At 37.2% G+C, this 60,948-nt stretch overlaps 3 protein-coding genes across 4 annotated transcripts; all 3 read left to right on the top strand.

The window, feature by feature from the left end:
• The first annotated feature begins 1,436 nt into the window (after window positions 1–1,436).
• irak3 (interleukin-1 receptor-associated kinase 3) lies at window positions 1,437–13,273 on the top strand. Its single transcript, XM_049473322.1, has 13 exons — window positions 1,437–1,656; window positions 1,769–1,945; window positions 4,726–4,766; window positions 4,919–4,973; window positions 5,160–5,311; window positions 6,749–6,813; window positions 6,933–7,047; window positions 7,189–7,307; window positions 7,639–7,837; window positions 9,008–9,070; window positions 9,157–9,324; window positions 9,436–9,880; window positions 11,737–13,273. The coding sequence occupies exons 1-13, from the start codon at window positions 1,542–1,544 to the stop codon at window positions 11,862–11,864; spliced, it is 1,842 nt and encodes a 613-aa protein (XP_049329279.1). The 5' UTR covers window positions 1,437–1,541; the 3' UTR covers window positions 11,865–13,273.
• Window positions 13,274–14,301: 1,028 nt separating this feature from the next.
• Window positions 14,302–26,105, top strand: helb (helicase (DNA) B). Its single transcript, XM_022671222.2, has 13 exons — window positions 14,302–14,557; window positions 15,917–16,273; window positions 16,816–17,081; window positions 17,741–18,583; window positions 19,426–19,603; window positions 20,300–20,441; window positions 20,598–20,737; window positions 20,948–21,035; window positions 21,187–21,246; window positions 21,376–21,631; window positions 21,794–21,952; window positions 23,152–23,637; window positions 24,411–26,105. The coding sequence occupies exons 1-13, from the start codon at window positions 14,368–14,370 to the stop codon at window positions 24,540–24,542; spliced, it is 3,297 nt and encodes a 1,098-aa protein (XP_022526943.2). The 5' UTR covers window positions 14,302–14,367; the 3' UTR covers window positions 24,543–26,105.
• Window positions 26,106–27,320: 1,215 nt separating this feature from the next.
• dera (deoxyribose-phosphate aldolase (putative)) lies at window positions 27,321–42,876 on the top strand. Of its 2 annotated transcripts, XM_007259751.4 has the most exons (9): window positions 27,321–27,478; window positions 29,243–29,340; window positions 29,432–29,579; window positions 30,681–30,776; window positions 30,894–31,028; window positions 32,042–32,170; window positions 36,227–36,339; window positions 37,772–37,921; window positions 42,396–42,876. In XM_007259751.4, the coding sequence occupies exons 1-9, from the start codon at window positions 27,448–27,450 to the stop codon at window positions 42,450–42,452; spliced, it is 957 nt and encodes a 318-aa protein (XP_007259813.1). In that variant the 5' UTR covers window positions 27,321–27,447; the 3' UTR covers window positions 42,453–42,876. The 2 variants fall into 2 exon arrangements, with proteins under 2 accessions (XP_007259813.1, XP_022526942.1); XM_022671221.2 differs by lacking the exons at window positions 29,243–29,340; window positions 29,432–29,579 and having other exon boundaries at window positions 27,329–27,478.
• The last annotated feature ends 18,072 nt before the right edge of the window (window positions 42,877–60,948 follow it).

Here is a 60,948-nt window from a genome sequence, read left to right as displayed (position 1 = left end):
GGGACCAAGTTAGGCTTCCCAAATGGACCCCATCATTACAGCCCACCTTAATCTTACATTGGTCCCATCTAGGCCCTATGTGTAGTGTACAACTCAGAAAGGCCATGATTAACCCCTCCAGGTTCCATTACTGACCCTGATAGGGTCCATTGCTGACTTCTACATGTGGAGTCCACATGGAACCTGTTTCGTTTACCAATTATATACTGGAATTTGTTTTAAAATGATCACTGGTACACACTCAAAAAAAAGGTAATAAGGAAATAAGATACCAGGTGCAGTAAGTTTGGGGATTTCCATTTTCCACTAGCCTGCAGGTAAAATGTGAATCATCAATTTCACAACTGACTGATTCTCAACACCCTCACAAGCATGTTGAGAATTTGTGAATGCACTTTTATCTTTTCTATTGGTCTATACTAGGTATATGTGTACCATAAACTGTACACAGAAAGGCCTGCAATCAGAGCACACCTAATAGAGTATGAATAATGCTGGCACTAATACATGCATTATTCATGAAATGTCTTCCCTAATTTAATACACTAAAAACAGGACATCAAACATATTTGGAGTGGTTTGGTTGGAAACAGAAAATAGTAGAGGAACAGTTTGGTAACTAAATGTAAAACTACTGGTAAACTCCCATGTGCCTTTGATTTTCTGTCCTGCACATATTTAAAAGCAAGTTTTAAGCCAAGATCTTATCTTGTGCTATTGTTATGTTACAATAAACCTGATTTGCATAATGATGAACAAATAAGGTGTGTGCTTACATATGATGAAGATTTTTATCTAGGAATAATCCTTGTAAATGTTCGATGAACTATATATAAATTAACAAGATGTAATGTTAATGCATACTTTTGGATTAAATATGGAGGCGAAACTGGGAAAAAGTTCCTGGCAACTGCTCGAAAGTCAAATTGTGAGTATTTAAAAAAAAGGAATAAATGATCAACAGCAAGGTACATCTCAATATAAGAATTTACTCTCAGTCTGTGCCAGGTTGAATGATAATAATTTGAATGTCTCAATTAAATAATAATCAAATATGTTATAATTTTTTTCATTAAAATATGATTCAAAAGGCAGACAGACAGACAGTCTATAGTTATTTCTAATAGTGCACCTGCTATAATGATTGTAATTTCTTAATAATAGTGTAATCAAATATGATATGAAAAAAAATTGTTTTGTTTTTGTTCATTAAAATATAATCCAAAAGGAGACAGACAGACAGACAGACAGACAGACAGACAGACAGACAGACAGACAGACAGACAGACAGACAGACAGACAGATAGATAGATAGATAGATAGATAGATAGATAGAACAGGTGTCTATAGTCATTTCTAACAGTGCGCCTTCGCGGCTGTTTCTAGGTTATTGACGCATGCGCATCACTGACTGTGGCTTTTAGGAAGTGGGCGTTTCCTGGGCATTTCCAACTTAAAGCAACATCTCTGACAAACAGCGGAGAAGAACTGAAGTGTTCACCGCGCGCAGCTCTCCTCACACATCCTCACACATCTCCGCCATGTCCTCCAGACTGGACCCCTCCACATACCTGTTCGACCTGAACCCGCTGCTGATGGACAGGTTCTGTAAGATGATGGACAGCGGGCCGGACAGTCTGGGCTGGAGGGGGCTGGGTAAGACTGCGCTCTGTAATCGGTAGTAGGAAGGAGTTAGAAGTAAAGTTATTAAGTACCGCTACTTTGCGCTCTAAAGCTGCTGCTGCTGAACTGGTTTCTGTCTCCACAGCTGCCCGGATCCTGCCCAGCCTGCTGGAGGTGAGGCACACGGAGATGCACGCCGCCGCTGGCAGAAGCCCGACCCATGAGATGGTGTGGTCCTGGGCTCAGCAGAACAAAACTGTAGGGGATTTAATTCGGGTTCTGGAGGAAATGGGACATTACCGAGCTCTGAATCTCTTTCAAGGTAAGCTTTAGACTTCAGACTGCTTCACACTTCAGTGAGTTTTCTCTATTTACGTCTATTGACGTCATTATTAACCACAAACACCTCTTCACTCTTCCCCTTTGTCATTTTTAGACTTAGTATTCACGAACTCGCTTCATTAACTACTGTAAACATTTTAAACATGTATCAATTGAGTAAGAGCTTAAAAAATAAAAAAATAATGATGCTTTATTTATTTAGTGCCTTTCCTGAAACCTCGAAGCGTATCAATTGAGTAAGAGTTATAAATAACATTAAAATAATGCTTTATTTTTATAGCACCTTTCCTGAAAACCCAAAGCACTTAACAACACAGCATTAGGTACAATGCCTAAAAACAAACTGCCCAGGTCTCCCGGAAGTTGCAGGAGTCTACCACATATCCATAACATCTCCCTCATGCCCGCAAGTCAGATAAAATCTCCCAGAATCTACTACAAGCCACAAACGCACATGTAGGCTCCCCTCATGTGCATATTCATGAAGCGCATGCAAAACAGAGAGGGTTCTGATTGGTCTGTTCTCTGCAAAGAGTTTGCTAAAGAGTTCAGTAAGTAAGAGAAGGAGCATCATGGCTCCCATCAAAACTCATCACACCTCTTACTAAAAGATAAAAAAAAGTCTTGCCCTCTCTACAGTCAGTAATAGTGATTTTAGCATTGCCCACAGGGGACTAAATGATTGCAAAAGGCATGTTGAGGTGAGGTAATGTATATATAATTCATTTTTGCAACTTGAGATGTGTGCATAAAAACCAGCGTGGCATAGAAGCACAAGAATAATTCAGGGGAAAAAAAACATATACATGTAACAGATAAATGATGTGTTGTGGTCTCTGAGTGCTCCAGCGGTCTACAATGCTGCCACTATGATTGGAAGATTGCTGGTTTGAATCCAGGTCATGCAGCTTGCCATCAGTCGCCGAAGCCCTGAGAGAGCACAATTGGCCTTGCTCTCTCTGGGTAGGTAGATGGTGCTCTTTCCCTTCATCACTCCTAGGGTGGTGTCGATCAGCATAAGGCATCTGTGAGCTGATGTATCAGATCCGAGTTGCTGCGCTTTCCTCCAGAGTGCGCTGTGATGCTATTTGGCAATGCTGCTTCTGCAGCAGTTTGAAAAGAGGCGGTGGTGAAATAATTTCACATGTGTCAAAAGAAGGTGTGTGCTAGTCTTTCACCCTTCTTATTTTGTGGGATCATCTGTGATTGGGGATATACAGGTGACTAGCAGCTGAATGGGTGGGAAAATTCTCCTAGCTAAATTGGGAGAACATGGGAAAAAAATGTTTAATACATTTAATTTTAAAAAAGTGGTTTGGTTTGGAATACTCTATATTAGGAAACCTGAAAATAAGAAGAGGTAGAAAGAGGTGGTGATTATAATAACCAGTCATCCCAACACTTTCTACATTTTATTTTCTGTTAAAGTCACATCGCAGAAAGAGTTTACATTAAATGATTATGAATACAACAACTTTTAAAATGAACTGACAGTGGAAAGATGCATCCTGGTATTGTATTGTGGCTCCCTGCAGTGAATGTGGATGTGATGTCTGTCAGAGATACTTTTCTATTCACATAGACAATCCTAGCAAAGGGCCTCTGATCACGATCATTACCACTCACTGTGGGCAGTAAAAGCCTTCTGTGATGTATTCCTGATTCACAAGTGTCACTGTGGTTTGAGGAATGTCAAATGCCCTCACAACTTCACAAATGTCATATCCCACTGCACCCACTATTAGGCCTCGCTCAAAGTAATTCTGATAGCCTTGTTACTGTTGCTTTGCCATGAGCATGCTGGCCTAGTGTTCAAATTCACTCACAAGATAACACCTCACAAATGACACAAATTATTGGTGGTGTGTTATCTCAAGCTGTCCTCTGAGGCAACACCTTATAATCCATTAACATACTGTGTTTTTAACAGTGTTTTTCTAAATCAGAAAACTTGTGTATGATTCGTTTGCGGATAGAAAATGAATCATGTAAAGAAATTAGAGTCATTAAGTTTTTCTGCAGAATCAGTGAACAGCCAGTTTCACATATTAGACATCAGTGACATCATTAAAATTATACTGAAATTAAAAGAAGTACAGTATTTTTCCATTGCAGTAGTAGGTAATTAAAGTACTGGGCATTAAGTGTGTTTTAACTGTGTAAAGGGTTTAAATCCTGTGTTTCTGTAGGCAGGGTAGCCTGTATGCATGACCAGATGTGAGAGTATTTGCAGACTGTGTTTATTTGGCATGCTGTTTCAGAACAGCAGAGTTTTTCCACATGTGACTTTCCCTCCCTCATATTGTTGGTTAGATTATTTTACAGTTTGTGTTTCAGTTCCACTTTGTTTCTGTGTATGAACATCCTCTTTCTCACGTAACTACTACAACTTAGAAATGTATGATCCACATTGATGGGGCCTATTTATAGTGTTTGTTCTTAAATAATAGTATTTCATAAAGTTTGATGAGCAGATTCAGAACAGAATATGCTGAGGTAGGAGAATTGAATATAATATTTTTTAATAAATATTAATGATTCATTAAAAATATATATTAAACATTTAAACACCCTTAGTGCTCCTGCTCAAAATTAAGTGACACTAAAAGTGTTTAAAGTGTAATAAAATATACTAATTAAATATCACATAATAATTTGTGGCGAGGTGTGACTGACAGGTCAACATGTGTGTGGCCAAACTGCTAATTTGACCTGACTGTTGGTATCACCATTTTATTTATTTATTTTTTTCATTTTTAGACACTTCAATTCCCTTCTCAACCTCTCTCGAATATTCAAAGGTATGTAAAAGTATTTGTAGTTCACTCATGTTTTATACACTGATGTCTTCTCGGAACCCAGAGAAATTATCACTGAAATGTTTTATATTTTAAGCACAAATTATATTTAGTCTCCCATAAGTTTCACAATGCCTGTGGTGTCTTTTATTCAGCCACACAGTGAAGACCCCAGTCCCCCTTCAGACCCGGACCCTGCCAATACATTTGGTAATGAACTCTACTGAATTTCTTACCAGAGTCCCTCTTTCTTATGAAATATTTATGGCATGTATTTATAGACTTTAATGTTTTAAATTCAGAGTTTACATAAAGTTGTTTAATATGTTTAAAGATTGGAATTTTCAATTACTTTAAATCATTGTTTTATTTTTTTTTTACTTTTGCTTTTCGTAGCCAGAAACCAGAGAGCCTGTATCACTTTCGCAGAAGTCGTAGAAGGAACTAGAAACTTCCATGGGGATTTGAAAATTGGCGAAAGTACATTTTCAGAGGTTTACCGGGGAAGATGGGGAAATGAAAGCTTTGCGGTTAAAGTTTTCAAACAGGTAAAGTGTGGTCTGACAAGTACAATTATGACATCATCTAAAACAAAACTATGTCTAAGGACATTCTACAAATAAGAAGGGTTACTACAGCAAAACAACCTTAAATAGATTTACACAGAGAAACTAAAGAAGTTTTAAGTGTTTAATAAATGTAGAACAGACTATAGGTGGGTTTGTTTAGTGTCTAACATTAATGCCTAATCAGGCATTTTTAAAGGTTGAGTTAATTATAAAACTAGAAGAGACCTACCGTTCATGTGTTTGTTACATTCTGTACATTTGGTCCAGTTAGTTTTGGTTTTAGTTTAGTTTTAGTGAGCAAACTAAAGAACTTTTTTTTCCAGTCCTGTCATCATCAGCTATGTTGGCTGCGTCTTCATCCTTATGAAATTATCTTAATTAGTTGGTAGAATGTTAAAAGTTCAGCCAGTTTCTTATCCAGGTGTTGTGCTGATTTCTACCTCTCTGCGGGAAATTGACAGCCCATTGTGGGCAAATCAAATCAAGTAGTTTTATTGTCAATACTGCATATGTACAGGACATGCAGAAATTTAAATTACATTATTTTTCTACCCAAAAGTTACAGCAAGTATAGAAAATAAGATTATAAATGTAAAAGAATGAGAGACACTATATGTACAATACAACAAGGACACTTGAAAATCTTCTAGAAAAGTACTTTTACACTGCAGACAAATCAGATCATGGTTTATTAGATTCAGACCAAGGCCAAAGTTTGGTAATGTGGTCTGTGTGGCCTGGTCAGTGGTTCACGGCCCCTTTTCAAACCTGCTTTTTTGGTTTGGACCAAATTGAAAAGGTCTGAAAGTACAGACCGACCATGTAGGTGTGAAAGCCCTTAATATACAGTTACTTTCAGCACAGTTCTGTTTGTGACACAGTCCAAGGGGTGATCCAAGGCCTTCTGTCTTAGCACAACAACAGCAAGCGTAGTATTAAAAAATCAAAAATATATTAAGATAATGACTTTAGAAATCTCATGTGTTTTAGTACCGATCTCAGAAAACTCTTACAACTTGTTAAAAATATTTGTCATAATAATAATAAAGCTTAGTTTGTAAAATAGAATAGTCACAAATGAGCTATTAATTAATAGGTTATATATTTTTTTTTGTTGCACAAGTAAATGTCTGTAAAAACAATTAAAAGTCTGAAAAATAAAAGGCAAATCTGATTGAACAGCTATTTTTGATAATTGAACTGAATGTGTTTAATTAGTTCTAAAAATCTTTTGTTTTTTTTACTGATTATGCATTTTTAATGATTTATTCTAAAAGCATGATAGTCATTTATGCAAAAAGTTTTCATCTAATTTAAGTACTGCGCTGTTTGGTTTGTAAACGCTGCATTGTTGCTAGGTTACCGGTTATGTGATTTTTTTTTTTACACATACACTTTTAATATTTCTGAACCTAGGGAAACAAAGGATCATGGAAGACCTTGTGGGAGAAGTTTAAAACAGAGATTGAAGTTCTGCGACTGTAAGTTTAGAAAGTGGTGGTTTGTTTCGTAACAATAAATGCTTTATTTGATATGTTGCATGTTTTTAGTTTATAGCCATGCCATTTCTTTATGTGTTTATGGAATTCTCCTTTCTCAGCTACCAGCATCCTAACATCTTGGAGCTCTGGGGCAGCTTTTCGGAAGGGGAGCGCTACTGTTTGGTCTATCCGTTCTTGCGTAATGGATCACTCTATCAAAGACTGCACCATGAGGTGAGATATATATATATATATATACCTCACGGTATTTATGAAACTTTCTACCAGTGTAGGTGGCATTTTTCTGATTAGCTCAGCAGTATCAGTATGAGAAATCTTCTAGATTAAGATATATCAAGATTTGCTTTCACACAGGAAACTGAAATACCTCTGTCATGGAAGGAGAGGCTTGACATTATCAAAGGCACAGCAAAGGGCGTTCACTGTCTGCACACTGCACAGCCATGCATGGTTATCTGTGGCAACATCAAGAGGTATGTGTGAATGCTTGTTATAGCACTTGCAGCTTATCTCAGCTATGTGGCTACACAGGGCTTGAGGTGAGGAAAGATACATGACAGTTCATAGATTGGCCATTTAGATTGCCTTAAATTTAGTATAATAAATACATCAAAAAGAAATAACTGCAAAATCTGAAATGACAAATAAGTGAAAATAGGTTTTAAAGGATTATTACTAGTAGTTAATAAGTTCATGTAAATTGAATTAAAATGGTCCATAACTACCAATAAAAGAATGAATCATGTATATTAAATTGTGTGTTGGTTGACTGACCTCTCACCTACCTCTATCGCCTGTCAACAGTTCAAACATACTGCTGGATGAACATTTGCAGCCCAAACTTTCAGACTTTGGAATGGCTCGCTTGAGACCGCACTCTGTTAACCAGAGCTGTACCATCACCATGAACACAACCTCCCATGGCAATCTGGGCTACTTACCTGAGGAGTATATACGTGATGGCAAGCTATCTGTCAAACTAGACATTTACAGCATTGGTATGGTGAGTCCATGATTGCCACATTCATATAAACACTGAAATCTTTTTTTTTTTTTTAGAAGGACATACATTTAAAAGTTTGGACACAACTTATCATTCACTGTTTTTATTTATTTATTTATTTTCGTACATTGTAAATGAATGCTGAAGTCACCCACACTATGAAGAAACACATACAGAATCATGTAGTAAAGATAAAAGTGTTAAACAAACCAAAATAGTCTGTGAAGCATTTAGGTGGCTTTTATCTGGGGTTCTGAGGCTGATTAATTTATTCTGTGAAACAGAGGTAACTCTTGCCCATGTTTTTCTGGGGAGGTCCTAATGAGAGCCAGTTTCATCATACTGTTTTTGATGGACTTTTAATTATTACTCTTTACTTAGTTGAGTAGTTCTTTTCATATTTTGGATTAAAACATTACTCAAATAGGGCTATTCGCTGTATACAAATTCTACTCTTCACAATTTCACAACTGATGCTCTCAAACACATTAAAAGGCCAGATATAAGTAATTAACTCTTGAGGGGGCACAGCTGTTAACTAAAAACTATTCCTGGTGACTACCTGATAAAGCTGAGAAAATGTAATCTAGGCAAGAGGTGCTACTTAAATGAATCTAAAATCTAAAATATATTTTGGTTTGTATAACACTTTTTTGTTTGCTAAATAATTCCAAATAATAATTGAATGTTTTTCTTCACAGTTTGGATGACTTTAGTATTTATCTATAACATTTTATATTTATGCACAACATTTAAAACAAATGAAAAACCACTGAAGTTAAGGTGTGTCTTTAAACTTTTAACTGGTACTGTGGACAATATTAAATTTAGATAATAATCTCCTCTTTGTGGATTGGTCATGTTTTTGTTTTATATTAGTTTTATGCTGAGCAGACTCTGAGCAGTGTTCAGTCCCTCAATGCACTACAGCAGGGGTGTCCAAACTTTTTTTGTTGGGGGCCAGAAGGAGAAATATTTTTGAAGTCACGGGCCACACTCAGTAATAAAACAAATAATGAAATATACCACTTTAAATAATACTTTCCCTGCACTACAGCCAAGAATACTCATCAAATTTTCAAGCAAATTTGCATTCGCTTCAAAATTGTCCACACAAAAGCAGAACTGTGAATTGTGTCAAATGTTGTGACTATGTGCTCATGATTGTAGGTCATTCTGGAGACATGCACAGGGCAGAAAGTGATACAAGAGGAACCAAAGCACATATTACTGGTGAGGATCCAGTGTTTAATAACCCTGAGTGCAGATAAGTACAATAAGTCAGCTCTTGACTAGAAGTTTTCTTCACCTTTTATTAGAGGGACAAGCTGAGTTTAGAGGCTGAAGAGAAGGGCAGTGTGGATGCCTGTCTGCGCTTCATGGATTCCAGAGCGGGACAGTGGCCCGCTGCAACAGCGCTCTGTCTGCTCCGCCTGGGGCTGGAGTGCACAAGCAGCCGAGCCAGAGCCAGGCCCAGCATGGAGACTGTGAGTATTGGAGACTAGATTAGTTTAACTGCATAATATTGTCCATTGAACCTAGATAAATTGTACAAGCTACCACCAGAACTGAATTAAACTCTTCTAGGTCTTTTCTAGGTGCTGCAGAAGCTGAGTCAGCTTCTCCCACCTCCTTTCCCTCCTGAAGACCAGCCACGGACTCTGGATGACACGAACCCACCTTCATTTAATTTCAGCAGCAAGGGGCTGAGGTCCAGCCTGCCTATGGAGGATGACGAAATAGACAGTCCGCTGGGGAAGCCTCAGTTACCAGAGCAGTCAGGACCTTGTGAGTGCAGTCAGTCAGAGGTCACTTATCTGGGCTCTGGGGAGCAGAGCATGTGCCCCACAGACACTTCTCTGATGGACAGCAAAAGAGAAGATGCGGCTGTTCCTGTGTGGCTTGTGCAGACGGAAGGCAAGGCTGAGCTGGATCTGTACGGGAGTTGTCCAGTGGAGTGCAGCTGTGCAGCTGGAGCTGAAGCACAGGGCTGTGAGGACTGCTGGGCCAACGGCTTTAGCCACACTCTGTCGTTCTCTCAAGGCACGTAGCAGTGTTAAATGAGTTTTCTTTTCTTTTTTTAAGTGGAAACTGCTTTTGTTGGAGTACCTGTCTACTGTCAATTCAAGTCAAGTCAAATTTATTTCTAAAGCACATTTAAAAACAACAAGGGCCAACCAAAGCGACATAAATATGAACAATAACATGTATAAGACTAACAACAATAAGATAAAAGATAAGTAAATAAAAGCAGCATCAGCAAACAAGATTTAGATTAACCCCGGACATACAGATAAGTCATTTGAACTTACTAAAAACACTGAAAGGCCTGAGAGTACAAGTAGGTTTTTAGATTAGACTTAAAAACCGTAATGGTGGGAGATGCTTTAATAAAAACAGGTGGACTATTCCAAGGTTTGGGTGCTGCAACGGAAAAAAAACTGCCCAGGGAATGCTTAATGTTAGATTTAGGAGCATTCTTGTGAGGATTTGAGTGCATTTGGTAAAAAGACCTCTACCTTCACAACTCATCCCAACAGTATTGGATGGAGCACCATCATCTCCCATAAAGCACGGTTCTCAACCACTGCTTCAAGCTCAATACTGGAGAGGGAGGGGGGGTTATAGCATTCTGGCCCATGCCTGGCATTAGGCATTTTGCTAATAGGTTTACGTTTATCTACTCCAGAGAATCCTATTCTATTGGCATTACTTTTCAACAAGGACTAGACAAGCTGTGTGTGTGCTTTTACACTGTCAGCAAACATAGGGATGCATTGACTGATATGGGAATTCTGATATGATAACGGAGATGCTGATGACGATATACTCAGTTATAACTTAAAGAGAGACTCCCTGTTATAACATAACAATTTTAAACTAATTTATATAACTAAAATAGCTTAAATCAATGGATTTTAAGGGACAGTGACGGCCAATTGCAGTAGCGTTTTTGCCTTTTCTAGCATAAAATAAATAGCTAATTTATTAGTTAGTAGTTTCGATATAATTCCTATATCTTTTTGCATCCCTAAAAAATAAGTGTGATCAAAAGTATCTAAATGCATCAATTAAATGAAGTGTCCGCAAACTTTTTGATATAGCAAACTATTTACAGGCAATACACATTGCTGAAAAATGTCCCAAACCTTTCTTAATTTAACACTTACTGCTTTTTAAATTGGCGTACTTGCATTGTTATGCTATTACATGATTAATTTATCATTATACGAAAATGACAAAAAATTACAAAATTATTATTTATTTTAAGAATTTTTGGAAAAAGTACATAGTTATTATGACTGGCTGACAGAGAAGTATTTCAAACCACATAAAGGCCAATCACATTACAATCTTTTCATTCAGAAAAAAAATAATTATTGCCTTGCTCCTACTTAATTTCCGCTCTTTCTTTTTTCTCTGCTCCCAGTCTACTTAAAAAGTTTCTTTTGCCCTCCTTCACATGAGTGAGGGAAGCTAGTAAAGCTCATTTTCTTTAATCTCTGCAATTTTATATTCATATGTTTCTCATCATAAAAGCGTTTAACTCTGCTATTAAGAAGATGAGCTCTTCTGCTGTCTTAATGCTCATTTATTTATTTATGAGCTTTAAATGGCCAGTCTGATTTTAACACAACTATTCAACACAGAAAACATTTACCTAGAAATCGCACTCTTTCAGATTTGGAGTGTTCCTTTTTAAATATTGTCAGTGTCAACATGTTAATGCATTTGTCAGTCTTAAGAAGAAAAAAAGGCGATTAAACAAAGAATATTGTTGTGATTAGTCAAATTTCTTTTATTCAGTTGACACCACTAGTTTTTAATGCATAAAAACAGGCCTTTAGACACCACTGTGTTCATAATCTTTATCTGTTTTTTTTTTCCTGTTGTTTTAGTTGATGAAGTCCAGTCCTGTCAGAGCACCGTAGAGAATCCAGCAAAGAAGAGACTCAAGGATAAAATCCAGCTTTACAACCGAGGCATCATCAAGACTGAGGAACTTCTCTCTATAACATCAGACTGATTCATTCAACACATACTAGTTTGAGACTGGGATCCTGAGGACTTTCCTAAATACCTCATTTTATCCAATATTATTATTTTATTATATTTTTATTTTTTCATTTAAACCAACACCAAAACAACCTCTGCTATTTAACTCATATTAAGAAGACATATCATTTTAAATGTGTTAATAATGTTGTTTGTTGTCAAATAGGATAAGATGATATATTTGTACATAATTAAAAATGCCTAAAGACACGCTGTAAGGACTTTTTTGGGCATTCCTAAACATAAAACTCAGGAGGCATCTCAGAAGGCGCCAGTACTTAGTGAAGTCAGTCTTTGGTATGCATATGCTAATAGCCAGTGTAGTATAAAGTACTGAAATCTCACACTCAAGTAAAAGCATAGGTACCCCTCCAAAATATGACTTTGGTAAAAGTCCAAGTCACTGACTCAAATGTTACTTGAGTTAAAGTCTTAAAGTATCTGAAACATCTTGTACTTAAGTATGAGAAGTACTGTAAAAATAGATGTACTCAAGTAATGTAATGAAAAGTATTAAGTGACTTCTTTTCAGTCAGTAGGTGGGGTCAAAACATTGCGTTTTCTCTCTCTCTCTCTTTTTTTTGCAATGAGTAACTAAACCGAACATTGAAAATGTATCGGAGTAAAAGTAAGCAAATAAATTCAGAAATATAGTGAAGTAAAAGTGAAAGTTGTCAAAAAAAAAAATAGGCTTTAGGAAAGTGCAAAGTATTCCAAAATATACTTAAGTACAGTAGTGAAGTATTTTTACTTCGTTACTATACAACACTGCTAATAGCAGCCACGGCTTTGACTGACATTAATATCAAATGCAAGGCCAACGTGTTTTCAGACAAGACGGCAGAGGCCCAGGTGTAAAGAGGAACACACCTGGAACAAAAAATTACCATCTCAACTGGAGAACAATAGATAATGCAAATTGAAATCAGTCCAGTGGAATTAACTAAACTATGGTGCTGCTTGAAAATCGACTGTACAGGCTTACTATTGTAATCACTCTAAATACAGTGATACTGGTGTTCCGTAGGGGCGTATAGGTACACAAAATTCACAGTTGGGTCCACACAACAGTATAACCCACAGTTTGGTACGATTTTGGTACAGTTGTCAAGCATTGTTGTCAAGCATTTTTGTTTTTGTCTCTGTTATGTACTGTCTAATTCTATTCTGTTTTGATGTATTAATATGTGTTATTTACTCTCTGAAAAAAAAACAGTTTAAAGCTCATATTTGTTTTACCAAATTGTCTTCCTGACATGTAAAGTATTGTAAAATGTAAGGATGTAATTTAAATAGAAGTGGAATGTAAGAGATTAGGAATAACACGATGTGCCATGATGTGTATATAATACATATAATTAAAATATATTGTAAATTGAATTTTAGCAATAATGCTTACTGCAAGAATTAATATTGGTACTACAACCATCACTTTGCTGGTGTTGGACAGTGTGGACAATGCATAATATTTATAATCCATAATATTTTTATTCTAATTAATACCTGTAATACAGTTTTGTAGTAATCTCTGATAGTATACTAGTATACTATAGTAAACTGCATAGACCTAGTAATTGTCTGATCTTTTACAATCCTGTAAAATACCTGTACTCTTAATAGTCATACAACTATACAAATATGCTGCAAAAAACTATTAGAAGTTATATTAAATGAGAACTGTTTTTTTTCTTTGCTTCATGCAGTCTGCAATGGTGACTACTGTAAGGGTCACAATTGTTATTATTATTATTATTATTATTATTATTAATATTCAGATTATTATTTGGATTAGTATAGTCATTTTATTATTTTTATTACTATTATTAATATTAACATTATTATTTTCACAATTAGAAGTTTTATTATTACTATTGCTATTATTATTACTATTATTATTATTATTATTATCATCATCATCGTTATAATTATTATTATTACTATTAGTATCATCATTATTATTATTATTAATAATATGAATGGTATTATTATTATTATTATTATCATCATCATCGTTATAATTATTATTATTACTATTAGTATCATCATTATTATTATTATTAATAATATGAATGGTATTATTATTATTATTATCATCATCATCGTTATAATTATTATTATTACTATTAGTATCATCATTATTATTATTATTAATAATATGAATTGTATTATTATTATTATTACTATTAGTATCATCATCATTATTATTAATAATATGAATGATATTATTATTATTATTATTATTATTATTATTATTATTATTATTATTATTATTATTATTATTATTATTATTATTATTATATCGATAGGGGGCAGTGACCCGAAAACAGAGGGGCGGCCCCCCCCCCGGGTGCTCCTGCCGCTTCGTAGGCGGAAGAGTGACGTTTCAGTCAGGTGACCAGCGCGGTAAATACAACACAACTCAGTCCGGACTGAAAAGAACCAGAACCAGCGCGGATTAATAACACAGACACAGCATGGCGCCTCCACACACGTTAGTGGGTTATATTTTACCGGATAAGGAGGAGGACAGGGTGAGGAATGAAGACTCTGAGTCGGAGGATGAAGAGGAGGAGAGACAGCCGGAGTTCCTGGATATGAAGGAGATGGACTCGGTCTCCTGCGGGGGCTTCATGCTGCAGTCCTCCGTCCCCCCGCTGACTGAAGGTCCGTTACTGTATTTTAAGAGACAGCTGCCGTGTTTACTTTCATATTCTGACTTTGAGCTCAGCATTAAAAAGTTCAGGATCCGGAGTTAATGTAGCTGATTAACGTTAGTTCTTAATACTCACGCAGTTTAAAGCAGCAGTCCTTAAGATTTCTTCTTTAAATTAAATTAACTAGCTTAGCTAGCATTCCTGACTGAGTATAAAGGGGATAAAATGTTCTAATAAATGTCTTCATTCTTCTTTAGGTGCCATCCCGCCAAAGCCAAATGCAGCTCTGGAAAAAAAACAACAGACCACTTTCAGTTTCTGAATTAGTTTCTCTGATTTTGCTATTTATATGATTGAGTAAAATGAACGTTGTTGTTTTATTCTATAAACTAAAGACAACATTTCTTCTAAATTACCAATTAAAAGATTATCATTTAAAGCATTTATTTGCAGAAAATGAGAAATGGCTGAAATAAGAAAAAAAGGTGCAAAGCTTTCAGACATCAAATAATTCAAAGAAAACACGTTCATATTTATAAAGTTTTAAAAGTTCAGAAATCAATATTTGCTGGAATATCCCATGTTTTTTTATGGTTTTATGCACATGCTGCTTTTGGATATCCTTATGCCACTCCTGGTGCAAAAAATCAAGCAGTTCAGCTTGGTTTGATGGCTTGTGATCATTCATCTTCCTTTTGATTATATTCCAGAGGTTTTCAATTTGGTAAAATCAAAGGAACTCATAGTTTTTTTAAGTGGTCTCTTATTTTTTTCCAGAGCTGTATATTCATTCTAAAAACAGGGTGGTCTGGTAGGTCACTTCAGGGAGGTTTTTTTTGGCAAAAAAACATCTGGTTTGCTGATTTACTACCAGCTACCTTAGCAACTGTGGCACTGCTGATGGCACTGAGACAAGAGTTACTGCAAACATGATGATATCATAACAACAAACTCTAAAACAAAAGACTACACCCAGGATTAGAACTGAAGAGATCTGGCGAGATAAAAATAGAGCTCAACAAAGTCCTTGATAAAATTACCAGATTCATCTGCTCGAAAAAAGAGCTTGTTCCACAATGCATGTTTTAAATGTATTTATCAGCATTATCAGCCAGCGCAGTTGCACATTTTCACCAAAAACATAAAGACTGTTACTTTAAGCTGCAGGCGCATGTTGGGCATGTTCACATTGTGATGACGATGCTTAAACTATTTATTGTGCAGCCCTATTGACTGACAATGTTATTTTATCAAAAAAACAAAATGTACAACAGTGAATAAAAAGTTTGCACACGGTGACTATAAGCTATATCTGTTGTCCTCTCCCAAATACCGATCTTAACATTGTTTTGCCTTTCTTTATCTGCAGTGGACTTCATGACCTCCAAGCAGAAGTACAGGATTCAAGGCCGGTTTGCTCTTAGGGATCCATGGTGGGAGATCTCTTGCTCTGCCAGCAGACTCAACAGCAAGTTTGTGATGAAAGGATACCCCTCCTACAGCCTCCGGATACTTCGGCAAGAAGAGGGACGCAGTATTGTGTCTTTGTTCCTAAAGGCTTGTGGTGTAGACTCTGATTTTGTCACTCGGTTCATGCAGTGGTTGCCAGTAGACAGACATGTGGACCTGACTAATGTGGAAGAGGCTCTGAATGACTTTGGAAATCAGTCTAAAGAGAATGGAGAACAAGTCGAGTCTGATGTTTTGCATAGAATCTCTAAATCAGGTATAGTAGTACTTGTGTGCGCTGCTACACTATTTTTCTTTGGCACCAAACTAATAACAACAGATTCTTTAAGTTTAAGTGAGGAAGGACCTTTATGATTTGCATCATTGAGCCTTGAATGCTCATGCCTCTTTTGTAAGCTGGTTTATTGGTTGTTTTCCTTGGAGCACTTTACCAAGAACACCCCACAAGACTTTGTGCCTGAGGCTTTGAAGATGCTCTGGCCTAGTCATTTAGAAATCACAATCTGTACCTTTCTCAGATTCTAATTCTTAAGCTTAATTTTTATTCTTTTAACACATCACCTTTAAGAACTAACTGCTCACTTGCTGTCTAACATGCATATCCCACCTCTTGTCGGGTGCCCCTGTAACCAGATATTGAATGTTATTATTTTTCCTGACAATAGTTGTAAATGTATGGCTGATCTGTGTATAATAAAAAAATATATTTTGCTGTTTTTTTGTTGCAGAGATGTGTTAAAGGTTGTATGTGTAAATACATTTAATGCATTTTCTCATTAATCTTGTTGTTTCAATTAGATGCAGGATTTTATGTGAGAGCTGCCAGAATGTACCCTCATGTCATGAGGTACATGCCAACATTGCTACCAGGAAAATTTTTGAAATTGCTAAACAAAGAGAAAGAAGTGGAGATTCAGAAAAGGTCAGAGAACACAGAGGACACTCTGGACACTCAGGAGACAGCAGATGTACAGGGTCTTCCAGAGAAACAGAAGGATGAATCCATCTTAGCCAAGCTGGAGAACCTGATCAAGACGACTGTGTGGAAGTTAGGTTTTGGCTATGTGAGTAAAAGATTTATTGTTACAGAAATAATTGCAATAAACAATCTTTACGTTGTTTTAAAACCATTTTATTCCACTGAGTACAATTGCATTATAATGCATTTACAATTTACTTTTAAAGATCTGTTGACTTATTTGTATAACGATTAAATGTTTTATGAATATTTTTTTATTTTAGTTTTGTAAGCATGTTTTCTTTTAAAAGGATAAAAAATTAATTCGTATATAAATTTATATTTAATATAATGTACTTAAGTATTGAAATAATTAATTAATTAATTAATATAATTTATTTGTGCAAAGGTAAAACAAGTGGCAAAATTTAAAAGATGTGTGCAAACGATTGCGTTTGGACAAAAAAATATATATATATTTCTGTTAAATTTTTACTTTTAATTATTAAAAATACATAGACATTGGAATACAAAAAAAAATGTATAAAACCACTGTTAAAGTTGTCATACCTATCGAACAGTCAGCATTCTCATATTTTGGGTGAAAATTAGCTGATATCAATACATAGCCGATCAATCTTTCTGTTTGTAGTTACGTCCGCATTTTGTTTGATAAGTTGTTGTAATTGTTGTGACAGAATTAAAACAGGTAATCTGTTTTTAAGTTGTTTTAGGCAAGTTTTGCATTTCTGTCTTTTGCATCAGATTATGTGGAAGGAGTTCCAGTTAGTGAGGTGTGAAACCAGAGTGGAGGCATTTAGAGACTGCAAGCTGTTCTCCACTATTCCTCGTCTGCAGCGGGATGCCCTGGTGTTGTACGATGATCTTAAGAACTTCTGCAGACAGAAGGGCCACACCTACATTGACCGTGAAAATCTGCAGGAGAGTATGAGGTCCTGCGGGATTCCAGAAGTGAATACTTGGGAAGCTGTGAACTTTCTCCGGAATCAAGGCGTGCTAAAGGTGGACAAGCAGAAGATTGCCCTCAGGAACCTTTACAAGTACGAGACAGAAATCGTCGAGTGCTTGTCTACAGTAGCGATGGCGGAACCTTGGAAGATTGACCTGGACGTGAAGGAGGTTCTCAGTTCTGCTCAGCGTATGAGAATGAGAGCTAAAGCTGAATTGGAAAAAGAACAGTCATCCTCTGCACAGAATGGAGAAGAGCATGCTCCTCTTGAGCCTTTACCTGTACTGGACTCCTCCTTAGACTTTGACGATTCATTTGACGAAGAATTTGATCCCACCCCTGTAGAGCTGGACCCTGATCAGGTGCGAGCAGCAGAGATGATGTGTGCGAACCCGGTGACGGTGATCAGTGGGAAGGGGGGCTGTGGGAAAACTACAGTGGTCAGCTTGATTTTTAAAGCTGCTGTGGCTCAACAAGAGAGCAAAAAAGAGAAAGAGTTAGAGATTAACAGCAGCTGTGAGGGAAATAAGGAGAATGGTGCACAGTCTCCCCAAGAGGTTCTTCTCACTGCTCCCACAGGCCGAGCTGCATCCCTTCTCACCAAAAGAACCAGCTTCACTGCTTACACCATGCATCAGGTTGGTGAAAATCATGCATTTTGTTTGTTAATATTTTATATATTTGAGAGGAATTTTTTTTAGCAGAAAAACAGCTGAAGACTGTAAACAATAGACCTTAAGAGAGGTATGCCAACAACTTTAACACTGCTTCCTTTATAAAAAATAGTTCCATAAACACTTTAAATGGTCCTAAAATACTGAATGTTTAAGTATTTAAAGAGACATTTCTCCAATTGTCTGTTGCACAAGTTAGACACAAATTTAATAGCAATTTACAATATGTTGTATGTTATTTTCGAAGCCATTAGAGGCAGTACAGTATTAGAATCAGAAACGATTCCCAGCCACAAAATATATTTAATTTTTCTGGGCTTTAAAATTCGCCTTCAAGATATAGTATAAATATATTTTAAATGGCTGTAGATACTTCCTAGTTTTAGGGAGTTTTACCTCTTGTGATGAATAAATGATTCAGGACTGAAGTGTTTACAACCAAACAGACCGGATTTTCTTATCCTCTTTAACTCACAATCTTTTAATAAACAGCGATATTGGAACTGTGGTGTAATAGCAATAATACACTCGAGGTTCGTGCTATATCATGTAATATTGGCATTGCCATGCCAATATTACATGTTATAGCATTCACTATTGTATACTATTGCTTAATTATAGGAATCTGCTGCACATGTTCACCCTATATTAACTGGTAATAATAATGGTTTCTCCACTTATGAAATAGTTACTAAAATTCCATATTTAACCACAGGTGTCAACTTTATTATTGCCTCATTAACACAGTGAGTGAGCTATAAATATATTTTGGAAACATTTCTTTTTTCTTTATTGTCTGCTTTTAGGTGTTGTGGAGTTTCATGAGTACAAAAAAAAGCCCAAGTGGAGAGCCAATGAACTGGATGTTTGCTAAAGTTCGGGTGCTGGTAGTGGATGAGGGCAGTCTGGTGTGTGTTCAGATCCTCCACTCGCTCCTCTCTATGCTCACCAAATACGCAAAGCTGCAGAAATTCATCCTGCTTGGTGAGGTCATAGTTTCTGATTCTGTTCTATAATAAAATGTTATTAAAATAATTACAAAATTTTATAATAGATAATTTGAATAATGAAATGGATACTTTTTTGCCAAATAGCTTTTTTTTTTTTAGAAACACATAATATAATATGTGTGGTTTTTCTTTATATATAAGTGTGCCAGATTGTCACTGTAAGGCTACAATAAGTACATAAAATAGTAGTTCATAAATATCTTAAATGGCATATTGAAGTTGATTTTGGACATTAGGTGTGTGCCACATCTTATTGTACGCAGTATTTTCGACAAACATTCTGACACATTAAAACCTTTATTTATTGCCATATTCTTAAAAGCATCCATTTTTGTATTTGTTTTGCTATTTACTTTTTTAAATTGTTTGTTTGCAGTTTCTATATGTAGACTAAATATGCTCCACTTATTTTTTTGTTTCTACTGAATGTAAGAAACTCATATTTATACTAAATATACGGGTAATTTTAGTATATTTTATATATTTTGTTGCAGTAGTGTGTCCTTTAAGTTGAATATGGTTATGGCACAAACTTGTATGTGCTATTATTTCAGAACCATATTGCCCACACCTATTGGACACTAGACTAGACCTTTCTAAATTATTTTATGCAGGGAAATATGTTGCATACATAGTAAATACAACATTTTCTTTACCTCTTTTTCTGAAGGAGATATCAGGCAGTTGCCCAGCATTGATCCAGGGAACACTCTAAACGACCTGTTTGAAAGTCTCCAGAGGGTGAGATGGGCCATTGAAATGCGCACCAATCATCGTGCTGAATCTGAGCTCATTGTCCGCAACGCTGGATTGTAAGCCTTTTTAATACCACATTAAATTAAATTACTACTAACAGCTGTTCCAAGTGATTTTCATAAAGTTAAAATGCGGATGTTCTAGGATGGTTAAGGACAATATTTAGTAATGTAAACTGTCCTAAATTAACAGAATTGCCTTTTTTGTCTCAGAATTGCAGATATGGGTCTGAAGAAAACATATTATGATCTGGATTTTGATGAGGTTGTGGACCTGAGTGAGACATTCAGAGTGCCTTCACCTGACAAGAGGTTCATTCTCATCCTCCTTCCAAGAGAAGAAAATGACGACGGTAAAGAGTGATTTTAACTAACCTTTACAAAACTGACAGTCGTTAAAAAAAAATACATTGTGTTTGTTCCAAATGTGCAAATTGTATCATATAAAATTATTATATAAATCATCATCATATATAATTAAATATTTGTGTACATATTAGCCCTACATATTTGTTTCATTGCATTACTACATATTTGTTTCCTACTTGTTGTTTTTATCTTAGATCTACAGATGGCTATAAAACAATTGCTGCAAAGACCAGCCCCTGGGCTAAAAGATGATCGGTCTTCACAGTTTGTTGCTTTTATGAGGTAAGACATCTAAAGTTGGTTAAGAGCCAAAGGGAAAAAATCAGATAGACTTAAAGACTTAAAGAAAAAACTGTTGATCTGAATTAGCCATTTCAAACATTCAGCACATGCTGTAACAGATATGATTTTTATTTTTTATTTTTTTAAACAGGAGAGATTGTGATTTGATCAATGAGCTTTGCTGCAAGCATTATTCAGATCATACTACAAAGTAAGTTAATTTAACATTAAGTTGTTATTTGTTATTTTTGTCCATTATTGTTCAAATTGGTGATGTAAATTAGATTTGAATCAATTCTCTTATTCGTTTGTTTATTAACTTGCTTGTTTTTTCTTTCAGAGATTGCAAAAAAAAACTAAACTTTCAGGTTGGTGATAAAGTTTGTTGCACAAAGAATGGCTATGTGACAGATATAGATAAAGAAAAAGAGATCAAAGACATGGAGAAAGATACCAAAGAAATGCAAAAGAAAGAGCAAGCGAAAGATACTGCGCAAACACAAGAGAATGAGCAAGTGAAAGATACTACGGAAACGCAAAAGAATAAGCAGGCAAAAACACGATTGTGCAATGGGCAAATTTTCTTTATTAAAGAGGTACGAAAAAACATACACAATTGCATTTATTTTACTAGCCTTCAGTATTTTCAGTAACTTAAAATATTAACACAATGTTTGAAGACAAAAGTTTAACATCTTTAGTTCATGTTTGGATCTTGCAGATTGGTTCAGGATTTGTCTGTGTGTTGTTAATGGCAGGATCGCACTGTAGAGGACGCTGGTAAACGGGGCAGTAAGAGACGGCAACTGCTGCTGGCTGATGAGACTGGTGAAGTGGTGCTGAAAGCTGACTACAGGGAGCTGCAGAGAGAGTGCAAATTACGCCACGCCTGGGCCCGAACCATCCACACTTTTCAGGTCGACATCTTGTGTCCTTCTTTGCTTTTATGCACCTCCTTCTTAAGTAATACAATATTTACACGTGAACACATTGTCAAAATATAGTTGCACCCAAAAGGAATCAACTGACAGGACTAGGCTCTCATGGAGTGATGCAGAATGGCGATGCTGAGATGTTTGGCATAAACGTTGCCCATAACAGTAAATTTTTAAAAATCATGGTAACCTTTATCTACCGTTTTAATGGGTTCACAGTCAGACACTTTCTTCTGGGTGCACCTGTTTTTGCAACTATTGCTTTAAGTGCATGTACTTAAAGTCTTTTTTCACAGTACTGTATATATGGCACTGTATTTTTATGAGGCGCACTGGATTATTAGGTGCACTATCAATAAACGTCTATTTTCTGGTCTATTTTCATACACAAGGCGCATTAGGCAACACTTGTTTGGAACAGGGGTTTTGCCATGTTTCCCTTCTAATTCAGCAAGTCTCTAAGCTGGGGGGCAAGACCTGTAAAGCTAAGCTAAGTTAAGCTAAGTAACCAAAACTGTAATTCTTAAAACAAAAAAACATTTATGATCGTAATCTTCACAGATTTCTCCCCTGTTCATTTGGGTGAGTAAAGCACTTCCTTCCCTTCCGTTTATTTACAGTAAACTTAGATTTCCACTAAGGCTGCAGCATTAGCATTAACTGCTGCCCGACAGCGCTACACTGAGGAACCCTGAGTTTTCCGGTTAACAAGGGCGATATTAGCTAGTGGTTTGTCCAACATAGCTTGTTTTAACACGGTATCCTCGTAGACTACAGTCCGATACTACACACCTCTGAATGGCCAAATGGCTAGTTAGTGGGTAATGCTAATGATGCTCCAGCAGTGCTAGCTGAGGTTAGCTGCAGACTACGGTCTGATAATACTTACCTCTGAATGGCCGAGTGGCTAGTGCTTAGCGGCTAATGCTAATACTGCTGGAGAACTAAACAGAAAATCCTGTGTAGTGGCTTGGAGTGGCTTTACTGCTCCTTACAACCTGACTGGTAGAATACATACATAAGACGCACTGAATTATAAGATGCACATTAGATGACATTATGGGAAAATTAAAGCATTTTAAGTGAGCCTTGTAGCTACAACAGTATTAATAAATCATAGGGGTAACATGTGATATGTTAATATATGATATGTTAAACCTGCTTTTGTCTTTCTTTATCAGGGCTCAGAGGAGAAGACTGTTGTGTATGTAGTTGGGAATGGCATTTGTCAAACCTGGAAACACGTCTACACAGCAGTCACACGTGGTCAGCAGCGTGTGTATGTTGTTGCGAAGATCGGTGGCCTAGAGCGCGCCATTCGTGGACACGTCATCAAACGCAGCACTAGACTAGCTGGCCTTCTCACAGATATGATCGGCAAGCTAAAGCAGACACGGGACGATTTGTACACTCAGACTAGCCAGTCTTATCTGGGAACTCCAAAGCGAGGCTCCAGCATTCTCCCAGGTCAGTCCACTCTATGGTCTTCACCAGGACCGTCCCAGGCTTTTTGTAGCACAAAGAGCAAGTATGCAGAGCAAGTATGCACCCACAATACTGCGGAAGATATGATTTATGGAAACAACACCTTCCAGTCAGGAAGTCCAAGTGTGTCCAAGCGTCATAACAAGTCTGACAACTGCGATACACCAACCAAACAACAAAAGGTAAGAGGGGTTGCAAATAAATACCTGAAGCTACACTTTACACTATATGGAACCCTGACTATAAATATAGGCAAATATAGGGCGCTATTTTATCAGTCTATAGGCGTGCTTTCAAACGTGCAGCTTGATTTTTGTTGTGTTAGTGTTTCTAATTCTCTTAGGGCGTTTTCACACCTTTAGTTTGTTTCTCTGGTCCGAATCGATGATGAGTTCATTTACTTGGAGCGTTTTCTCCCTTTGTTTGGACTTGTTTCACACAGGCATTAACCTAAACGCACCAAAATGTGCACCAATAAACCATTCAATGTCCCTCTATTTTATTCCTAAGGTTAAGTATGGTGCCGGTAGGTTCATGCTTATGTACGCCAGAGAGCCTTATTCTATTGGCAGTACTTCTCGATAGGAATTAGACTACTTGTTTACATATATTTACACATCTTTGTCCCTAATGGGTGAAGTTTGAATTGGAAAAATGCCCTCAAACCTTCAAACATGTATTGTATGCCATCAATGTCATACAAAATGTTCTATCTACTTTTTTGATATAATCCAGCAGTCCAGTGGTGCTTTACATTGTGTTACAATTTTTTGACAGATGGACCAATTGAAATGCTCCAAAGTTAATTGGAATAAAGTCTTTTTTTCATTGACTTCCATATAAGTTTGGCTGCGGATTGCTTGTGCTTGTGTAACATGTGATTATGATGTCAGGACCAAGTTGGTCAGGTTGTGGTGCTGCATTGCCTTAGTAACATTTTTATTTTTCGTTTCAGACGGCTGCAGTGGAATCCCCACTGGGTTGTTCCCAACTGGAGCGCCTGTCTCTCGCTAGCAGTACTCCAAAAGCCCATGCCAGAAAGCTTTTTCCAGGAGCCCCTCAGATTACTGAAGACCAGCCACAATAAGCAAGTAGCACAAGGAGAACCCTACAAAAATCAGAATTTACTTTTACCCAGAACTACAGAATGACAGCTCTTATATTTTGGGGTTATTGTCATTTAGTATTAGTATTATGAGAAAAAATATTATGTGTGTCATGATATGCCACTCACTATAAGCCTCTTAAGCGTAATGTCTGTCAGAAGTTGTGTATCTAATTTTCTTTAAAATCAATATCAAAAATATCTTTAGCAGCTACTGGTTTCTGGACAGATTTGTGGCTATATTACTTAACGGCTAGAATTTGTATTTTATTTTTAATAGTTTCAGCCATGTTTGAACTTTGAGAAACCCCTGCATGGACAATAAGCTTGAGGAGATGATGGTAAATTTAAGTTTACTGGTGCCATCTACAGGGCAGAGTGGGTCAGTGTAACGTTTATCACTTCAATTTTCTGACTGTTTCAGGCTACATTTGAACATAGAACATTAAGATATAAAACTTAAAATTGAAATCTTGTAACAAAATGTGATGGTATAATGCAACTTACTTTTGTTACAAGATTTTTTTTCTTTTTTTTTTCAGAAAATTGGAAAAATGTATAAAAACCTATTTCTTCTGTACTACAGCAAATAGTAAGAGTTAAATACGAAAGAGGTTTTACTCTCTATTTCCTATAATGGTCAGACAATTCAACTGAAAAATGTTACACTGACCCAGAGTAAGTAATGTGCTTAATGTGTCCTTTTGTGTCCTGTTTCAGAAAATATAGTTTTGTTCATTGAATTCATACTTTGAGGCTGGTACATAATTTTTAGGAGACTTTCATAAAAAAAATCTGTTTTCCAGATGTGTGATTTTCTTGTCATTATCTTCATATTATGGTGTTAATTGTTTTTGATTACCAGAGTAAGCTACAGAAGAAGCTGGTTTGCTTTGCTTAAAATGAGTGATTTAATGTGTTTGGTTCTTATCGTCTTGATTATTCATGCAGCAGAGAGCTTTTATCATTAGATATGTTTTATTGTATGTCTTTATTTCCATTCAGCGTGCAATACCTTTGCAGCTCAAAGGACAGTGATGCAGCATGTGTATGACTACATACATTTTTTTTTTTATTTCTTTCTGTGTTGTATTAAGTGAGCAGCGGTGAAATGGTGGTTTAAAGAAATTGGGATTGTTCAATACATTTTTCAAGTTCCTGGGTGTCTGTAACTAGTTCAAAACACAGGTATCATCTGTGAGTAGCCTAGTCCATTTTTTTGCTGTTCAATAAAAAAAATGTTTTAACATAGAATAGAAGGTAATGTAAAAAATAAATAAATAAAAAAGGATTTCCATGTAATTTTATAGAATTTCTATTCGTACATATTTATTTACATAGTATTCAGGGCAGTTAGAGGGATCAATGATGTTGGAAAAAATATAAATAATGATATGCCTGTTTTTTTATTGGACAGCAGTGAATTGTAGTTTCAACCGAGCAAACCCAAAAAGAGATTTTATTTGTTGTAAAACTACAGTTGTGCATAATGATGTCATTTGTATGCTTAAGATTCCTTGCATTAAAATGCATATGTCTATTCTTTTATTGGTTCTGTCCCTAAAATAATTAACAGAAGGGTTCACATGCTTGTGCACTAAGAGTTTTTATGGTTGTTCTCAATGAAGACATTAGCATAATGTTTTTGTGTAATAATTTTAGGCACATTATATTTGTTACTATTATTGACATGGATTAGTTCAGATGAATCAATGCAAAACGATGCCACTGATGATACACACAAACATACAGTACCAGCCAAAAGTTTCAACACTTTTTCATTCAATGTTTGTCTTTATTTCTATAATGTGTTTTCTACATGTGCAGGTGTGATGGATTGCGTATAAACCAATAGGGTGACGAAAGGGTATATGTTTATAGTTCTATACATCCAACCACAATCAGATTCACTAATCTGGATAGGGTTTTTTTGAACGTTGAGAAGCCGGTGTCCTGTCGAGTTGTGCAACCTTGCCAAACCGTGCAACCCTAGTGTATTTAAAGGTAAAAAAGTAAATTTGCTCGCTGTAAAAGTATCGATAAGATATTTGAATAATCTACATCGCTGTATCAGAGTAAAATTTAGAGAATAGAGGTGATTAGAAGCCGTTTTATAGTTATTTTTTCTTGTATTTGTATTATTATTTTATTTTATTTGTTTACACGGTTGTAAAATATCTAACTCAAGCAAAGAAATATCAGTGAGTTTAGATTCTATGATGCTCCCAAGAAAAAAAATATCAGGAAAACACGTAAAAACAGTAAACAAAAAAGAGAGAAGTAACGCATGCGCAGAGCTGCTAAGTAGCACAAATTGATGGGTAGCATGTCTCGACCGAACACCTGGAATGAAAACAAACTGAAATGAAATATATTAATATATATAGTAATTATGTTTTTTTTTTTGTAAGGAGCAATACGTTTAGATAATCAAGGGAATATGTAAAGGGTAGAAGTGGAAAAATCGTCTGAAAAATAATAATTACTCCATTAAAGTATAGATAACAAAAAATGCTATTTTATTAAAGTAAAGAAGTATTTGTACTGCTGAGACAAAAGTTTAGAACTGTATCTACATGGGGAAAATGTTAATTATTATGTAAATTATTATTTGTTCATTAGTTTAACTTTTAAACGGGTTATTAGTTGCAGTAAAAACAGTACAGTACAAATATCAGCCTTCAGTTTTTCTGTTTGTTGAACACGTGATTTACGCCCACTGCAGAGCTGCACGCTGATTGGTCCAGACAGAGAGCTGTTTGGTGACGATAGGGTGAGAGATGAGGAAGTAGAGCAGTGTGAGCAGCTCGAGCTGTTTGAGGTGTTTCTGCAGGTGAGGCTGGATTAATCTTCTCTGGTTGGGTTTGGGCTGATTCTGATCTTCAGCATGTCCTCCAGAAACCCGGGGATGGATCTGGGTAAGAGCTTCAGATTCACTGGGCGCTTTACTGCAGTACTGGGTCAGTGTGGGCTCGCGCTGCACGTGTCTGTACTGTACCAGCAACAGCAGTAGATTCTTCATAGACTGTAGCTGTACTGTTATATCGAGAAGTGAACGGACAGTTTCCCCACTGTTTGTAATTTCGCTTCGGTATAAAATCTTTAGTGGGTGTGAAGCAACAAATGAGGCAATCAAGGTGAAACTGGCGAGATATCAGAATTTTAAGAGATAACAGAAAGCTTAATTTTCACTGCATCCTCCTCTCACATGAGGCCCCTTTTAATAAGTTACACATGACCCAGTCCTCATGCACACGATCTGTTAGCGATCATAGGTTCTATGCAGATGTACAGTTTTGAGGGTTTTTTTAAATATATTTTTTAATATGACATGTTTTAATGTACTAGTGCATCTTAAAAAAATCGAATATTATTGGAAAGTTAGTTTATTTCAGTAATTCAGTTCAAAATGTGAAACTCATATTTTATATAGATGTGACACGCAGAGTGATCTATTTTAAGCGTTTATTTTTTAGTGTTGTTGATTGTTGATTACGGATTACAGCTAATGAAACCCCAAAAAAAGTATTTCAGAAAATGAGAATATTTTATAAGACCAATTGGTACTTTTGGCAGTATGGGCAGTGTGCCAAGTTCTGCTGGAAAATAAAATCCTTATCTTAAAATCCGCATCTCCATAAAAGTTGTCAGCAGAGGGAAGCATGAAGTGCTGTAGGATTTTCTGGGAAAACACTGCACTGACTTTGGTCTTGATATAACACCATGGATCAACAATAGATCAACAATAGTAGATGACATGTCTCTCCAAACCATCACTGAGCATCAGTAAATTTTAGTCTGGAGGAAGAGTGGAGAGACACACAGTCCAAGCTGCTTGAGGTCTAGTGTAAAATTTCCACAATCAGTGATGTTTTGGAGACAACTTTTTATTATGACTTGGCACACTGTCCAAGTACCTGTTGTTTTTATATAATATTCTAATTTTCTGAGATACTGTTTTTTGGGATTTACACACCTGATTCAAATCGTCAACTAACAACTAACTAATCAACTAACGATGTGCCCTCACTGAGGCGAACCTAGTGATACAGCAGGAAAACTAGCAGGACCAAACCACAGAGCTAACTAACTGAATAACCAAGAGTCTAAAATAAGGCTTAATGTATGTTTTTTCCACGGACAGCTGTTACAGAGATAACTCTTACCTTGGCTTAATTTTCTAAACCAACGAGCCAGAAACACCAAACATCTTCAATTTATTTCACTGCATAATAAAGACGGTGAATAGTAAAACGTGTTACAGCGTTAAAAGCTGGTTCTGGGCAATTCTGTGCTGCTGGGTTAGTGATTTCCTGCTTTAACACTCCCAGCTCTCCTCAGTGAGGGCAGTTAGTTCATTAGTTGGATCAGCTTTGTGTAACAACTGTAAACATAAGGCTGGAGTTCGCTGGTGTTACGCCAAAAAGAGTCCCCCGCCGATCTCTGCAGCTGCGCTGGGACGCTAGTTCCCTGTAGCATTAGCTTAAAACTTGGATTATTCTAATTACTACTCTTAAACCATCTCTTAATTCAGAGAATCCAGTGATTTTTTTGGAGTACAATGTATTCGGAACAAAACTTACAGGTATCTGAACATATTCATTTACCACAGGATGTGATAGAGGCCAGTTTTTGAAAAGCCCATTCAAAAACTTAATGTACATTGTTTTTATCTTTAACAGACCTCGAGTGGGTGTCAAAGGTCAGAGTTAATACCCAGGCTGTGCTGAAAAGGGCACAACAAGTTCAGGGATGTAAAGTGGCCAAGAAACAGTGGCAGGTAGGTCAAGGCTAATGCTAAACTCTGTGTCTACTGAAGTAAAGAGTTTGTTCTGCTGAAGACTTGTGACCTGCAACGTTTCGATTAACAGGCAGCCTGGCTCCTGAAGGCCGTAACGTGTATCGACCTTACGACCCTCGCTGGAGACGACACGCCATCCAATGTTCACCGGCTCTGTATGAAGGCCGTACAGCCAGTCCGCCAAGACCTGCTGAAAAGCATGGACATGCACGATAAAGGTTCCTAAAGTATATGTATAGGAAAATAATGCTTATATACACTATTGATAGGCTTGTGACCCAAACTATTTTTGTTTAAGTAACATATTATGCTAAGGAGCATCATGTTAAAAAATGGACATCACATATTTTCTTTTTTATAAAATGTTTTGTTGCACATCAGAATAGACCACCAACCGGCCAATAAACAAGTTTATTAACCAATGAAACAGTAATTTGGCCCCGCCCACTGCAAAAGCACTAAGACTACAGTAGTACAGCATTTTTACATTTTATGTACATTCTATCACTTGAGATTATTCAGGCCTCAAAGAGTTAAGGTGTGGGAACAAGATCCTAATGTGGCCATGACTTATTAAAGCATTGGGAACAAGCTAATTAAGTAGTAGGGACAACTTATTAAGGCATGGGAACAAGATAATTAAGTCTTGGTCATGTAAGTTGTCCCCACGACTTAAACATCTTGTTTCCACTCTTTAAGAAATCGTCCCAATGAATTTATCCTCATGACTTCATTACCTTGTTTGCACGCATTAATAAATGGTGGCCATGCATTATTTTTTTTGTGACTTCACCCCAGGGGCCCTGTATTATTCTATAAAAAATATTTGTGATTACCAGTTTTATTGGAATTTTAGGATAATTTTTTGACTGACATATTGATAATATCAGTGGAATACCTATAAGTTTAAGTTTAAGGCCAAATAATGTCATTGATATAATGATAGCATTAATAGCATAGTTATACATATACACAATACTGTATGTAATGTCGATGTTAATTTGATAACATAATTATACTACATTATACAAAATTAACTTCCTGGGTCGTTGCTTAGTAGCATTAATGTGCAGTATATTTTATTTGTTCAGCTATTACATTGTCTGTGCAACTATACAGTTGTCCACAAGATGGAGACAAACTATTTCAGTAAGTGTTTTATAAACACTGTCAGTGACCATCATGAGCAATTCTTTAGTCATATTCTATAATAACAGTGTAAGACAATAGCCCGAAAGCATTACATGTTCTCATATCAACATATAAAAGTCACTGAGCTTTTCCTGATGTAACATCTGTGTATTTGTTTGCATTAAAAGGTATTTCAACAGCTGCAGTGTGCGTCTACCCGTCTCGCGTGGCTGATGCTGTAAAGTCTTTGAAAGCGGCTAACTCCAGCCTACCTGTAGCCTCAGGTGAGCTTTCCACAGCATTGCAGTACGTTCCTATTCATTAAATATATAACACACTGATATATTTCCTAGTCAGATTGAGCCTTGATTTTTATTTTCATATTTCATATCTGACTGCAGTGGCTACCGGATTCCCTGCCGGTCAGACTCCATTAAAGACTCGTCTGGAGGAGGTCCGCATGGCTGTACAGGATGGAGCCACTGAAATCGACATTGTTATTAATCGCACGTTGGCTCTTACTGGGCAGTGGGCAGGTGTGTTTTTCTGTTTTTTCTATTTTTTTACATGCATAGTCAAACAATATATGTTTTAGGTTGACTAGTTTATAAAAAAGTTATTATTAAACAGATTAAACATTTAAGAACTACCGTGCACTGGATTATAAGGCACATTATCAATTAATGTTAATCTACACAGATTTCTCTCCTAAAAATGTTTATTTGGCTGAGTAAAGCATTCCTGTTTATTTACAGTAAGCTAAGATTTACCTTTTTTGTCAAAGAGTGAGTTTTCAGTAAAGTTTCTCCAGCACTAAGGCTGGGTGCAGCAGCATTAGCATTATCTGCTAATTGTAATGCTAGCGGGCCGATAACGCTAGCCTAAGGAACACCCAGGGAATTAGTCGCTAGCAGTTTATCTCACGTAGCTTGTTTTAACACCGTAAACATGCAGGCTACTGTCAAATATACTTGCCTCTGAACGGTGATAAAAAAAGCTAGTGCTGCGGTTAGCGGATAATGCTAACGCTGCTGCAGCCAGCCTTAGTGCTGGAGAGACTTTTTAAGGCTTGTTTCAGTTATATGTAAGAGCTTAGAACCACTTCTGAATAGTGATATCAAATTTAAAATGACATCAGATAAATAGAGGTAAGCAGTTCATTTGTGTTTGTTTACTGCCAATATTTTAAGGATAATATCCTGATGTAACACAAATCACAATGACTATTGGTTGTAGCAATTGGTTGTTATTGATTAGTGTCAGAACTAGATAAACAAAACAAAAAAAACTTTTATTAAAATGTGTATTGTTAAATGCTTTTTAACTTGTAAAATTAGTTTATTAGTTTTATCTACAGCAATAAACCCAGCAATCCTACATTCTGTAAATTAGGTCAAATTAATGAATACATTCTCAGAGTCCTGTACGGAACGTAACATCTCTTTTAAATGCTCTGTGACACATATATCACCATATGCTCTTTAGGGTTGATGCATATTTGAATAAAAGTTAGCTTATTTTTATGTTCTTTTTGCCTTCTTCCACTCAGCCATGTATGATGAGATCCGTCAGTTTCGGGAGGCATGCGGCGATGCCCACATGAAGACTATCCTGGCAATAGGAGAGCTGGGCACCTTCACCAATGTCTACAAGGCCAGTCTGGTGTCCATGATGGCAGGTAAAGCCCTGCAGTCCTGGAGGCTCATACACGTGCATCATTTACATTTGCTTACTGCTGTCCAGTGATGTTTGGAACGCCAGTGTACTTAAGGGCAGTTTTGGCAGGAAATTAAATAAATGCTGGGTTGATTTTAGTACAGATCAACTCTGCCAGCTGAGCATCTTTCAGCATTTGCGCAGTGAGTCACGCTGCCCACTGCATGGTGCTGTTGCTCAACTGTTGCTTCACCATCCTTTCTACCAGATGGCCAACCATAATGCCCAGTACACACAGTTACACACACACACACACACACACACACACACAGTGCGAGCCAGTGACTGTGTGCTTAAATAGCCATCGCATGTTAAGCCGATTACTGTACCCAATTGTCAGCGGCGCCGATAGGGATCATTATTAAAATGCATTGCTTTTGTCGCCGCGCTCACTCCTTAATCTCCCCTTGTTCCTATGAATTGCGTATGAGGTTTCTGAAATTGAATGATAATTTCACCTATTAATCTGCGACGCCGAGGCTATTTTACTCCCTCGCTCGCCGGCAGTGTACCCCCGCGCCGCCGCAAATGAATAGAGCTTCATTACTGTCGGCCGCGTTTAATAACCGCTATCCATTATGGTGTAATTAAGACTCCCCAGAACGAATCTCAAGGATTATGCCAGTTTGAGGGAGAGAGAGGGGGGGGGGATAGAGAGAGTGAAAGAGGGGAGAGAGTGAAGAGGAAGTAGAGGGGGGGAAGAAGGAGGGAGTGAGGGGAAAAAAAGATTGGAAAAACACATAGAACATATCTTTAATGAACTGGAAAATGTTCATCTTGTCCTGTTTCGGTAATGAACAGTCATTAGACATACGGCATGGCAGGAGGGTGGAGGTTGGGGGTGAAGGTGGAGGTGGGGGGGTGGGGGGAGCAAGTAGTGGAGGGAGGGGTCTGGGGTTTGGAAACCGGTCCACAGTTTGTGGTTCATCCATTAAAAACGTCATTTTATCTTCTATTTTTATCGGAACGCTGATAAACCATAATAGGCTGCGAAAGAGAGGAAGGGGAAAAATGAGCGTCCTTATTGATGAACGCACTCACACCCCTCTGCGCTCTGCCGACGGGAGCATATGTTCTTGTCTGGCCTCGTGAGCTCTCAGGACTAATGCCCTGTCCGGGGATAGAAACCCGACGGCTCTGCGAAAGCGCCCCCGATGGAAGCGTGTTCTAAAAATGTGCATCTTCACATCAGGATCTTCTATTTCTGTAGCTCATTTGAGTTCTGCACCCAGACCAGCCAAGCATCCTGGAATAGAAGTTCTGTTTCTGGCTCTATTTCTCTTTATATAAAGCCCCAATGAATCCCAGTACCCTAACTAGACCTGGCCTGCAAATGGGTCAGTATCAATATAAGGTGCGTTTTGTGTATAGCAGCATAGTTGTTTCAATTTCAGAGAAACATTAGAGTTACAAAATCAATAAAAGTGAAGATTCACCTTCACTTTAAATGATGTGGTTAATATTTTCAAGAAAAGGATTGCACATGCTGCATGTTCAGCAGTTAATAACATTAATTTCAATAAATATTTCTCATATTGTCTTAAAACTCAGCTGTTTCTGGCTCTATTTCTCTTTATATCAAGCCCCAATGAATCCCAGTACCCTAACTAGACCTGGCCTGTAAATGGGTCAGTATCAATATAAGGTGTATTTTGTGTATATCAGCATAGTTGTTTCAATTTCAGAGAAACATTAGAGTTACAAAATCAATAAAAGTGAAGACTCACCTTCACTTTAAATGATGTGGTTAATATATTCGGTTAATACTTAGAAGTGTTTAGGCCTCTTTAGCTGTTATTAGAATGGGGTTCATTCTAAAATCACGTTCCATTGAAGCAGTGTTAGATTTGCATGCAGTTTATTCCCTTCATTCCAACCCAAACCTTATTTTTTCAGGTCTAGCATTTACATTTTAGATCAATTCTTTGTTAGGTACTGCACTGCACTGTTATTAAACCCACAGAGAGCTAAATCAGGAGAATTTTAGATCCATTGTTGGGGGGGGGGGGGTATAATGATATAAAGCAGGCTTTTTGTTTTGACTGCTGCATGGTCAGCAGTTAATAACATTAATTTCAATGAATATTTCTCATATTGTCTTAAAACTCTTAAAGCTGTTTCTGGCTCTATTTCTCTTTATATCAAGCCCCAATGAATCCCAGTAACCTAACTACACCTGGCCTGTAGATGGGTCAGTATCAATATAATTTATTTTGTGTGCGTAGCAAAGTTTTTTTTAATTTCATACAAACTCTGCGTTAAAAAATCAATACAAATGAATGTTTACCATCACTTTAAATGATGTGGGTAATATTTTCAAGGAAATGACGGCACATGCTGCATGTTCAGCAGTTAACATTCATTTCAATGAATATTTCTCATATTGTCTAAAAACTCAGCTATGGTAAAGCTTAAGCTGTCCAACCAGTTGTGGTAAAATATAAAGGTAATTAAAATATTGTAGCATAAATAAGATTCAATAGTTTGGAGCCTGTATGGAAAAAATATGGTTCTGCATTACAGAAGGCCCTAAAGAACATGGGTTCTCTTTGATTTCTTATTTTATTTTCAATTGTTTGAATTATTTGTCATGATTTTTATGTTATGATAATGACTAACGTAAGATCATCGTAAAACAAATAATAATGAATGATAATTAATTCATTTATACAGAAAACAAGTAAATAAAAGATGTGGATTCCTGGTCCTTTGGGGCTTCTGTAGCAAATATTTGTAAACAAAGATTCTCATATTGTTGCTTTTTGCATTACTAAAATAGCAGCTTTACAAAAGAAAACAAAATGTATTACTAACTTTCACTGGAAGTTAGTGTAAAACAGTTTTATTTCATAAACCATTTTTGAGCATTTTTATGGGTCAATTCATTATGAAATTTAAACACAATGAAAAAGAACTTCTAGAACTTCTACATTTAGATAATGCCAAAAACCTCTTGGATGATGAAAGCATTTATAGTCAGCTGCTGTACTGTATGCATCTTATGCAACTTTACAACCTCACCAATTAATGATTTAAATTCATGTTTTATATGTTGTTTAAAATAATGCTTCTTTCTTTAAAACTGGACTATTTATTTTCCCTCTTTATATTTCACTACAGGAAACTCTAAAGCTCAGCTCGCTGGTGTCACTAAATCATTTTAAACTCTTCACCTTCAGATAGCCTGCCACTGTTTTAGCTGATTTTAGTTTTTTTATGATCTTTGGTATGTTTTAAGTTTCTTTATTTATTTATTTTTATTTTTTTTAGTTAACTAAACTTTAGTTTTTTTTATGTTGGTTTGTTTTAGCAGGTTTTATTTATTTTTAGTTTCTTACTTTTTCTTTTATTATTAGTTATTGCTTGTTTATATTTTACTATTTTATGTGTTTAGTTTTTTATTTATTCATATGTAGTTGAATTTTTATTAGTTCTTTTACCTATTTTTTTTACCTATGATTTTATGATTCCTGTTCTTAAATTATTATTTTTACCTCATTTGTTTTATATCTTAATATTTTATTTTAAATTATTTTTTTTAGAATTCTTATACCTTATTATAATGCTGTTTTTTATGCTTTTTTATTACTTATTTTATTCTATCTACTTTTTTTTTGTTGTTGTTGTTATTTTTGTCAATCCCTTCCCTATGTAAATGCTCAGCTGCGTTGTAAATGAGGGCCACCCTCAGTGTACTCCGAGTTTAAATAAAGGTTGATTGATTGATTGATATCTTTTATACCTAATTTAGAAAGCTGTAAAAATATAAGACACTTTTAAAAAAAATGTCCAGAATGTTAATCATCATTGTTAAATATCATTGTTACCTTGTGTCTAAAATTGTACCACTTTCTATCAAACCGTTTTCATTTTATTCCTTTTTTTGAGACACTATGTAAACTGATCAGCCATAACATTACCAACACTGACCAGTTAATTAAGAAAAACATTGATTAACATCATTGTTCCTTAGATTATCAGAATGCAAATCTCACTTATGTCTCTTCGTGTCCATCAGGATCTGACTTCATCAAAACCTCAACTGGCAAAGAATCCGTCAACGCCACCTACCCTGTTGCGATAGTAATGGTGCGGGCAATCCGCGACTACTACCTGAGGACAGGCCACAAGGTAGAGTCTAATCTAACCAGATCCTTCTAAACTCTATACTTTTACCCAAACCCCATCAGCTCTCGTATAAAACATACATTACATCTCAACCCGAGCTAGCTGAGGAGTTCTCCACCTGATCCTGCTGAGCTGAATCCTCACTGAACAGCAGGGAGCTGCTGCTTTAGTCAGACATATACACTAAAATCAATAGTACCTTATATAGAAAGGCCTACGCTGTGTAACGTCACTGTTCTTAGTAATACCCACTGAGCTGAGAGCTTCAAAGGGGCTGTTTACTTACAGTGGTGTCGATGAGATGGAATCATGAACTCAGAAGTGTTTGAATGCATTTTATATGTGAAAACAAACTTTTAGATCTATCTATAAAATATGTCAAAAATATATGTAGTTTAATATTTTGTTTGCTATTGTTGTGAGTTTAAATAGTTTATTTTTTCCTTATTGCATTTTTTGAAAAGGTCAATACAGCTCTGGAAAAAAATAAGAGACCACTTAAAAATGATGAGTTTCTTTGATTTTACCAAATTGAGAACCTCTGGAATATAATCAAGAGGAGGATGGATGAACACAAGCCATTAAACCAAGCTGAACTGCTTGAATTTTTGCACCAGGAGTGCCATAAAGTTATCCAAAAGCAGTGTGTAAGACTGGTGGAGGAGAACATGATGCCAAGATGCACAAAACTGTTATTAAAAACCAGGGTTATTCCACCAAAAATTGATTTCTGAACTCTTAAAACTTTATAAATATGAACTTGTTTTTTTGTTGCATTATTTGAGTCTTCAAAGCTCTGCATCTTTTTGTTAATCTGACCATTTCCCATTTTCTGCAAATAAATGCTCGAAATGACTATGTTTTATTTGGAGCTGTATACATCATAGGACGCTTATGGTCTCCTGCATGAAAGTTAACATTTTTAGAAGTCTATGTGAACATTTTTGCATTTTAAAATAGTCTTTCTTTTTATTTTTTTATATAAAATCATATCAAAGTATACATGGCATAAAAATCAGTGAAATGATTTAACATATATTTTATATTTACAACTTTTTACATACCTAATTTAAACTATATTTAAACAAAGCTTAAAATGAAGAATATATAGCTACACTAGTACATAATGGCCTAACCCTAGAACCAAGTCTATGTGTCCTGGAACTCACAGGAAAGTGAAATATTAGTAAATGATGTTAAGTAGATGGTTGTATTAAGCAAAGTGCATTCAAACCAATGTATTATTAACAGCTTATTTTAGGAGAGGGTATAAGATGGTATCATTCAAAGCACCTCTTAAAAATAGTAAATGTGCTTTAAAGACTTCTACAGTCTTTAGAGTAGTTTGTAAAACTGTTTTACCGCAATGAAAATGGAATAAAAGGGTCTGTACTTATTTATAATTTATTTTTCTATGTCTCTGTGGCCGTTGCAGGTGGGCTTTAAACCAGCGGGGGGGATTCGGACAGCGCAGGAGTCCATAGTGTGGCTGGCCCTGATGAAGGAAGAGCTTGGCCATGAGTGGCTGACTCCTCACCTGTTCCGGCTGGGAGCCAGCAGCCTGCTCGCCGACATCGAACGGCAGGTGGGTGCCTCGCTCCAATACCGGCGCACGCCGCTCCATTATGGCCTTTATGTATAGCGAGGCTGATAATAAGTGGCCATTACAGCTCAGAATAGAAGCCTGGAGCTTTGCTGCCTCGCTCTGGCTTCAGTGCACCCAGGCTCATCTGGGTGGCAGTGAGGTATTCAGTTTAGACCAAGTTTTTCAGTGCTTGCTGGAGCCGATCCTTTAATGTGTTTTCTCCCAGCGCTTAGGCAGCCTCGAGGATGCAATAAAATCATCTGGATTTCGTACGTAGCTATTATGAATGCAGAAAAAAAGACTTTTAAGATAGCCTGCTGCTTAATATGGAAAATGGGGCCATGTGTTGGTCGTTAAAAAATAATTTGCTTATAAATGCTTCGTTTACCACCCTTTTCAAACTGAATTCATCAGCAGTAAGTAGTCAGCAGGTTAGTTTGTGTTCATATGAATGGATTGATGACGATCCTAAAGTTCATAAGTCATCATATTTATCTGAAATAATAGAACACATTTTATAAATGCATTAAATGCAGACCTGTAAAAAAAGAGGAAGAAAAGAAAAGAAACGTAGACTGAAAAGAAGAGCAAGTATGAGGTCAGTTTCTATTGAAATGTGTTAGAAGCATGTGAAATGTCTGCTAGAGGAGCTAAAGCCTGATGGGAGTTAGCATTTGCTGTCATGAATGCTCAGACAAAATGTTCTTAAATATGATAAGAAAATGGTTTATTATGACCTCTCATTTCTTCCATACCTGGCACTGGGTAAAGGGAAGTTTATTAGAAGAGTATTAGAATATCCCTGGTCAGTATTTTGTCATTAAATTCATCAAGACCAAGAGATCTTGAAGTTCAATGTTCATAAAATTGCTTTAAAGGCAATTTAAAATGCATTTATTTTACTGCAAAAATATCTTTAGGTAGAATTAACTGACCTCCATGAAGGGATCGTCAAAAACACCTTTTCCGCATCTTTACCACTAGGGCTTAGTCAGAATGTGAATATCATTATATATCATATTATTTTCCTGTACAGTACATTTTCACATTTCATAAGGCTTGTGTTTTAGCCAATGGCATGAATAGAATTTAAAAAAATATTAGAACATTTTGGTAAAAGAAGGATGGTTTCTACTGTGGGATCTTTACTGATTCAATACACCCCTCATAATTTATAATAGACCACCCTAACAGATACAATCTAAGGGCATTTTACACCAGCACTAAGGTTCATTTGTATTCTTGTATCCTAATGCGGTTTAATTGAGCAGGTGTGAAAACAGTAATCGCATTTGGGTGTGGATCAAAACAACCGGACCGAGACCAGCTAGAGGATGTGGTCTCAATCCTGTCTAAAACAAACTCTGGGGCGCTTCTCTTGTAGTGAGAAGGTGATTTTGTCTTTAGCCGACCCAGCTATTAAATATGCTCATTTTTTTTTTAGCTAAACTGCTGATAAGGTGCAGATTAATCTGATATATTAGCTAAATAACTCTCATTACCACAGCTTTGAACAAATACTGTCTCTGCTGCTCCATGCTGTTTACACACTGAGCACGGTGTGTGCTGCGCTCACTGCTCACAGCCGTGCGACACTGTTTACTATGTGTACATCTGCACTGCAGGTTTTATTGAAAATACAGTGTTTAAAAGCACAGCTTTTCAGCGCTTTTGTGTTAAAGCAAATTTACATTGCACAGACATATATGCTGGAGCACAGAATCATTTCGCTATATATTTATTTTCTTGCTCACACAACAGACAGCTCTGACCAGTCAGAGGACACAGTGTGCTCACATAGTTTATTGGTGCACATTTTGGGTGCGTTTAGGTTTATGCCTGTGTGAAACCAAACCAAACAGATGGAGAAAACGCTTTAAGTAACGCTTTAAGTAAAGAAAACTGATCCAGATCAGAGAAACCAACTACAGGTGTGAAAACGCACTAAAAGCTTTTCCATTGCCCTTATAGTCCCCTGACTTAAACATGATGGGAGATATGTGGAAAATATGTGAAAGACTGCAATAAAGGTGGCTTTGTTTACTTCAAATAGAGTCAGGCACATATAAACAAGTTCAAAATCCTTATATTCAGTACTGCCATCTGCTGTTTTTACTGCTGTCAAGGACATGAACGTTCTTTCTGGCATTACTTTCAAGGACTGTGTCAAAGATATTTCAAGCAATTCTTTTTTTTTCCCTGTGTGTTCATATTGATATATTTTTCCCTGGACTTTTGGCACATGCCTTAAAAAAAAAAAAAACAATTCCTAATTTGTTTTTATTGGCCTAATGGTTCTTAAAGGTGCTGATTATTGGAGAATTCAGATCTAATACCTCTGAATCTAGAATGTTCACATGTCTCCAAAGGCCTTAATTACCTGAATCAGGTGTGTAAGATTAGGGAGGGAAACTGGTGAAACTCTAAGACCAGTAAGCAGCACTTCTAGTCTACCTGTTTAAATTATGGGTTAAAAAAATAATTATTTAAATACAAGAAACAAGAATTGCAAAATTTCTTGGCTGACTACAAAAAACATTTTAAAATACTTTGAATCGTGTCAAAAGTGGGTGGTAATAAGTACTGATAATTTAAGGAACTCAAGCATTTTGCTTCAGGCTCTTTTTCCTTTCTTTTTGTTATTTTAAAACTGTATTTGATGGAAATGAAAAAGTAATCTTGTTTAAAATATTAAAGAAATGTCATCTCTAACTTTACAAACATTTTTTATTATACTTAAAAAAAAAAAGAAGAAAAAGGTCTCAGACCTTCATTAGAGAATCAGGCCTGAGGCAGGTCACCAGGTGTAATTAGGAGCTGCTGGCAGCATCTTGTTACGTTTCCAATTCTAAGCTTTAAATATTGTCAGTTTTTTTTTTTTATCAGAAAATGTGGGCTTCTTTCTGAAATCTAACTGTCAGACTTAGTTAGATTTTGGTTGGGGTAAGAAGTGAGATTTTATTTGGCTTTTTGCTGTTCAGAATACAGAAAATCATTATGTATTGTAAAATCAGATTAGAGCTTCCTCTGATTGTTCAGAGCTTCTACTAATAACAGTGATGTATCTGACTGATTTGAGAAGTGCATAACAAAATTCTACTTGCCAATAAATGGGTGGACAGTTGAAGCTGCCATATTTGCTGAGTAATTGAGGAGATGCAAAAGAAATGCTTCTGTTTTCCTGTAGTCAGATCTTCAGAAGAGTAGCTTTTCTTGGATTTCGCTGTGTATCCATATTGTGGTAATAACAGTATTCTGTCATGAAAGCAGGCTATATTGTATTTGTTTCTTTTTTTTTACTGTAAAGCTTTAATGGTATTTTTTATTGTTTATATTGATAGTTTATATGCCTGCACTAAATATATACTAAATAAAAAATATTTTTTTGTTATTTGTTTACGGCATAGACAAAAGTTTACAAATTGTTTTGTTTCTACTGAATATTTGAAACCCTATTACTTATACTAGCAAAAAATATATATGTTTAAAACATTTATTTTGTTGTAATAGTATGTTCTTGAAATTTACATTTTTATATGATTTTTTTTTTTTTTTACAAAAAATGATATACAGCTCTGGAAAAATTAAGAGACCACGTAGTTTGCTATTTATAGATGTATGTCTGAGTAAAATGAACATTGTTGTTTTATTCTATAAACTACAGACAACATTTCTCCCAAATTCCAAATAAAATATTGTTATTTAGAGCATTTGTTTGCAGAAAATGAGAATTGTCTGAAATAACATTTTTTTGTATTTATTTTTTCTAAGCCCCATTCATTTTGCCATTTGAAATGCAGCTTAGACCCAGAGAGTCAATTAGGGGCATTACAACATGTTGAACACATCGACTGTGTATAGCTGGACAGAGCATCGTCTCTCAAAAGTGAAGCCACCACAGGTCGGGCGCCCCCTGCTGTTCGGTTTCAGAAAGCTGTGTAACCCCACCCATCCCCATAGGATTTAATGGCAAAACAGACAACTTTCAATCACGCTTTTTTCGAATATACTGTAATTCTACCTCCATTATTTAAATGCAGCAGCTAGTGTAACCTCTGCTTATATTGTCAAATATTTCACTGCAGAATTCGTTTTTTAAAACTTTATTCAGCTCTATTTAAAAAAGTTGTGGTTATTGTAAAAGGGCTGGTTATGGGCGGGACCAATAACAGACAGTCAGCTCAGTCAGCAGCCTGTAACCGCGAGGCAGCCCTCAGGGGCGGGGTTATTTAAATGAGTAGGCTGCCTCTCCACAGTCTTTCTCCCTCCTCTGGTCTCTACTGCACAGACTCGGGTTTCAGGATCACCAACATGGTGGAAGATTGTGGCTTCATTTTCATTTAATAAATGGGAACGGCGACACGGCGTCCATCTTTTTTTTTTTTTTTTTTTTTTTTTTTTTTTTTTTTTTTTACAGTCTCTGGTTGAACACTATAAAATGATGACGTGACGACAAGTTTTTTCTTTTCCACAGATTTACCATTATGTGACTGGACGCTATGCAGCTTATCACGAGCTCCCGATGGCCTGATTACACAAGATTCTGCTCATGTGACCCACTGAGATCCATGAGTTGTTGAAATCAGCCAATCACACAACAGAGAAAATCTTCACTTGAAAAGAGGTATTTACTGTATCTGAAATTGTGACCAACCTAATGAAGACTGAATGATGGCTGCCTGCGTGGATCACTACCTCTACACTCTGTGCCTTGATTTTGAAATCAAGTGTTCAATTGTTCACCAGTTTAATCTAAATGCAAAGTAATATAAGTTGTTTTAATGAAGTAAATGTTTTTTTTTCTCTGTTTTAAGGACAAGAAAGTATATATGTATGTATTGTACTGATGTCTGTACTGTTGTGTCTAATCTGACAATAGTTCTAGAATGTGTTGATAGAAATAATATAGAATTGTATTCTATTGAGTTCTATTAAATAGAAACATTTCCCACCCATTTTTTTCTCCTTTTTTTTCAGATCACTTTTCTCTTTGACTTTTTCTTCCCACTTTATCTCCTTACACTTTGCATCACCCATCCTCTATTTCGTTCATCCAACCCCCAGCTACAGCTAACCTCCTTAAGCATCTTTTAAGCTGCACTCGGGGTCGCAGCATCACTGTCAGAGGAATATATTATTTGACTTAGGCTGCACTAATTTCATTAACTCTGCACTGGATGTGTGAAGTGTGTGTTGGGGATTAATTAAGGGGGGTTAAGTGAGTTTAAATGATCAGATCGAGCCGCACGCCAATTTGGGCCTCATTTGAAGACAGAGGAACTTTCTTCTTCTCTTCCTCCTTTCTTCTTTAATTAAGAGATCTCGGGCCGTGCCCTTGACTGGAACAGAGGATAAATGAGTGAATTAATTGTAGAATGGAGAATGAGCTGGGAGAAGGGTTGAACTGAGGCGAAACTTCAGGAAAATGGAAGCAGATTCAGACCGGCGGGACCCGAGAAACCAGAGAAATAATAAGGGCTGAATTCCCACTGAACCACCGTCTAATAGGCACTATTCAGAAACTGGCATTAGCTTCTGTAAAGGCCATGAGGTGGCTTATGAAAGCGTGGAGCATCTGCAAAATTAATGTAATTAAATGCTAAAGATGGATAAATGGCAGCTTAAATAAAGCTTTTACCATCATGTTCTTACATCGAGGGTTCACAATAGGAAGGAAGTTAAGTGAGTGGTGATTTACTGGAATTAGAATGGCTTGTTGGGCCCAGATTTAAAGAAGTAATACATGCTAAAAATATGTGTTTTTATCTACAAATATTTTAACATAGGCGCAACTTTGTGGCATTTTGTTTAACCAAGTGATTTTTTTTCCATTTATTTACATAGGAATGTGTGGCAACCTTCCAAATTCTGAAACTTTCATTTACATCAGTAGTGTCAAAAATCACAATTCAAGCCTTTATAATTAATTCCAACAAATACAGCTCTGGAAAACATTAGGAGACACTTCAGTTTCTGAATCAGTTTCCCGGATTTTGCTATTTATAGGTAAAATGGACATTGACAACATTTCTCCCAAAATTCCAAATGAAAATAGTGTAATTTAGAGCATTTATTTGCAGAAAATGAGAAATTACTGAACAAACAAAAAAGATGCAGAGCTTTTAGATCTCAAATAATGCAAAGAAAACAAGTTCATATTCATAAAGTTTTAAGAGTTCAGAAATCAATATTTGGTGGAATAACCCTGGTTTTTAATCACAGTTTTCAATCTTGGCATGCTCTCCTCCACCAGTCTTACACACTGCTTTTGGATAACTTTATGCCTTTACTCCTGGTGCAGAAATTCAAGCAGTTCAGTTTGGTTTGATGGCTTGTGATCATCCATCTTTCTCTTGGTTACATTCCTGAGGTTTTCAATTTGGTAAAATCAAAGAAACTCATCATTTTTAAGTGGTCTCTTATTTTTTTTTTCAGAGCTGTATAGTATAATAATAACTTCTATTGATTTAAAGTACACTTACAGCCCAGATACATCCTTCTCAACATCTTTCCTAACTTTTCTTAGACTACAGTTTCTTCACACTGCTCTGTATTTCAGTATGAGATGTTTTTCTGTATGTGTTGATCACTAATGCACGTTGGACAGCAGCTGCGCGGCTGTGTTGGATTAGGCGGAGCTGCTGTGGTATAGTGTATGTAAGCCTGTAGGTCTGAGAGAGAGAGTGATGAAGCGTCGCGGCTCTGTGTGGCTCTCTCCACCTCCCCGAGGCCTTGACAGATTAGCTCCACTTACATAAAGGCATGTAGATCATCTGCAATCTGGACCCGCGGCCTGCACCACTGCGCCAGATAAGACTGAAGGATTGAGTTGGCCTCCAGATTGATTCCACCCTCCACTGAGAGCACTCTTTCTACACACTCCCTCTCTCTGTCTCTCTCTCTGTCTCTCTCTCTCTCTTATCCTTAAGGTCCCTTATTGCTCGGAGTTCTGCAGTTCTAAAGAAACTGAGAAAGCTCTCTAGACACATTCACTGTATGAATGCTCCATTTCTGCACTCATATATATTATATATTGCGGTTGATAATAGTGAATGGAAAATTATCATTGTGATGCCATGAAAACCATGCATGAAGCCATGCATTATTAACTAGGAAAGTGGACTTACTTGATAAAACGCAGGATGGTTGCACTGCTGCAGGAATGAAAGATTGAAAAACAACAAATAGATGAGTGCAGATGATGGATTACAACAGAACAGTAACTGAGTAACTCTGTGGCTTATATGTATGTATAAATTAATTAAATGAAACGGGATTAAGAAGTAAAAGTCAGTATAAAAGTCGGTATAGCTGTGCATGAGAGCTTGGAGACCTGCCCTGGGTAATACATGAAGTCGAATAGCTGCTGGACATAGGAAAATATAGGATTTGGTAGAGGCAAAAATGAATGGGAGTGAATAGGAAGAACGAAGGATTAAAAATACCAAAAAAATGATGAATGAGGTCAGAAAAACGAAATTGTGTAAATAGAACCTAAAAGCCCTAAAATAATACATGCAGTTTGGAGTCTGTCAGGCAAAGGGTAGATTTTGTTTTTTTTTTAGTAGGAATAAATGGATGAATAAATGAATAAATATGAGTGAATGGGAGGATGGAGGGATGAAAATAAAATGACAAACAAACGAGCCTGGGTCAAAACTACTGTGGATTTGTTTTTAAAGCACTTAGCCTGTAATATTATATCCAAAATGGTGTGCATCATTTGAGCAGAAGTAAAAGACATAGACATATAGTTGTACATTCTGTTTACTGTTAATGAGAGAAAAAAAAAGTATTTTAGCAAAGTTAATATGAAAATCATTGATCTGATCGAAAAGCTGTAAACAAGCACACCTCACACAATTAGACCAACTGCAGTAAAGGCATTAAAATAAGGAAAAAAAAAAAGAAGAATGTTAATCATATAAAGCATAACCATAAAAATCAAATAAGCAAAAGCCAGCCTATAGGTTAGAGTAGCTGTGCTCGAGTGCTGCCCCAAATGAGAGCTGAAGCCCAAAACCAAATGAGGTATATAATATTTTCCCCCTCAGAAGGTCTTGAGATTGATGCTTCCTTGGATATATTCATTTGTCATATAAGTCTGATTTGATTATGGGGTCACACAGTGAATGAAATGTAAATTAATTAAGCTTCCAGGAAACAGATGCCATAGGGAATAGCTGAATTACAGTTGAATTATTCATTAGAATATGGAGGAGCTCCGATGCTTGGGGCACAATTTCGCATTTGGTTTGACACATAATCTGACAAAATCTTAAATCCTGCACGCAGTTTTTTTGTGTATAATGTAGACTATGATTAGATTTGAGTTTTACAAGATGCTCGAGGATCATTTAGGACACTATATCACTCTGTAAAATATTACATATAATCGACCGTCTGTAAGATTTTGAAACACCTTAATCTTAAAGTTTGAACTAATTTGGACCAGTTGGTCAACAGAAGAGGAAATAAGGTTGCTTCTCTTTACACACATATATAAATGAATGCACAGTTTAATGTAGCACATTATGACAAAGAACTGGGCAGCATCATGGTCCTTTTAACAGAGTGTCTGAATCTGTCAACAGGCCAGAGTTGCTCTCACTCACTCCCTGACACATCCCTTTGCCCAGACTGATTGCTTTTCTGTTGTTTTATTCATCAACGTTTTTTTTTTCCCCTTTTTATCCAGGGAGTGGATGTGAAAAATGGCGTAGTCCGCGAGGTGTTTGCACACCAAAAAGCTGTTTGTAATGGTACGCTAGTCACATGTCAACTACACTCATTACAGGCCAGGGCCTGGATTTGTCATTTGTTGGGTTAGAAGTCGTGGGTGGGTGGGGGCGGTATGCAAGGTGTAGACTGTTCATCAATTATCCAGCCCAGTGGGTACTTTATTCTTGCTGGTGCTGATCTACTATGGCCCTTTATGTGACTGATAGGCCACACATATCTTATATTTAACACATATGTTTGGAAATAAGTCCAACAGGGCTGAGATGCTTTGAAGAAAGATAAGGTAATATTTCAGGCTGGCGACACGTTGTAAAAAATGTAGGACTAGTGGTACTGCTGTGTTCTTGGGAGGTTTTTCATTCCTTTCTGCTGACAGGCCACCTCGGTGGGGCCAAGTTATTAAAATAGCAAACGACTTTGATAAATAGTGGAAAATGACAAATGCGCAAAACAAAATGAACTGAAAATGTCACGAGAGCTCTTCAAAAATGATATCAGCCACCAAAACTGCGCATAATTGCTAACGCAGTTTGACACCGCCGATGTGACGCATTTGACAATATATCCTGACAGCAGGTGTCAGACGTTGACGCATTTGTTTTGACACATGCTAGTTTACAGACTAAACAGGTGGCCTTGATTTGACCAAACACGAGAAAACAGGCGAAGACAACCAGAGCAAGATCTCGGAAATCCGAATGCGCTCGTTGGCAGAACACTGCCGGCGCATTTGTCAATTGGCTTAATATTTACCCTTATTAGCGGACATAAAATCGATGCGAATCGCCTAACTTATGTATGAGATGTAATAAATCCCAGCGCGTTTGAGGTCTGTGCTAGCTGACGTTCTGGCTCAACCGCAGGAGCTAAGCTCATGACTGGAGCCAAGAGTATTCAGGAAACCAGACAGGCCTTGTGGCCAGATCTTCCAAAATGCAGAGCTGCCAGGCTTATGCCCGTATATGGCTTAGCACAGCTCATTCTGCCTGGGGAAAACTGTCTTTGGGAGAAAGCTGCAAAACAACACCAACAAAAAACAAAGACGGAAAACATGGGGGGATGGATTGAGGCATCCTGGACATTTAGAAGGAAAACAGAGAGTAAGAGCAGCCCAGAAATCTTTACTTCTGACCATTGTTTTCCCAGCTGAAAAACCATCAGTAGAACACCTGTCAATGGAATCCTTACCTTAGCGTCAGTCTTTGTGGACTTCACCTTGGCAGTAAGGTCACACACTGCCCTTCCCTTTCTCTAACCCACACAATGCAGGAACTAGGGGAAGAGGAGAGGGTTTAATTGGCTCTCCAGCTGTAACGATATTAATGATGCAATTAAAAGCCGTGCTTGCTTCTCGGCGAGACAGAGAAACAGGTAGTGATGGCTGCTACCCAGGGACTTCACTAGTGTCAGTCTAGGCCTTCTGATGCTGCCGTGATGCGCGCAAAAGAAAAGGGCCGGAGCGGGCATGTGCGACGGCTCGCCGCCGAGCGTCTCCCGCCGTGCTTGCTTGTCTTTGAGCACTGACCTTGGCACAGAGATCCCCAGTGACAGAGAAGAGATGGAATACATGTATTCGAGATCAAACCCCCTGCTCGGGAACTCACCTGGCTCTGAAGTCTTTCTTTAGAGCCAGCTGCAGCTGCCCTCGTCAAGCTCCGCGGCTGCAAATTAAGGATAAAAGCTAATTAACTTCAGTTCCTCTCAAATCTGCGGCGGATAAATTATTTGTCATTGACAGATCGGAGGAGTATTTATTATCCATTAGGCCCTGGCGCGACGGGTAAAAGTAGAACAGCGAGTGCATAAAAGAATCCAAAATGGATTTGACTACGGATGTTTACCAAAGGAACATACGGGTCTGAAACACAGACTGAAGAGAGGCCTTCAAGTGAAATAAATGCTTCTTTTTTTTATTGTTAAGTTCTAAGCTCCCAGGGGCAAGCTGAAGAGTAAGTAAATTGAAGAGACTGGATTAGATTAACATTTTAAAACCTTGAACCTCATTTATTTAAAACATTCCTTTTGAACAGATTCGATCTCCGTATGATCAGATGTGAAAATTTAAGCTAAAAGAGTGATTTTTATGCACAGATAAAGGCAAGTTTCCAACCTGAAATACTCCTATAAGAACAAATCTAGAAAGAAAATGAGGTGCTCACTGGCTTTTATATCCTATAAACTGATTTAATCCAATAAAGAAAGTCAACGCTTTAGAAAAAACTGACTGAACTAGCTTACATGAGTTTGTAATCCACATACGTGCAATAATTTGTTTTTATTTTAATAAGGAAACTGCAAGGAACGGAGAAGTTTGAGAAACTTGGAATGGAGTTTGAGATTGCGTAGATGAGAATTAGTTCTGGACCTCTTTTACCAATCAGAGATCAAGAAAGATTTTGAACAAAAGCAGGAAAAGGGGTGACAATAAGGTGTAATTAGGAAATGTAGTTAAAATTTTTTCATAATTCATAATTAGCCAACCCATCATCAGAAGACAGAGACAGAATACTTTAGTCGTTAAATGTTTGTTGAAAGTGAAATTACATTTCTTACATTTCTACATTTAACCTGATAACATCTATCAAACCTGGATACCAGCTGTGAAGCTAGAAGAAAAATGCATTTCCCATATTTGATGATCATATAGATGATGAGCATGACCTAGCTAAAATATCTCACAGTGCTTCTCTGCCACGGTGGAACAGCCATCTCTGATGTAACCAATCCGACTTGCATTTGCAAGGCTGTGCTCTACACCCCAATTGGGTTTACCAAGCACAAAAGGCCACAATCACAGAGCAATCAATATGGAAATATCCTTCTGTGCTCCCAATAAATGAAATGCAGCCTAGGGAGGGTTGGGTGTTAGGGTGGAGGCGGTGGTGGGGAAGTATTAGGAGCCACGCTCCCAGATTACGACATTTGATAGATGCTCCAAAAACACGGCAGTGATCCTTATTGATCCTCCTTTTTCAGTCCCCACGAACATAATTATTGGTTTGGCTTCTGTCTCCAGTGGGGATGATTAGAGCGAGACATCTAGGGGAAAACATTTTAAATACCACTGGTCAAAACAACAAACTTTGCTGAACTTGTCTTGTCCACACTGCAGGATGATTGGTAAGATTTTAAGGCTGAAATACCTTTCCCAACAACAATAAAAAGTCTCCTGTTGAGATCATAAATAATTATATTTCCAGATTATCATGTAGTGTGTGGTGTCTATAGTAGGATCTTTAGTCCTTTAATCTTTTCCTAGAGCAGACGGGTTGGACTGATTCTGATTCTCTGGTGGGTAAAGCAACCAACTCATATAGATGTTGTATACAGGTATATTGAACTCATATATATATATATATATATATATATATATATATATATATATACATATGGATAGCTCTGGAAAAAAAATAAGAGAACACTTCAGTTTCTGAGTAAGTTTCTCTGATGTTGCTATTTATCGGTAGATGTTTCTTTCTATTTCATTCTATAAACTAAGGACAACATTTATCCCAAATTCCAAATAAAAATATTGTCATTTAGAGCATTGATTTACAGAAAATGAGAAATTAAGAGCTTAAAAATCAATATTTGTTGGAATAACCCTGGTTTTTATCACAGTTTTCATGCATCTTGGCATGTTCTCCTCCACCAGTCTTACACACTGCTTTTTGATAACTTTATCACTTTACTCCTGGTGCAAAAATTCAAGCAGTTCAGTTTGGTTTGATGGCTTGTGATCATCCATCTTGGTTTTCAATTTGGTAAAATCAAGTAAAACCATCATCATTAAGTGGTCTCTTATTATTATTGCTGTTAACTTCACACCTGGTATTTCATCAAGCTATATTTTAAGTTTAACATTAAATATACATATACTGTAGATACCTATAGCTATATATGTCTTCACCTTATGTGTGCAATGTATATAACTGTAAGAGTATGTGTGTATATTGTCGCTGTCTAATGTAAAACAAGTATCTTCAGAACAGCAATTTTACAGGAGAGAGAAAACTAATTCTAAACTTTCAGTCAATATATAAAGAGTTTATTTTAGGTCATTTTGAAGTATTTCTATTGGTCTTTTTTATTAAGAAATTTTGGCACAGTGTAAGGGACAGTTTGTCTGTTCAAATTCTGTAGTGCCTAAAATTCGTCAGAAGTGGAGATACTTGTTTTTAATTGGACAATGACAATATGGGTGTATAAGCCCGGTTGACTCCTCCTTTCAGACGTGGGTTTATACGTACCTGTTTTTTTTTTTTTATTGTTGGATTTTTCTGAGCAGAATGTTCTCACAACTAGCAGAGCAACTAATTGACTGTCATCCACTATTTTGCTTATAGCAGTTTGTGAGGTTTAAAGCATCAAAAACGGCAAAGTCTGCTGGGCCTGCATAATATTTAAGTGTGTGGTGTTTCTTTCAGTGCAGATCAGAGACTGTAAAAAAGATGAACGCCGTGTCGCCGTTCCCATTCATTAATTGAAAATGAAGCCAAAATCTTCCGCCATGTTGGCGATCCTGAAACCCAAGTCTGCGCAGTAAAGACCGGAGGAGGGAGAAAGACTGTGGAGAGACAGCCTACTCATTTAAATAACCCCGCCCCTGAGGCTGCCTCCACAGAGCTCTACACAGTCTATGGTCCCACCCATACAGTTATTGGTCCCACCCCGGCTAGGTGTAACCCAGCCCTTTTACAATAACCACACCTTTTTGGAATAGAGCTGAATAACGTTTTAAAAAACGAATTCTGTGGGGATATAAAAATTGTCCAATATATAAGCAGAGGTTACACTAGCTGCTGCATTTAAATAATGGAGGCAGAATTACAGTATATTGGAAAAAAAACGTGATTGAAGGTTGTCTGTTTTGCCATTGAAACCTATGGGAATGGGTGGGGTTACGCAGCTTTCTGCAACCGAACAGCAGGGGGCGCCCGACCTGTGGTGGCTTGTCTTTTGAGAGACGATGCTCTGTCCAGCTATACACAGTCTATGGCAGGGGTGTCCAAACTTTTTTTGTTGGGGGCCAGAAGGAGAAATATATTTGAAGTCACGGGGCCACACTCTGTAATAAAACAAATAATGAAATATACCACTTTAAATAATACTTTTTTCCTGATTATTTTATTTACACACCATTTTACTTGACTAACTATCTTTATCTTTTACAGTGTTGTGTAAACTAAGATTTTTTAAATTGATGTTTAATTTCATGATGTCTCTTAATATAAAACTCCTTAATTACGACAACTTTTAGACTCTTTGGCCCGTTTTTCTGCGCTAGAAATGCGCACCCTCTCCGCTTTTAGACTCTTTGGCCCGTTTTTCTGCGCTAGAATGCGTACCCTCTCCGACTCTTTGGCCCGTTTCTGACACCTAGCATTCAATCTTTGAATCTCACATTATAAAAACAGCGGGCCAACTTTCATTCTATTTCTAAAATACCTTGCGGGCCGCTCCAAAAATGGAAACGGGCCGTAGTTTGGACACCCTGGTCTATGGTGTAGATATTGTAGTGTATGGAGTTTAATGACTAACAATAATTAAATACAAAACAATTGGTGAAAAATCTTTTTATGTGTGGGGTCTCTCACGTTTTCACTGTTTTTTTTTTTTTTAAATACTCTATAGTGTGGGCCAGGCATTACCAAAGAAATCAGATTACTTCCTGCCGTGGCATCAGGAATTGTATCATAGTTACATTGATTTTGTCCTCAAAAGTTTCAGTTAGCATCAGCAGACAGTCAGTGAGGACACTAGACACCCAGACTGTAGATCTCTTTCATGTGAACGTAAGCTTCTGTAAAAGTAAAGTTCCTCTCAGTCCTCGACCTTACCGACAAGCACCTGATGCTGCTCAGGTCTGCCTTTGTGGGACTGTGTTACACAAGGCCTGTTGACTGTAGAGAAGGTTTAAATAGAATCTCGCTGTGTAGTGGTGTAAACACCACACTTTAATCTATATTAGATGCTGCACATCCACAGGATGAAAGAACTGTGTGTTTTTTTTGACGCTACGTCCTAGAGATTGAAAGAGAGGAAATAGTGTCTGATTCTAATAATAAGAATCTCTACTTCCCAAACCTGAGCATGGTCCACACTAGGGCTGTACGATAAATCAGATTTTTATTGCTATCCCAATATTCATTAGAATAGGCTTTTAGAAATGCCCGTTGTTTTTTTTTTCAATGCATTTTAGAAAGGACCGTTGTTTTTCTCAACGCATTTTAGAAAGGACCGTTGTTTTTCTCAACGCTTTTAAGAAATGGTCGTTGTTTTTCCCAACGCTTTTTAGAATGGCTGTGTGTTTTCTCAACGCTTTTTGGAAATGGTCGTTGTTTTTCTCAACGCTTTTAGAAAGGACCGTTGTTTTTCTCAACGCATTTTAGAAAGGACCGTTGTTTTTCTCAACGCATTTTAGAAAGGACCGTTGTTTTTCTCAACGCATTTTAGAAAGGACCGTTGTTTTTCTCAACGCATTTTAGAAAGGACCGTTGTTTTTCTCAACGCTTTTAAGAAATGGCCGTTGTTTTTCTCAACGCTTTTAAGAAATGTTCGTTGTTTTTCCCAACGCTTTTTAGAATGGCTGTGTGTTTTCTCAACGCTTTTTGGAAATGGTCGTTGTTTTTCTTAACGCTTTTAGAAATGGTTGTTGTTTTTCTCAAAGCTTTTTATAAATGGTCATTGTTTTTCTCAACGCTTTTTGGAAATGGCCGTTGTTTTTCTTAACACTTTTTGGAAATGGCCGTTGTTTTTTTCAACGCTTTTTAAAACACTTAGAGCTTTTTTTACAGTTTGCTTGACTTACTGTAATTTTCACACTATAAGGCGTACTTAAAATCCTTAAATTTTCGAAGAAAATTGTCAGTACGCCCTTTTAATCCAGTGTGTCTTATGCATACATTTTACCAGTCAGGTTTTAAGGAGCAGTAAAGCCACTCCACTGAAGTACAGCCTTAAACAGGAGTTTCAGGGGCTAGAGCAGTATTAGCACTGGCCGCTAACCACTATTTTCCTGTTCAGAGGTGAGTACTATTGGCCTGTAGCACTGCTGAAGCAGTTAGCTGCTATTGCAGCTGCTAAGCTTACTGTAAATGAATGGAAGTGCTTTACTTACACAAATAAACAGTTTTCAGGAGAGACATCTGTGTAGATTTACACCCAGTGCTTGTTTGACTTTAAAAGAAAGTATTTTTTCATTGCAGTTTTGTTTACTTGGCTTAGCTTTACTTAAGTCCGTTAGCTACCCCCCACCACCACCCAGTGGTGAGACCTGCTGAATTAGAAGTTCTATCAAGTGTCTCTTAAAATGTGCCTTATGTATGGCAATAGACCAGAAAATAGATGTTCATTAAAAGTGTGCCTTATAATAGGGTGCACCTTAAAAATATGGTAGTTTCAACACTGCTATTTTGTTAAACCTTTTCTTTTTTTTTTTTTTTTTAACTTTTTGTCAAATTTATGTTGCAGTGCATAGTCATGTCCAGTGAAAACTCGGTACAACTGTGTTTGAGTTCTAGTTCAGGGATTCTGAGATTAGCAAGCAAGCTAACCACAGCTAACACTTAGTTATGCTAACTCATCACCCACTCACTTCTGGTGCTGTTTGTCATGTATGTTGAAGCTGCTGAAGCTAAAAATGTTTCTGTAGTTGAGTGCTGTGGTTGTGTCTTCTTGAAGGCTCAAAATGTTCTTATATTCATAGTTAACTTAGATAAAGTAAACTACTTGCTAGCTACAATGCTAGCTTACTGAGTTGACAACACTGAATACCACAACCAGACAACTCTCATGACAGGACATGTCAATAGAGTGTGAATATTTTCTGATAGTCCATTTAGAGATGGGGAAGTGAGGAAAAAATGGGCTTTTATGAAAACATTTGGGGTTTGGGCCCCATAAAATGACCCCTGCTCCACTTATGTTTGCAGTGGTTGCAGAGGTGTGTTTGTTGAGACCTTTTAACTGTACGGTACATATATACGAATATATATAATACTGCAAACTAAAGTGGGAAGGATCTGCCAGTTAGCGAGGGAAGGAATAATTGTTTGGAATGGGGATTCTCAGCGGACTCCTCTGAGCGTGTTGGCAGGCGTTTGAAGTTTGCCCTGACATTGGAAAAACTCAAGGGCGGGGAGGGGGGCTGAGGAGGAAACAGAGGCTCTCAAATGAAACAGGGAGAGGAAAAGACAGAAAGAAAAAGAAAAGAAAAAAAAACAGAGATGGAGGCGAGTCAACTTCAGAACTCATAAGTGCCATTTTATTTTCAAACCAAAAGGAGAAATGAGCGGCCTGTGCGCACTCAGAGGTCTGTGTGTGTGTGTGTGTGAAGTAGTGATATGTGTGTGAGAAAGTGAGCGAAAGAGAGAGAGAAAAAGTGAGAGAGAGCGAACGAAGCTCAGGACTGAGCTGGTTCTGAACTCACAGTTCTCATTAAATATGAGAGACAACTGTTGCCCTGAGAGACACCAGCAAGGCTCAAAAAGCCTGTGAACCTCAAGGACCCTGGGTAAGACCTTGAGCATCTCAGAAAAAAAAAAAAAACATAAAAATCCACCGGCTCATCACCTTGAGAGTCACCCAACAAGAAACGGCGGCGAGGAGGCGAGGGACGGCTCTCCCAGGCTACACGCAGGTGCGCCGCCCTTCATCCCAAATGAAGAAGAGACCACATCTGAATCCATTGTACCCCTAACTACCTTGAAAACGATATCAAACGCCACAATGCCCGCAAGCCTGCCCTCCAGCGTGTGCCGCGTGGCGTGTGAGGATGATTGCCTTGTTGTGTCCGCTAACTGCTAGAGCACGCTGAGCCTGAGCGACGGGGATGCTGATTAAGGTTGGATTGCCCTTAAGCTTGAGGTGGGTGATGTCCAACTCCCTTTGGTTCTTCTCAATTAAACTGGTTGTGTTCCACAGCACTGAGTCTGGCTTCAGCGCTATCTCTCTGAAACAACACGCATCATGCATGTAACAAGAGAGGCATCTTCAATTAGTATACCTTGGGAATAAGACAGAGCTTCTTGGTCAAATAAGAGATAATAGGCTTCGGGCTTGAAGATGGTAGCAGAACTGAGATAGCTTTGACAGAAGACGACAGCCTTTCTTTACTTTTGAGACCCTCAAAGCTAAAAAAACACGGTTTCTGTACACTGCTCATGGAAAAGGCCTAGCTAGGTTTATTTTGATCCTGGAACCAAGACTATTTACACTATTTACAAGTGTAAAAGCACAGTAGCACAGTTTTTTCCCTGGTTCATCTAAAAACTACCTGGTATGAAGGTAGCTTCAAGGTTGCACCACATCTAAAATTATTAATAGTGTGTTTTTTTATGCACCAAGTTTTGCAAAAAGTGCACCAAGAGTGCAAAATAAAACCCACCCAAATTATAGCAAATAACTACATCTATAAAAGTTACTACAATAAAACAAAATATCAAAATTGCACAAAATAAATAAGACCACAAAATTAGATATTTCACTTCTCTGCATATCTCTGCATTGAGAGTACATTAGTAAGAAACTCTCTCTGTCTCTTTTTTATTCCTAATATTAAATACAAGTACAAAATCAAATGAGTATTAATATATTTTTTTAAGTATTTATTTTTTACAACCAGCCCAGAATGTGTCCATGACCCATTTTTCTTGAGTTGAGAATGGCTGCCCTGTGGTATTGGTAAGGTGTTTCTTGTGTATTTGTATCATCTTGACATTTTAAGTGTTAAATCTAAAAGTTGTTTTACTATGTAGGCTTTGTGCTGCCCTGCGGAAGCGTTCCTTTCCTCCATTAAAGCTTCTGAAATCTGTTGCTTTGTGCAATCCATGCATCAAATAAAAATGAAAAAACTGTATAAATCACATGAAAAGCAAAATCACACAAGCAGACCAAATAATCCAGAATCAGAGAGATGTACATATCTTTTAAACTGTGCTTTGTGAGTTACGCAGCGAAATCTGTCATAAAAATTTAAATGATAAAAAAAAGAAAAGAAGAAAAATTATGTAAATCAAGTAAAAATTACAAATAAGTCAATCACCAGCAGTGATTCAAATGAGCAGAAAACCTGCAGTTACTTGAAGAACAGTACTGTTCTTCTCACACAAGCACTTGACAGTGAAAACATGCACGCCCAGCCCGGAAACAAGGGGATAAATTATGGCGAGCAACAACCAAAAAACAGTTTTAGAAGTTTTTTTCCACACACGTTCTTATGACAGACAGACAGACAGCATGAGGAGTAAAATGGCACACAGTGAAAAAGGAGGACAACCCACCAGACGGCGGAAAAGAAAGAAAACCGTCGTGAAGAAAACATGAGATCTGTGTTTTTTTTTTTCATTCTCTTCCCCGTCACACATTAAAACTGAGCAAAACTGAAAACGATTAAACAAATCCACCATCGAGGGGGAATAATATACACGGCAAACTTTTTTCCCATCAATCAACGCTCTTGACAGAATTGTCACGAGCTCTTTTGAAGGAGGCGGCGGTGGGAGCCAACCGGGGGGACCTTTCGCATGCGGGTAAATAAAACATGGCGGGATTTTTTTTTTCTTTCCTCGCCTCCGCTTGTTAAAAGGGCAGCTCGCGCTGATCAAAAGTATGCACGCTTTGATTAATCAATCAATGCCCCCACGTGGCCACCGCCAGCGCCCATCAACGCATGCCAGCAGGATGGAGGTCAGCGCATACGTGCACCATGAGCGTGCGCACACCCTTCCTAAACCTACACACAACTATTTTTTTCTGTAGACTTTTATTTTTTTACAACACGACTACTGTATAATGAACGAATTTCACTGTAGATCCTGTACTAGTATGTGACTGTAAATCTGGAAAGTGGAGGGTGAATTCTTCAGTAAACTCATTTCTCCTGTGAATCACATTACACAGATTTTAAGCTGAATTTTCACCAGTAGTCTTTGCTAGTAGATTTCCATTTTTTCCAACAAACAAAGACAAATTAGAAATTCTGCATAACTGAATATAGAAACAGAATGCTACAGCAGGTTAGATTATTTGTAGCTGAAATGGACATCCAGTCATTTAGCTTAACAGACATGTGCTAGTGTTTGATTATCTCACCTTGTTTACCTCATGTTAAGTAAGCTAGCTACATGTTTTGGTTCGATAGCGAGCAAGCTACAGTAGGTAAATTTAGGAAAGCTCATCGCTTTTTTACGCTTTCCTTGCGTAAAAAAGAAAATGGAAAAAAGCTTAGGAGACCACTTTAGTTTCTAAATCAGTTTCTCTGTTTTTACTATTTAAAGGTATATATTTGAAGAAAATTAACATTGTTGTTTTATTCTATAAACTGCGGATAACATCTCTCTCAAATTCCAAATAAAAATATTGTTATTTAGAGCATTTATTTGCAGAAAATGAGAAATGGCTGAAATCACAATAAAGATGCAGAGCTTTCAGACCTCAAATAGTGCAAAAAAAAAAAAAAAAGTTCATATTTATAAAGTTTTAAAAGTCCAGAAATCCATATTTGGTTGAATAACCCTGTTTTTTAATCACAGGTTTCATGCATCTTGGCATGTTCTCCTCCACCAGTCTTACACACTGCTTTTGGATTGAACTTTATGCTGCTTTACTCCTGGTGCAAACCTTCAAGCAGTTCAGCTTAGTTTGATGGCTTGTGATCATCCATCTTCCTCTTGATTACATTCCAGAGGTTTTCTCATTTTTTTTTTTCATGAGTAGTCTCTTTTTTTTTTAGAGCTGTATTTATTTTATCACTCAAAATCTACATTGTTAACGTGAATGCACTAGTGCCTTAGTCTAAGTAGTATAATATTTGCTGTAATAAATATTCAGGTGTCTTAATTAATATTGTAAAATAATTAGTGTTGTGATTATTACTGTGATAAACAAGTACAGTATTTTATAGGTGCTGTGATTAAATAAACATGTATGCTTACTGTAACATTTACTATGCCAATGTACAATGTACATTCCTGCCAGCAATTACATTGTTCTTTATACAGTATATTACTGTACACCCCCCCCCCCCCCACCCCCATTTCTCTTGCATCATTTATGAGCTGGTTTTTATTCTTTTAGAAAATATAAAAGTTGTGTACACACATGTTCGACTGTATGCGATCTTCTGAAGTACAGGGTTATTTGTGTGAAAGTCAGAAAAATGGTGGCTGTTGGAGCATTCGTTTAAAATGAATAAAGAGTCTCTTAGCCATCAACCTTGACTCGAACTGCTCTAGCTAGGTTTATTATCTTTAAGCATAGATTCAACCATTGGACACACAATGTGTCGTATCCATTATCCAGCCCTCGGAGCCCACAGTGCTGAATGACCAAGTAATTACATGCCTATTGATTTTTTTCAGTGGTTGAATTTCTGCATTTCTCACATTGTCTGTAATCTTTTGTGCTTCACTGATGAGGAGAGAAATAAAAATATATAATTATGTAAACTTTTCTGTTTGTGTGTGCATGAATAATTGGGGTCAGTTGCTGGAATATTTGTACAGACTGTCCAGTCAAGTCTGTGCAATATAAATGTGACAAATTTCTAGCATACAAAGCTCTTTCTTTCCCTCCTGTAAAAAAAAACAATATGTAAATTTAATTTGATTAAACATTTAGAAATACAGATCCACACACAGACTATGCACTTACACTGTACACTCACACACACACACTGTACAGGGCTGCACAATATATTATATAATTTTAGCTTTAGTATCAATGTACACACATGCAGTGGGCACGCACAGGATATGTGCAATGGTTTTGTGCAATGTAAAATAATTTTTTTTTCTGCTTGATTTAGAATATGACATGAAAAAATCTACCAGATCTACCATGCACAATGCCAGGTATTCGCTAGAGGTATTATGTCGTCTCTCAGCACTGTGGAGTTGTGGAGCAGAGGAACTGTGTTCTCTGGAAATCAGAATGGATTTATTAGGTTTGTAGCGTGAACTCAGCGTTAAATGCTTTGGACATGTGTCAAACAGATTCATACTAAAACATGATGAGTTTTTTTTAAATGATGCATCACATTACTCTGAGTGAGTTCCCCTTTAATTACAACAGTTTGCACAGTTCTCTATATATGTAATTACTAAATAACAGGCTTTAGGATGTTCTAATCCTAGAAGTTGGAGGAGTTAAAACTAAAACTCTGCAGACTTTGTGTTCACAGGCCTCAGGTCAAGCTTCTGACAGCATCACTGTCCAACTCTGTAAAGGATCTCGCTGCTGAAGCTGTGTTTTTTCTACCAATTAAGCCCAGACATGGACCATGTCCTACAGTCAATGGGTGTTCTTCACTGACAATCTTCTTAGTTTAGGACTCGTCTTCATGCGTGACTAGAAAACCTGGCAAGTTAACACAGAGGGCTGCGAGCACGTAAATAAGGAACAACAAAGAAAGGCAAGACGCCAATTAAGCCACCTCAAAATGAGTAAGCACGGAGCTAAGTTGCTGCTGGGTAACTTGACGCTGTCTGTCTGACGAGCGCGCGTCTGAACGGAGGTCAGCGAAGTCGACGCAACCGTGTGGGCCCGACTGCTTTGTTTACTGACATGAAAAGGGGTCCATATGAAAGAGTCCGTCCTGCGTTCCCTCTCATCTTATTTTTTAGCACCATATTGCGCCTTCCCTATTTTTTTTCATGTGGCCCGCCTTCTGTATCTGTGCGTGCGGATGCAAATGAGCGTAATTTGGAATGACAGGGAAAGTAAACTTTCTTTCCGGAGTTGTGCGTGTGGCGGTCTCCCAGTGGGGGGACGGCGGGCTGCGTGGAAAGCCCTGCTCTAATTCTGTCATTGTGCTAAGTTTGACATCATAAGCGATTGTTCCGTTCGCCTTTTAGCTGAGCGGAACTGAACGGCGCAGGGGCGGGGTCTCAATTCCTTCCCCTCTTCATTTAAGCGTGAGAAAAACAAGGGCCTCTGTTCCTTTAAGAGATCTTTGGCGCTGCTTATGCTAAACACCGTAACGCTCCTGTCGTGGTTGTCGTTCGGAGCGCTTCTTTCATCTCCCGGAATCCACAGGAGGTCCTTACCTTTGCCACGTCGCTGAGTACAGCGGCGTCTCCCCGCCATGCTTTCACTAGCCCCCTTTTTGAACGAGCAGTGAGTGGCTGAGAAAATGCACATGCAGATCAAAGCCTCACACGAGCGTCGCCACCTGAGGAAACTGCTTCCTCGCGCAAGTTTTTTTTTTTTTTTTCCCGTGCGACGATCAAGTGGTGTGTTTTGCTAAAGGGCCGTCCTCAACTGCTCAACATGCCTGCTGCATA

This window comes from Astyanax mexicanus, chromosome 2 (genome assembly GCF_023375975.1).
Source record: "Astyanax mexicanus isolate ESR-SI-001 chromosome 2, AstMex3_surface, whole genome shotgun sequence".
Lineage (NCBI taxonomy): Eukaryota > Metazoa > Chordata > Actinopteri > Characiformes > Acestrorhamphidae > Astyanax > Astyanax mexicanus.
This window is presented reverse-complemented; position numbering and strand designations above follow the sequence as displayed.

Coding starts and splice junctions, on each gene's coding strand:
- irak3 (XM_049473322.1), top strand. CDS start 1,542: ATGTCCTCCAGACTGGACCCCTCCACATACCTGTTCGACCTGAACCCG. Junction 7,048..7,188: donor ATCAAAGACTGCACCATGAG/GTGAGATATATA, acceptor GCTTTCACACAG/GAAACTGAAATACCTCTGTC. Junction 7,308..7,638: donor ATCTGTGGCAACATCAAGAG/GTATGTGTGAAT, acceptor GCCTGTCAACAG/TTCAAACATACTGCTGGATG.
- helb (XM_022671222.2), top strand. CDS start 14,368: ATGGCGCCTCCACACACGTTAGTGGGTTATATTTTACCGGATAAGGAG. Junction 21,036..21,186: donor CAGTTTGTTGCTTTTATGAG/GTAAGACATCTA, acceptor TTTTTTAAACAG/GAGAGATTGTGATTTGATCA. Junction 23,638..24,410: donor CACCAACCAAACAACAAAAG/GTAAGAGGGGTT, acceptor TTTTCGTTTCAG/ACGGCTGCAGTGGAATCCCC.
- dera (XM_007259751.4), top strand. CDS start 27,448: ATGTCCTCCAGAAACCCGGGGATGGATCTGG. Junction 27,479..29,242: donor AAACCCGGGGATGGATCTGG/GTAAGAGCTTCA, acceptor TATCTTTAACAG/ACCTCGAGTGGGTGTCAAAG. Junction 31,029..32,041: donor TCTTACTGGGCAGTGGGCAG/GTGTGTTTTTCT, acceptor TCTTCCACTCAG/CCATGTATGATGAGATCCGT.